The sequence below is a fragment of the Poromitra crassiceps genome, assembly GCF_964638095.1.
Source record: "Poromitra crassiceps genome assembly, chromosome: 5".
NCBI lineage: Eukaryota > Metazoa > Chordata > Actinopteri > Beryciformes > Melamphaidae > Poromitra > Poromitra crassiceps.
The window spans coordinates 36,698,381-36,770,469 of NC_139642.1; the positions used below are offsets into that span (position 1 = coordinate 36,698,381).

Genomic DNA, 72,089 nt, shown 5'->3' on the forward strand with positions numbered 1-72,089 from the left:
ATACCAAAATCTACAAGGCTTCAGTGTTTCAGTCTATGCAGCCTGGTTGCCAGAATAAAACCTTGGCATGGTATACGTTTCTGCAATCCACGGATACGTAGAATGTCACCTGACCTGACAGAGATACGTGAAATGATGACCTCTTAACACTCCATGGTAGTGTCACGTGCTGGGACCACGACCTGGCTGGAGGTCGCTGGAGGTCGCTGGAGGTCGCCTCACGCCTCGCTGGTGTCTGTGTTTGGAGGAACATGGCACATCATTTTAACACATTCTGTGCCATCACCACAGAATGCAGTGTTAAGAGGTCGTGGTGATTTCATTTATTTCTGTAAGATCACGGTAGAATATCAACATTTCTGAACCCAAAATTAATCACAGTTATAGAACGTTATAGTCTTCTATGGAAATAGTGCCACGGCCAGTAAGGGTGCCTTGGTTGGCCATTCCCACCGGAGAGCGGTGTTCTTGTCCCTTTAATCACCATAATCCTAACCTTCACCAATTTGTTTTATTTGTGTAAACATGACCAAAGTTAGTAAAGTTGATTTATTTGTGTTTAACTTTGGAAGGCGGCGAGGTTTTCAAATTAACGTTGGAGGTTGTATCCCTGGTTTGCAGACACGTAAAATGTTTTATGTTGACCACTGGGTTGGTGTATCAAGGTACAAATCCTCTGAAACAGCATTCAGAGCATCCTGGGACATGAAAACTCTGCACTGAAGCATGATGAAACTCTTTTAGTGCCAGCAGCTTTTTAAAGCAGAGTGACACATCTGTACTGAAGCTTGTCCATATACAGTAACACACAGGGAGGTTGCCAGCACAACTCCATAGCAGCCTTCTCCAAAACAACGGAAGTCAATGGGGACCAGTTCCTCAGTCCATAGTATAGCCTATTACCATAACTTAGTGCAAGCCTGGAGATCGGAGGTGTGGACTGGTGACTGGGAGCTCTCCGGACCGACTGGGGAAACACTTAACAAACACTGCCGAGGTGCTCTTGAGCAAGGCACTAAACCCCCTACCGCTCAGACGCTCAGTGTCCAACAGCAGCAGACTGGCTGTGCTGAGAAGCTGTCGTGTGAATCTGAGTGTGAAGCAGGGTGTCGCTGGAGACACGCTTAATCCATTTTCTCTGGATAAATAAAGGTTAAAAAAACTATCATGGGGTCAATTCAGTCGTCTGAAATGCTCCCTTCACTGAACAGCAGTCAATGTGTCCATTCCCAAGTCCAAATCACTCAACTCCTGTTGCTGTAAACAACAACTTGTTCTTAATAAATCACAATCAAAGTTACAATCAGAATTAGTTAATTTCACATTTAGTCACAATTACGGTAGTTCAAGTACAGAAATTCAGCAGTGCATAAGGGAGTCTGTTCCTGTCACAGTCTCAGTTTCCATGCAGAATCTGAGTGTTACTGATTCATTGACTAAACTGACTTACATTTTCCGCTGATAGCATGAACAATTTAAATTTGTCATTTTCACTGCAGGATCATGCAGAGAGCTGGGGATGGATATATCCATTCACTCCCAACAAAATCTCTCTTTTTTAATGAAGGGTTTACAGTAATTACCCAAAGCTATTGCTTAGAAAAATAACTGCCACCTGAAAGTCATTAATCCATATTTCATCATTTAAAAACAAGTCTCCAAAAGTGTTACTTTTTTGTAAGTGTAGGCTTCAGAAATGGCACGGCTTCACTACCGCTCGGCTATCGGGCTGGCACTTTAGCCAAGCAGTTAAGGTGTTGAGCAGTGCATGGTCTGGTTCGTCAAGTCAGAGGTCCTGAGTTCGTAGCCGGCCTGATGCTACATAAGCAAATACCTTCAGTTGGCTGAAAAGCTCGTTAGTATTTACCGTGAGTTAAAGTGTTGTGCAGGCATTCATTTTCTAATAGAATGTGTCAGATTTTTTTAAATGGTGCATACCATTTTTGCAGAGAGACTCTTCAAAAAAACCCACAACAAATCTCTTTCTTCCCCTCAGACTATACAGATATGACAGAGACAAAGACATAGAAAAAGACCTACAGATTGATAATAATATGGTGGCAATAAGGAAAGTTGTGTGATGCTGACTGTTCATCTTCTGGGTGCTCGGTGCTTTGTTACGTTATGTGATGTTGTGTGTTGTGTTTTGTTATGGGTTGGGTTATAGGTTAGATTAAGTTATATTATTATCGGTTGTTATTTACTCCCGAGGAGGATGTTCTCTGCTGGAAGGGCCAGCCTGGTCATGAACCCTGCAGCACCAATCATTGCCAATAGCTTTTTAAGTGTTAAACTGGTTTAAGGAGGATTTCCCCCTGCACGAGCTGTCAATTCATCTAAATGTCATTAGTCAGGATTATAATAAAGCGTTTGTGTCTCATGATGGTTCAGAGTACAAGTTCAAGAATTAACAAGGAAAACAGAATCTTTGTGGATTTTGGGGCATGAAGTAACCCTAAAAGATCAGCTATTGACAAGTTAATTTAAAATATAAACTAATATGAATATGAATTAATATTACGAATATGAATAGAGATCCAACCCTATAAGAAGCCTGGAACTTAATTCATCCAAGAGCTGAAGAAAGAGCTGGTTTACTGGAAAGTGCTTAGAGGAGGGGGGGGGGGGGGGAGAAGAGGGGAGAGACACTGAGTTTCCATCCAAATACCAAATTATGATGAATGAAATTAGAAAAGCCAAATGTAAACAACAAAATGAGCTAAAATTACATTATTGCAAAGAATGCTTTAGCCTAGAGTCTAAACCATTCTAGATTTCTAAACCAGTGGTTCTCATTGTGGGGTCTGGGGACCACCAGCGGCCCTTGAGGGGGTTCCAGGGGGTCTCCAGCACCATTGCCATTATGGCAATTAGAGAATGTGAAAAATGACTGCAGAATGATAGGCCTAGTCATGTGAATCTGGACAAAATAGGTCTAACAATAAATATCCTCAGGTTTGGAGGATCTAAGAGACAACAGCTCATCAAATGAGGGTCTGTGGACTGTGGCTCTAAATTACTGTTGGTAAATGACGTATTTTCAAGTCAACGTGGCATATGGGGGCTTGTGGAGACTTGGATTATGCCAGGTGAGCAGTATAGGCCTATGGAGGCATTTTATGTTTTTCTTTTCTTTTCTTTTCCTTCCTTTTTTACGTTTAAAATTTGGACCCTAGGATATTTCGGCAACGGTGTTTTGCAGTGAAATCCGTGTATGTTTTGTGGGCTAAAAAAACTTCACCTGTCATTTATTTTTGGGTGAACTTATCCTTTAAGATTTCCCCAGGATCCAGGATGCACTTCTTTGTTTCCAGCTTTCCGGCGCTCTGAGCAGAGCGCACACGTCACACCCTGCCCTGGGTGCTGTGGGAGGAGGACGCGGTGACAAGGAGGGGTTCAACTTCAATTAGGACGGCCCCAAAAAAGTTTGCTCGCTGGGAGGAAAGGAAAAGGGAAGGCGAGAAGCAGAAGAGGGCTAATGGCTATGGTGAACTGCTAGCTCCACCGATGTTTGTCCCCGCGTAAAAACACCATGCATTCTGCAAGCAAGTCCTGGCTGCTGCTCACGGGCTTCATACTCTTCTATGTCATCTACCTGCTGCTCGGAGCGCTGGTGTTCTCCAGCATCGAGCGGCCGGTGGAGGAGCAGCTGAAACGTGACATGGAAGCTCTGAAGCAGGAGTTTCTGAACCAGAGCTGCGTCAACGCCACGGTCCTCGAACGCTTTCTGGTCAAAGTGTTGACGGCCAACAAGTACGGAGTGTCCATCCTCAGAAACTCCTCTGTCAGCTCCAACTGGGACCTGGCATCGTCCATGTTCTTCGCCAACACTCTGGTCACCACGGTCGGTGAGTTGAAACAGGAAACAATGCAGTTGTTGGTGTAGAAATCATCAAAGAGCTGACAGCACTAGACCTCTTTGATGTGTCTGCTGTGCTGTGGCTGGCCGTGTTGTTTTTACGCAGGGAGTTTGGAAATTGGTTGGTTCTGAGACAAAGAAGTTGCTGTTGTTTTTAACTGGGCCTTACCAAGCAGAGCTAGTGTGATCATTTGCAGATGTCATAGGATATGATCAAGGACCCATAGATTAGTTCACATTAGGGCCACAGACCCCAATTCGATGAGTCTCTCAGATCCAAGTCTGTCAGAATATTTTTTATTGTTAGATATGATTGTGTCCAGAATTCCATGGCTGTCTGTATTGTAGGTAGAGAGATAACAGAGACACTATGATCAAAATAGTCATTCTTATACATTCTCTAATTATATTAACTTCTTGTCAATTACATAATAGGGAGGTTTAATAATTTGGGACCCACTGGAAATTCCTCAAGGACCAATGAAACACCATATTCACACAAAAGCACACATCAGACCCTGTGTTCAGGTAAAAGTAATCAACCTCTTTCCTCTTCTTTTCCTCCCTCTGCTTAACCTCTTTGTCACATATTTCTACAATAACAGTCCCATGAAGCCAATAGTCCACTGGTTATTTCCTCTGGTCACTGTGTATGATCATCAACTCTCTGAGCAGACAGCCATGTCAATTTAGTCAAGTGTGTAAACTTGGATGATGGTATAGGAAACTGGATGGAAATGATTCTTTGTTTGACTGTATCACATGACCAGGCTAATTATTGTGTATTTTTTTAAAGCATCTCTGTTTGTGTTTTTGAACTCCACTGATTAAAATGTGAAAACTAAACAGCCGCAGCAACAACAACAAGGCACCCAAAGTCATTGTAATATCAGTATAGGGGCTGATTAGTGAGGCTGTGGCACTTAATAAGAGCTTTGAAAACTCCAATAGTATCACTATGTAATTCATATAACATTTAAATATTCATATATACTTGTAGTGTGGAAAAGTGAATTTTATTAACTTAATCGTACATCATAGTGTTAATTGTCCTATAAAATTCCAGTAATATTCTTATAGTTACTGTGCGTCTGTGGTGCTCAAATGATTGTGCTTTTATCCCCTATGCTATCACTATAACACTCCTATAGGATATTATGCTTTATCATCTTCCTATGACAGTGGTTCTTAATGTGGGTTCTGGGACCCCCCCAAGTTTACACACGTGACTAAATTGGCATGGTTGTCTGTTCAGTGATTTGTTTTGGAAATATGTGATGAAGAGGTTAAGCAGAGGGAGGAAAAGAAGAGGAAAGAGGTTGATTACTTTCACCACATCACCGGTCTGATCTTTTGTGTGATTTAGGGGGAGTTTCATTGAAATGGACCCAGGTCAGCTCTAGAAGGCTTGTCATTAAAATCTGAGTGTCCCTGACCCCCCGACCTCTCCACCCATCTGCCCCCTGACCTAGACTCAGGCTCACACTTCGCCTAGAACATCTCACCCTTTAATTAGAGGAAGAGCGAGGGGAGCTGCTGCTGAACCAGAGGGAAGGAACTGCTGAGTGGGTGGTTTCTTGCCTTCAGGACTTCTCTTCTTAAAGCTCACACAGGCTGAAGGTCTCTTCTGCAGCCGGTTATATAGGAGCATGCATCCCAGTTCATTTCCAAAATGTATGTCTGTCTGTTCTGGAAAAATTCCTGAACAGAAGTTCACTAAAATGTAGATTTGATGTGGATCTTCTTATTTTTTACCCACAGCCACAGGCTAACCTTCCAAAACAACACATACACTTACACACATGTAAACTGTCAACAACAGCAATGGGGAGAAGAAAAAAAGACAAATGAACATCGCAACAGAAAGTGTAGCAATACTGAAAAGACATGAATTCCACATTTGTATTGTCCTGTAGATGAATAGATACAGATTACAGCATAATATAGACTAGAGGATTCAAGGACTTAAAGGAGAACTTCACCAAAAAACATGGCTGATTTATTTTGCACATGATCTCACACATATCCGAAAACTGTAAACAGTTTTGCAAGCATTCATTTAGTTTGAATTATTGAGAGTCGATTTGAGTTCAGTTGTGGACCAGTGATGTCATTTGTGCATGAATGACATCACTGGTCCACAACTTAACTCTCAATAAGTATCAAACAAATGAATGTCTGCAAAACTGTTTACAGTTTTCAGATATGTGTGAGATCATGTGCAAAATGAATCGGCATTGTTTTTTGGTGAAGTTCTCCTTTGAGTCAGTGGTTCTCAAATTGGGGTATGGGGACCCCCAGGGGTTCCAGGGGGTCCCCAGCAAAAAGGGGCATAATTTAATTTCACTACAATTCCATCCATAAGTAATACAATGTCAAGAATGTATGACTATTTTGGTCATGGGTTTCATACTGATGAAGCACTACTGTAATGAAACAGAAATAAAATCAGAAATCGTATCAGGTGGGGGTCCCTGGGACAACATCTTATCAAATGGGGTCCGTGGTCTAATTTGTGTGAGTTTAGGGGTCCTTGACATGAAAACATTTGAGAACCACTGCTTTAAGTTACCCATACAATTGTATTGATTTATATTTCATTTTGTGACAGTAGATGTCACGACACTTCTTCAACAATGGATATGTCATGGGGGCACCATCACACCTTGGCTTACATCCTGGGACAGTTTGCTCATGTGCTCAGGCACATCCTGCTTCACATGTGTAGTCACACATGTGAACTGCTGGGAGCGGCCCATTCCAGCAAGTGCCTTGCTCAGAGGCAGGGTTAGGGCAGCTTCAAGGTGTGTGTGGAGAAAGGGAGAGGTGGCACATGACTCACTCACTTAGTCACTTTCTCCACCCAGATGTCCCCATCTGGTCTGGGCCTGGGGACTGAGACTGACGTCATGACAAAAATGGCTTCTATGTTTACATTTTTTCATCCTGTGATCTTAATTGGAGTGGCTTGGGCGAGGTGCATGATTGGAGAGTGAAGCTATGTTGACTTTAAAATGTCCACCTGGTAACAGCCAGGCGCTGAGGAAGAACAGTGTTGTTGGGACTGAGATAATTGCTGAGCAAAATAATTAATTCATGCATTGACGTAGTTAGATAATCCGCAGGCTACTTCCTGGTATGTGGACGTTCAGCTAGTCAGTTACCAGCTGGTTGATGTTTGTTTGACTTTACCGTACTGCCTGGTGTACGAGCGCACACTGGATTTCCATTATGCAGGGCAGGCTCTCTGGATCATAGCCTAAAAGGCTGTTAAGGTGTTACACATGAATGAGTGAGCGGCTAATGAACACACAGAGCCCAGCTCAAGAGAGCTGCTGAGCCAAGTAAAGAAACCAGAGCCACACTGAAGGTCTCTGTTAAGCTCATGAGCTGTCAGACCACACGCTAACTTAGTAGAAAATTGCCCAACTTCACTGCTGTGTTGCCTCTGCTTGTTCAGCAACTCACCGGCTAACCAGGCTGCGATCTAGAGATGATATGAATATTTCACAATCACGATTATCGTGATCAATCAACATTATCATGGTTCTCAGTATTATCGCGGCATTGTTCAAATGTGCTGATAAAAAGAAAATGGTCAAAAATACTGAATGTACTCAATGAAATAATTTAATCAATATTGAAAACTCGAGACTCTTGCTAACTTAACTTTGGTTGATGTGTTTTTCACAACGCTCTGTAATCACTGTAAATAAATCACGGTAACACTGTTTTAATGATACTTAAAATTTGAAACAGTAATACTAACAGACAGGAATTTGATCACGAAACCGATAATCATTTCATCCCTACTTCAATCCAGTTTATTGTTATTAGCTGAAGGCTCGAGTAGTAGTCGACTGATTAAACGTGGGCTTCTAGCTAACATAACGTTTCTGCAATTGTGTGTGTCTGTGCACGTACAGTATGTGTGTCTGTGCACGTACAGTATGTGTGTCTGTGCACGTACAGTATGTGTGTCTGTGCACGTACACTATGTGTGTCTGTGCACGTACAGTATGTGTGTCTGTGCACGTACACTATGTGTGTCTGTGCACGTACACTATGTGTGTCTGTGCACGTACACTATGTGTGTCTGTGCACGTACAGTATGTGTGTCTGTGCACGTACAGTATGTGTGTCTGTGCACGTACAGTATGTGTGTCTGTGCACGTACACTATGTGTGTCTGTGCATGTACAGTATGTGTGTCTGTGCACGTACAGTATGTGTGTCTGTGCACGTACAGTATGTGTGTCTGTGCACGTACACTATGTGTGTCTGTGCACCACGTACACTATGTGTGTCTGTGCACGTACAGTATGTGTGTCTGTGCACGTACAGTATGTGTGTCTGTGCTTCACTACAACAAGCTTGACACAATGTTTAATGAGAGATAGTGGATTTGCGGGACAGAATCTGCTCATCAATCACATTGTTGTCACTTCTAGTCACTTGGCAGATGATATGAGCTGTGCAATGCGAGTGAAGAAAGTTAGTATTTTTTAATGTCTTTGATTGCTTACATTTGCTATTTGGCTTGTAACCGAGTCTGTCAAACAAACATACAAAAATAGGCTGCAGGCCAGTTTTGGGAAGGTTGTGAAAAAGTTAGTTTTGAGCCCTGTGGACATTTATTTAGTTGATAGGCCTACGCTTTTTCTTTTTTTTCTGTGCACTGCAGACGTTAAATTAGTGTTAAATACATGTTCATTTAAGTTCAGCATAATGTGTGTATCATTTGTTGTATTTTATCAGAGGCAAAACAACAACAACATGATATTGGCATTATATAGCCTATTGGCCGTCAGCTGCCCTGCTCTCTAAATATCGGCATCGGCCATTGAAAACCCATATCGGTCGACAACTAGCATGGAGCGGTTAAGATGCACATCCTGTTATGTACCTTTTATTTTTACAAGAACACAGACAACCAGATTGACAGAGTGCAAAGTAACACCTGGCAGTTCTGTTTGCCAGATTTCAGTCCCTGTCTTTAGTGATGGTTGGAGTTCAACCCAACGGCTCTTTCATCACTAGACAGACTTTGAACCAAAGCGCCACCTATTGTGCTGGTCTTAGCTCAGCTGGTCTTAGCGCAGCTGGTCTCAGCTCAGCTGGTCTGAGCTCAGCTGGTCTGAGCTCAACTGGTCTTAGCTCAGCTGGTCTCTGTTCAGCTGGTCTCAGTTCAGCTGGTCTCAGCTGAGCTGAGACCAGCTAAGCTGAGACCAGCTGGTCTGAGCTCAGCTGGTCTCAGTTGGTCTCAGCTCAGCTGGTCTTAGCTCAGCTGGTCTTAGCTCAGCTGGTCTCAGCTCAGCTGGTCTTAGCTCAGCTGGTCTCAGCTCAGCTGGTCTTAGCTCAGCTGGTCTTAGCTCAGCTGGTCTCAGCTGGTCTCTCAGCTCAGCTGGTCTTAGCTCAGCTGGTCTTAGCTCAGCTGGTCTTAGCTCAGCTGGTCTTAGCTCAGCTGGTCTCAGCTGGTCTCTCAGCTCAGCTGGTCTTAGCTCAGCTGGTCTTAGCTCAGCTGGTCTCAGTTGGTCTCTCAGCTCAGCTGGTCTCTCAGCTCAGCTGGTCTCTCAGCTCAGCTGGTCTTAGCTCAGCTGGTCTCAGCTGGTCTTAGCTCAGCTGGTCTTAGCTCAGCTGTCTTTTCAACAAAGAAAGGAGCAAGTCTTGACATCTGAGGCTTCCTGCATTCTGCTTAAGTTCCAAAATTGTCTGTTTCCCAGAGTGCTGCAGTATTATCTTACAGGCCTGAACACACACTGTGGAGGTGCTGGAGGCTTTTATGACTCACATGCTGCCGCGCTATACAGGCAAATTACTGTACTACGCACACACACACACACACACACACACACACACACACACACACACACTGCTGATGCCAACCACTTGCACAGACACTGTCTGCGCTATGCAAATTGATACATTAAGCAGAACAGACATTTGTGTTCAGAACTTTTCTAGTCTTCTCAGAATGCTACATCTTTTCCTTCCCCTCCCTGTAACATGTTGATGTGCTGTGTCTGTGTAGTTGTGCTATCTGTTGATGTGCTGTGTAGTTGTGCTGTGTGTAGTTGATGTGTTGTGTGTAGTTGTTGTGCTATCTGTTGATGTGCTGTGTTGATGTGCTGTATGTAGTTGATGTGTGGTGTGTAGTTGATGTGCTGTATGTAGTTGATGTGTTGTGTGTAGTTGATGTGTAGTGTGTAGTTGATGTGTTGCGTGTAGTTGATGTGTTGTGTGTAGTTGATGTGTGTTCTGTCATAGTGTTTTGAACTCTGGAGCAGGTCTGTTCTGTCTGTTTTGAACTCTGGAGCAGGTCTGCTCTGGAGCAGGTCTGTTCTGTCATAGTGTTTTGAACTCTGGAGCAGGTCTGTTCTGTCATAGTGTTTTGAACTCTGGAGCAGGTCTGTTCTGTCATAGTGTTTTGAACTCTGGAGCAGGTATGTTCTGTCATAGTGTTTTGAACTCTGGAGCAGGTATGTTCTGTCATAGTGTTTTGAACTCTGGAGCAGGTCTGTTCTGTCATAGTGTTTTGAACTCTGGAGCAGGTCTGTTCTGTCATAGTGTTTTGAACTCTGGAGCAGGTCTGTTCTGTCATAGTGTTTTGAACTCTGGAGCAGGTCTGTTCTGTCATAGTGTTTTGAACTCTGGAGCAGGTCTGTTCTGTCATAGTGTTTTGAACTCTGGAGCAGGTCTGTTCTGTCATAGTGTTTTGAACTCTGGAGCAGGTCTGTTCTGTCATAGTGTTTTGAACTCTGGAGCAGGTCTGTTCTGTCATAGTGTTTTGAACTGTGGAGCAGGTCTGTTCTGTCATAGTGTTTTGAACTGTGGAGCAGGTCTGTTCTGTCATAGTGTTTTGAACTGTGGAGCAGGTCTGTTCTGTCAGTGTTTTGAACTCTGGAGCAGGTCTGTTCTGTCATAGTGTTTTGAACTCTGGAGCAGGTCTGTTCTGTCATAGTGTTTTGAACTCTGGAGCAGGTCTGTTCTGTCATAGTGTTTTGAACTCTGGAGCAGGTCTGTTCTGTCATAGTGTTTTGAACTGTGGAGCAGGTCTGTTCTGTCATAGTGTTTTGAACTGTGGAGCAGGTCTGTTCTGTCATAGTGTTTTGAACTCTGGAGCAGGTCGGTGATGTTTTGTTGGAGTGAGCGTGAAGCACTTTGGACTGAGCAGCAGGCCAGAGGCAGAGGGGACGGAGCGGGTGAAGAGGGGGGTGGGGGATATTGATAATTCCTCTCTCGTTAAAGGGATACTTGACATTTTGAATTGGTCTATTTTAATTTGTCAAACGCTTGTTACTTGATATAAGAACGGTTCTTCAGTCGTCCTTTGGCAACCCTAAAGATACTGTAGCTAGCTTGTTGGATTTCCTCATTGAAACCAGTGGGTACAGTAACAGTCTTCAGGCACTGTTGCACAGATTTCATATTTGATTCATAAAGCATCAGTGCTGAGAGACCAATACTGGGCTGATGTGTGAAAAATAGTTTGGTGTTGGTCAGTAGCCTGGCTGCAGAATTCTGCACAAGCAGAAAGCAGAAAGCAGAAATATAAAATATATCCTGCAGAAAATGTTTACTGAGCAGAGGAGAAAATAACTCCCGAGTCCCGACGTGTCTGATCTACAGTTTTTTAATGAGTCACCAGACAGAATTACTTTAGTTTAGCTCAAATCTCACTAAAGCCCATATCGGCTCCTAAACACAACACAAAGAAACAGAATGAAAGATGCTTAAAACCTCAGCGTTGCTGAGCATAGCGATGTATTCAGCTGCTTTTCTTGCAGATCAAAGTGTTTATCTTTGCATGTCATGACTCATGTGGCTGTGGGGCATTGCAGCTCGGTCAGTGTCTTTTTGAAGGGTCAGTCCAAAACAAAGAGGAGGCTGTGCTAATCCAGCCAGCTGACTCTGAAGCAGCAGCAGTTTCACTTACAGACCTGTGAAAAGAGCCTTCAGCCTGTGTAGGTGACAGACTGGCCGTCCAGCACACACACGGAGAGTGTGAGCCAGACTTCCACAGAGAAAGCTTTGTACTCATCTCTCTTCTCGACAAACAAGCAGTGCATTTTAAACAAATTATCCAAATCCCTCCTACTGATTACAGCAGCTTCATTACATTGAGCATCTAATGGTGTTAGATCTGATAGCTGCGTATGTTGTTGTTTCTAAATGGATTGGACACAGGCACAGCTGAGTCGCACTAATTCACACTCAAAAGAAATGCTTATCTTCCTGGAATGAGAGGCTATTATTTGTTTACGTTTATTTATCCACATTAGCTTTGCTGATATCCAGGATCTCTTTAATTCTGGTAAAGCATATCAAAACTAGTAGAACATTTCCATAGAACTATAGAACATTTCTCTTGGACCAAAACATAAATAAATGAATAAAAATAGCGGATAAAAAAAGTGTTTTTTGGTCTGAGTGAAATGTTCTAGTATGGTCTCTCCTGTTTCAAAGTGCACTCCTCTTATAGAGATCACTTTGGGACAGGTCAAATTGATCACTATAAGCGGATGATCATTATAACCGAATGTTTTTCTTTTTCTGTATTTCTCATGCAGATTACCATCTACTTGTCGTGTATATTTATTAGCCTACATGAACACAGTATAAAGTAATGAAACGGATAGCGTCGCTATTTACTGAATGCTATTGACTTTAAAAACCTCCAGCTGTTTCAAACACAGCGGTCTCGCAGAGACGGAGACACCACCATCTCTCCACAGACAGACACAGACAGAGATGCTGCGATCTCTCCATATACAGACAGACATGCACCAAGTATCGCTGCTGTATCTCGTTGGCTCATTTTTGGCAGTTTGGAAGTAAAAAATAAATGTAATAAAAATACTGCAGTTTTAACCATTTTTTCCATTGTATGTTCTCAGGTGTGACAAGGCCCAAAATGATCACTGTAAGCGGGGTATTGATCACTATAAGCGAATCATTGAAACAGCATGTGTGTATACTGTAGGAATGATTCGGCACCAAGCTTTTTGATCAATATAAGCGGTTGATCACTATAACCGTGATCACTATAAGCGGTATAGCTGAATCGTTTGGTTTGAATAAGTAAAACTATTCTATAAGCATTTTACTAAATGTCTATGGGAAAATAAATGGTGGATGAAATCTCTTGGTGCTCATGCTGAAGCACCAAGTGACGTCGACTTTGGCTCTCTATACGATGCTCAAACTCAGAGTATGACCTGCAATGTTTGCCACAAACACACAAGAGACAAACAAAGAAACATTTATTTAGTGGGGCAAGTTGGCCTTCTTCAGCGTGTGTACACACACTGTCCTTGTCTTCTTGAATGCTCTTTACAGGGGAAGTCTGAACTGGAGGCCAGAAGGTAGGAACTGAAACTCTTGAGTGAAGGGGATGAGTGTGGACCGATAGGATTGGATTTAACCTTCCACAGTCCACACTACCTGTCTGTTATACAAGTCAGTGAGGTCACTTTGCTGGACACCTATGATTTTACTGCTGCCACGATTTTGGTAGTCTAGCTTGCCAGACTCTCCCTGCAAAGGGGCTGGGAGAGTCTGGCTGGAGACACTTTCGATTGTGTTGTTGTTGGTTCTGGGCGTTGTTGGTTCTGGGTGGTGTTGTTGTTGGTTCTGGGCGTTGTTGTTGGTTCTGGGTGGCGTTGTTGTTGTTGGTTCTGGACGTTGTTGTTGGTTCTGGGTGGCGTTGTTGTTGTTGGTTCTGGGTGGCGTTGTTGTTGTTGGTTCTGGGCGTTGTTGTTGGTTCTGGGTGGCGTTGTTGTTGTTGGTTCTGGGCGTTGTTGTTGATTCTGGGTGGTGTTGTTGTTGTTGGTTCTGGGCGTTGTTGTTGGTTCTGGGTGGTGTTGTTGTTGTTGGTTCTGGGCGTTGTTGTTGGTTCTGGGTGGTGTTGTTGTTGTTGGTTCTGGGCGTTGTTGTTGGTTCTGGGTGGTGTTGTTGTTGTTGGTTCTGGGCGTTGTTGTTGGTTCTGGGTGGCGTTGTTGTTGGTTAGGTGTTGTTGGTTCTGGGCATTGTTGTTGTTGTTGGTTCTAGGCATTGTTGTTGATAATGTGGTTGTATTGTGATGTTTTTATAGTGCTTTTCCCTGATTTCCCTCCCACCACAGTAAAGATTGAATTGAATTGAGATGAGGCCAAAGCAGTGAGTGCAGGTTTAGCAGGTTAGTTGTGTCAGTTGTTTGGTGGGTAACTGCTCCCACAGGATTGTGCTTCAACAGGTTTGATGCATGTCCTTTCTTCTGGCATAAGTAGTTGGATAATGTTCCATGATCACAGATCACATATCATATGTGTGTATATATATATGTATATCTGTATATGTGTGTGTATATATATATGTATATATATATATATACGTATATATTAGGGCTGTGAATCTTCACTGGCCTCACGATTCGATTCGATTACGATTCAGAGGGCTACGATTCGATTCGATTACGATTATCGATGCATCTTCAATCGATCCATCACTTTTTTTCCCAATACATGATTTATTTTTTCTCACTTTCTTTTTTTCTCACAGTGTGGCTACTTTTAAAATAAAAGTGCATTTGGAATTGCATTGTATTATGATCCAAATAAACAACTGCATGTACCTCCATTATATTTTATTCGGTTATTAAAAAAATAAATAATAATAATAATAATTAAATAATCGATTTTTGACATTTGTGAATCGATGCAGAATCGTGCACGTCTGCATCTTATAATCAATTATTTTTGACACCCCTAATATATAATATAATATATATACTGTATATATATATATACAGTGTTTCCCCTACCATTCTACAGGCCTGGCAGGCCAGAAAACAAATTGAAAAAAAAGAAAACAAAATCTGCTCTCCTCAAAATCTCAATAAACCTTTATGGCATACTATTACTACTGGTGTTGACCATAATAGAAGATGCCAAATCATTCAAAACAATAAGCATTTTGCTTTTAGGAGCATTGCGCCAGCGTGCAGCGCTGTTCCAAAATGTGTCAACGTGTGTCATTGCCTGGGAACATCTCATAATACAACAGTTCGCATCGCATTAGTTCTTGTGTGGTTTGATAAGTCTGGATTTGGTCCCTCAGCACCTTGAACCTTAATATGATCTTGGCATATAATGCTTTCCTATACACTACAGGGAAACATTGTAGACAATAAGATGGTAGATTACTGTTGTCACTCTGTATAAAACATGATAAATCCCCCCCCTCCTGTCTCCAGGTTACGGCCACACCACTCCCCTGTCTGACACGGGGAAGGCCTTCTCCATCCTGTACGCTGTGATCGGTGTTCCATTCACCATGCTGGTTCTGACGGCCTGCGTGCAGCGGCTCATGGGGCCCCTGGTGCACGCTCCGGTCAGCCTATTCCAGCGCTACGGCGTGGACCACCGGCCAGCCACCGCCATCCACTTCACCCTGCTGCTGCTGGTGGTGGTGCTGGGCTTCTTTGTGGTGCCGGCGGCCGTGTTCAGCGCGGTGGAGGTGTCCTGGTCCTTCCTGGACGCCATCTACTTCTGCTTCATCTCGCTGTGCACCATCGGCCTGGGGGATTACGTGCCGGGCGAGCAGCCCGGGCAGAAGTACAGACCGGTTTACAAGATCATCGTCATGGGTGAGTCCGGCTGTCTGTCTGCTTATGGCTCGTACAGTAGGGCTGCTTGATTATGGCAAAAATCATAATCACGATTATTTTGATTGATATTGAGATCACGATTATTTAACACAATTACTCATTGACATTGAGAACATCATGAATTTATTGAACATTGACACTGGCTTTTCTTTTTAACATTGGATGTCTTTGGATTTTAGATATAATTGAAAATAAATAAATAAGATAAAATAAATAATAAAAGTGCAAAGATTTAGAAATAAAATAAAAACTAAAATAAATATAGACTATATGTAGGCCTACTGTTGCAGTGAACTGCCACAACCAACTGCAACTATTAATCTACATTCAATATGTTGGTAAACATCTGAACTAGTAGTCCTTAAACCTCACACTAGCCAAAATAGTGTCGCAGAAAATGACGTGTACACAGTATCTGTGATCAATCAGTTAAAACGGTATTTATTTACCGTTGTTTAATTAAGTGGAATGAAAACAGTCGGGACATATGTTGCCGACAGCAAATTAGTGTTCATATTTCATCAAAACTAACCAAATGAGAACGCCATTGAGTAACGTTCGTTTACATTATATTAAATTACTCATTTGGCAGATGCTTTTATCCAAAGCGACTTACGTTTAGGTTCATAATAGGCTATTGTTAATGTTTATCTCTGAGCTCGTTAGCTGTTGAATATCGCATTGTAAAGAGTGTCCTGAATCGATGACTGTGTTGCGGTGGCAGGAGTAACTAGATGGGGCTTTGTCTTTTTGTTCGTTTAGCGTTATTGCTTGGTCATAGACCACTTTGTGAATGGATTTCAAGTGATTAAACAAAGAGGGAGAGAGGTCGTGTTGCGAGGTCGTGTTGCGGGGTGCAGCCACGACCGCGCATATCTTGCACACTGTGAGTTTGTTCCAACTCTGACTCGGCGAAACCGGTCCATAGTGTTTCCACACCACAGACGTTGTTTCACCTCTCTTCTCGACCAGCGGCTCTCTTTCTGTGACTTCTGTCATCTTATTCTTGTGCTACCAAGGAAATAAGCGGGGAGGAAAAACGTGCCGTGGCTCTTCACATGACAGTCATTCACAACTCGAGCTGAAACGAAACGGTGTGCTTTGGGCTTTGGGGGAGGGGCCGAGCAAAGGAAGGGGTGCGCTTGATTTACAACACAAGACAGAACGAGAGTGACAAGAGCCGCAAAATCGTTTTATGTCGATTATCTTGTTTTCATAATCGTGGACAGCCCAAATCGTAATCATGATTAAAATTCGATTAATCGCCCAGCCCTATCGTACAGACTACCCAACGGTTGTCAGTTCAGTTCAGTTAGTTCAGTTATGTTTATAGCCCCTTATCACACACGTCTCAAAGGGCTTTACATCATCACAGTCATATACTACAGTACATCATATATCTACACACAACATAGGTTACATACATCATCATATATATACTACAGACACACAACACACTACTAGATTATATACATTGTGATACTATCATACTACACAAACACAGCATATCTTTGGACTGTGGGAAGAAACCGGGGCACCTGGATGAAACCCACACAAACACAGAGAGAACATGCAAACTCCACACAGAAAGGACCGTGGTAGAGATTCGAACCCACAACATTCTTGCTGTGAGGCAACATTGCTTGCTAACCATTGAGCCACCAGTCATCTGTCATCAGTCTCTGTTCTTTTCACACTACACAACTTGCTGTCTTGTAATCAGGAGTCTTTGTGTCATTGTGGTTTTCACACTATATGACTGAGCTGAGACAGCTAGGGGAACACGTATTACAAGATATTTCACAAGGAGAATCCCCGACCAGTCCTCAAACGTAGTCTCACACAGGTCTGCTCACGGCTTTATTTCTAAACACACACTTGCACAACATGTGTCATTCTACACAACTGCTTCAAAGTCAGAGTTATTAAGTTTACTGCTATCTCTTAAAGCAGCTACGAGCAACTTTTTCGATTGTTATTAAACAGTATAAATTTAATATCAATGCATCACATCTTACCTCTAATAGTCGACGAGACCAACGCAGAGTAGTCTCGCTTGAACCCCGAGTGAATCGGCCAGTGTAGTCTGTCTGTGGCCAGGGAAGATCAGGAAGTGAAATGAAACGGTTTGCAGCAGCCACTTCGGCCATAACCACAAAATAACTTCCAAAAAACCTGTTAGAATATAACGAGAGATGTTCGCGAGAGTATGCGTGGCGTTCACATTGTTTATGCTATGTTGCTAGGCAGCGCGAACGGGGTAGGCAGGCAGCTGCGTTTCACTTCCGGGTTTCACTTCCGCGTTTCACTTCCGGGTAGCCGGGCCGGCGGTAAGGAGAGAGAGAGAGAGAGAGAGCCCCCTGTTGACGCGAGTTTAGACAGACACAGACTTAATAATCATCCAAGGGAGCAATCTCCGATACACACGGCTTTGGTCTCAGCTACTATTATAGGTAAGATGTGATGCATCAATATTGTAATTATACTGTTTAATAACAATCAAAAAAGTTGCTCGTAGCTGCTTTAAGATTTGTATAGCTACTTAAATGCTTTTTAAATTTGTTAGTTTTTTGGTTGTGGGACAGTTTGTACCAATCCCGTAGAATGTTTTTTTCTGTGAGACCACTTGCCTGCCTGCAGCCTCCTGCAGACAGCAGACATCAACCCCGGCCATGTCGGCCTCACTGCGTTCTCATTGGCTCATCTCCCGACACGCCCAGATATTTAGCAGACTAGATATCTGTCGGACCTCTGTGACTCATCAGCGAGCACTCGGGGAGCTCCCCGCTCGCGTCTGTTGACAGTTACATAGGCGAGCGCGAGCCAACGTGATTTGCCTCTGATCTGGGCGGGGGCTTGTCGCCGAGCTCCAAAAACTGCTCGCCAAGACTCGAGCATAATCTGAACTAGGAATTAGTAGGGATGAACAACACAGTGATAGCAGCACATTTATTTGGCCAGTTTATTTGGACGTTGGCTCAAATATACTGTATTTGACTGAGTTTAAGTGTCGGCAGTTTGAAGTTGGTCTGGCTGGCTCTCTGAGTACATTTTGTGTAGAATTCAGTGGTTCTCGAACTTTTTAACGTCAAGGACCCTTAAACTGACACATTTAGAACACCCTTTAATATGGTTTTGTCCCAGGGTCCCCCATCTGATAAGATTGTTTGCTTTTGCTCTTACAATTGCTTTTACAATTGCTCAAGTGACATCACTGATGACATCACAAATCGTGACTGAGACCACCGCCACAGACACCACCCACTTTAATCTGTGTGTGTGTGTGTGTGTCTGAGACCACCGCCACAGACACCACCCACTTTAATCTGTGTGTGTGTGTGTGTGTGTGTGTGTGTGTGTGTGTGTGTGTGTGTGTGTGTGTGTGTGTGTGTGTGTGTTTATTTATGAGATAATAAATCCCTCCTCGCTGGTTTAGATTTTTTATTTATTTAGTTAGATGGAGAATTTTATAGAGAATTGATTCCAGCTCCTCAGGGTGTTTACAGGCTCCAGAAATGAGTTTAACCTAAAATGTCAGAGGTAGAAGTTATATCTTTCTGTGTAACAGAAAATAGTCCTAAATTCTGCCGCTACACTGAATCCCTGGCCTTCAAATCAAGTTAAATGTCAGAGAATATACTTGATTTGAGATCAAGCTGAGCAAATCCTATGCATCATTTCTGAGACTGCTGACATCCAGCTTTTGCTCCCCTGCTTTTCTGCCGTGTGGTCACATTTCATGCTGTAGTCCCAGTCCTTTGAAGTCTGGGTTGAATGTCACACATGAAATGTGTGTAGTCAGTCAGTGTGCTGCCTGCACACTTCCTCTGTACAGTCAGTCATCTGTTTGATAAGAGGGAGTGACTCATCCTCCTCCCGGACACAGCAGCACAGGCTGTCGTATCAGCATCCGTAAATAAATGACACCGTTCAATGGACAATTGACCTTTCATAAGTCCCGCCCCTTTTTGATCTGTGCTCCAATAACAGTTGGGCAAGCTTGGTACCCGGCAGAACTTCGGTAAACTTTCCCCTTTCGTGTTATACTAGACATTGTAAGTCTATGGGAGGACTGTTCAAATCATGCCGTCCTTGAGAAATCGCAGTTTATGGTTTACGCTTTTTTCGACCTTTTATAATGGCACTGTACGGAGCCAGCCTAGAGTGCTTAATGTCATAATTCACTAGTCTAGCTGACTTTCCAGACTGCACTTTTGACTAAATTCACATTTTAAAGCTGTGACAGTTCACACAACTTTAACAATAGACCCTTCTCACGGGGGCCATTTTGTGTCGAGAAGCCAGGGTAAACACAGGTGCAAGCAAAACACTAATGAGGGTTTCCAACTTCCATGATTGGAATTTGGAAACCCTCATTAGTGTTTTGCTTGCACCTGTGTTTACCCTGGCTTCTCGACACAAAATGGCCCCCGTGAGAAGGGTCTATACCAGGGTTGGGAGGGTTACTTTAAAAATGTCATCCAATACAATTACTGAGTACCCGTTAAAAATTGTAATCATTAACGTAATCCAGGTATCGCAATATTAAAGTAATGTAACTTGATTATGATGTGATATGAGAAGCCGCAATTTTCTTCCCTTCTCTTCCCTCTCAGCAAGAATAAGCAGCTTGAACCAGAGGCAAACCACTCTCTGACTTCATCTGAAATGTGGCAGTCTGGAAATTTAAGCTTTTTTCCTCCACTGCGCTCATTGTGAGTTAATCTGAGTTTACAAAGAATTTGATGGAGAAAAAAAATGAAATCATATCTGAAGCGTTGGGGCTTGCATAATCTCAATTGTTTTTGATTTGACATTAAAAAAAAAGAGTCAATATAATGAATCGCAACTTGTTTTGGATTTTGAAAGAAAGCCCCGCTTGCACATCAATATGCTTTTTGTACGCTGCACTGCACACATTAGAAGTTGATCATCACATATTGATGATGGCAGAACGGCATCTTGGTCTCTGCCCCATGAGTCATGAGCCCTGTTCGGAATCGGTCCCTATGACAGAAATAGTGGACTATTTAGTGTGTCGCCATTTTTCTTATAGTGTCCGAATTCTAAACTGTGAATTTGATTCACTATTTAGTCCACTATAAAATACCCACAATGCACAGCGATTTCTAGTGAACAGCGAATGTACCCTACATTTTCGCCGGTATACCACAATGCAATGCGGTTGTCTTTACCGAAGGAGAAGAAGAAAGTTGTTGGCTCACGAGCTAACAAGCTTGTGAGCTACTTGACCAGCAAACTTCTATTAGGAGACAGCACCATAGTTGACAAAACCACACATGCACGTAATTAGAATTTCAATTATTTATTTAGGATTTAGCAGTCAAAACATGCAACATCAATACTACCTGAGGACGGGGATTCAAATCCCCAAGGATTTATCTAAGATATATGAGAGTAACTACGGCCCCATAAGTAAAAGTATTAAGTCAGATATAGATAGATGGTCTCAGCTGCCCTTTGATATGCATAACAGGATAGAAACTATAAAAATGAACGTACTCCCCCGATTCTTATACCTTTTTCAGTCCTTACCAACCGAAATAACACCAAAACAATTTAACGAATGGGACAAGTGGATTTCAAGATTCATCTGGGGAGGTAAAAGACCAAGGATTCAATTCAAAACATTGCAATTGCCTAAAGAGAAAGGGGGTAGATCACTACCATGCCTACTAGACTATTACAAAGCGGCACAATTAAGACCACTTGCATGCTGCTGCAACCCAGAATACACTGCAAAGTGGAAAGAGTTGGAAACATCACAGCTAGATATACCTATACAAGCTATGCTGGGTAGTAAAACACTGTACGAGAAACACTCTAATAGGTTAAATCAATGGTCCAAAATCCCCTTTAGAATCTGGTTTAAGGAATGCAAACCACCATCACTTGAGAGACAGTCTAGACAGCTGAGATGGGTTGCTTTTGATCCAGACTTTAAACCAGCAGGGATCGATGGAAGGTTTAAGCAGTGGTTTAGACAAGGCATCACTTCATATTGCTCAATTTCATCAAACTGTGAACTGGTCAGCTTTCAGGAAATTTCTGATACATATGGGTTAGAAAAGATAGACTTCTTTAGGTATTTACAAACCAGGGCTTATTTTAATGATAAGATAAAACATACAAAGAAAGATGACACTAATATAGTTGACGTATTCACCAACATGTATACAGTTAAGAGTAACAGGAAACTTGTCTCAATACTGCACTCAAGTATTCAATCCATGAAGAAACACACAACAAATAAGGTTAGACTAAAATGGGAAAAAGAGGCTGGAATTGTAATCTCAGAGGAGGACTGGATGAATATGTGCAACATACAATCTACCTCCACCAGCTCGGGGTTTTGGAGAGGATTTTGTTGGCGGAATTTGATGAGGTATTTTATAACTCCTAAGTTAAAAGGTTTACAGATGGGTGAGTTGGGAAGGAGTCTATGTTGGAGGAAGTGCGGAGAACAACTGGCAGACCACTTCCATATATTCTGGAGTTGCCCTTCCATCCAGACATACTGGCAGGAGGTATCACAAGCAATAAAGGATATATTTGGTAAAGAAACTGATTGCTCTTTCCCTACAATCTACTTGGGTAACATCGCAACCGATTTGATATCACAGGACAGATATCTCTTAAAAATACTGCTGGCAGCCAGCAAAAAAGCTTTAACAAGAAAGTGGCTGCAGTCCGATCCTCCAACAAAGACTGACTGGACAGAAATAGTGACCAACATACAGAGCATGGAGAGAATTACCTTTTCTTTGAATTTACAACTTGACAAGTATTCCAAGTACTGGGAGAAATGGATTGTGTTTACATGTACGAACTGAGTTGAAACCCCCACTAGTAAGTCGATGTATGTAAAGGTGACCAACTGTCTGTTTTGTTTTGTTTCTGTTTTGTTTTTGTTTTGTTTTCCAGTATGTTCTACTTATGCTTTGTTTCATGAAAACGTACAAAAATAAAGTATAAAAAAAAAAAAATACTACCTGAGGACATCTCATTCTGCTCATGAGCTCAATTGTTTATGTGATAGTGTGCGCAGAATGATTGCTTGCATCACATGAATTCCCGGCGCATCTGATGACGCAATGATCTCCAGGAAAAAAATGTGTGTAGTGTCCGAAACTCATTTTGATCATTCCTCATATAGTTAACTATATGATAAACACTATATGCGCAATAGTGAGTGAGTGAACGATTCCGAACGCAGCTATGGTGTTAATTCACACACTCACCCACCCTTTAGGACATTGGTTCCCAAACTGTGGTCTGCGGGGCTCCGCCTGGTGGTCCGCCAGAGAATTGCATTTTTTTTTTTTTTTTTTTTTACAGACAACCGTTTTTTACATACACATTAACCCTGAGCAGTTGCCGGATTGGGATTCCGATTTTCGGAAATATCGTGATATTTGGGAAACATCACAATTTTTTTACATTTACTTTCAGAGACTGCAGCAGGCTCAGTTTTAAAGCCAGAGTGAAGTTTCTGGTATCACATGAAACTAGAAGACTTAAGGAATAGGTTTGTACCAACCATGTCATGCTAGCTTGTTAGGAAGGTAGCTAAATAACACTCCAAAGTTAGGCTAAATTTTGGCGAGATATGAGATGTGAGCCAGGCCTTTAGGAGACATGAGATGTGAGCCAGGCTTGCATGCTAATTGTGAGCCATACAAAGACAAAGCCTGGTAATCCATCTCTCTCTCTGGGCTTGTTCAGACAGAGACGCTCCCTCACATGCTAGAGAGGATCAAAGTCATGCTGTTTGTCCCTTTCAGCACATTCACATTCAGATTACTTTATTGTCCATCAAATTAGCATACAATGGAAATGTGTCTTTGGTACTCACATAAAAGACAACGCACATGACAGCACATGACAATGCATATATGACTATGAGCTTACTTTGTAATTGAATTAGGGCTGGAATGACTGTTTTGTCTAAAAGTAGCTTCACTGTTCTTCTGCTCTTGTTGTCCTGATGTCGCTGGACAGAATGGTCTGTTGCTGCACAGTCATTTGACTAGAAGCACTGTTAAAGGACAAATCCACTCTAAAACTCTTTAAAACTGGTAAGAGCTCAAAGAGTGAGAGCTTCTTTCTAGAGTCGCCATTTTGCACCAGGAGACGTTCAACAATCATACAGGGAGAAATCCATCGAAGAAGAGGAGAGAGATGTTTCTCCACCCACAGGAGCAGGAGAGAGACCAGAATGCTATGCAGCAGAGAGACAAGTGTGAGTTGTGTTCCAGGTAAGGGCCATGGCCCAGTGTTCCTGAACTAGTTGGCTAGGTAGCTATATTTACCTGCCCAACGCCCACCTGTGAATAACATCAACAACCTCTCCTCTTCTCTGGGGGTGTTGAAAGGCATTCTGGGAAATGTATGAAATCACTAACTGCGGTAGAAGCAGACAAGGCAGGTTGAGGGAAAGTGGATTCAACCAAAAAAGTAAATGATAACACTTGATCACAAGATAGCTCCTAGAATGTATTGAACATCACAGACACGTCTTTAGTATGGTGCATTTCTCAAACAGGTAAAAAGTTTGCACAATATCTGCTTCAGTATCATCTGGGCGTTAATAATATTAGGAGGCACAGGGCAGGCAGACAGGTTGGGACTCACCCGGTGTTTTCCTCTCGGTTCCTCTAGGTTAATCTCTCAGCCTCGGTCTGGAAGGAGGCCAGGTGGCTTGTTTCCTCAGCCTTGTATTATGTCATGATGATGTGGGACCTGAGGAGGAAGGAGGCCAGGCGGCTGGTTTCCTCAGCCCTGTATTATGTCATGATGATGTGGGACCTGAGGAGGAAGGAGGCCAGGTGGCTGCCGGCTGGTTTCCTCAGCCCTGTATTATGTCATGATGATGTGGGACCTGAGGAGGAAGGAGGCCAGGCGGCTGGTTTCCTCAGCCCTGTATTATGTCATGATGATGTGGGTCCTGAGGAGGAAGGAGGCCAGGTGGCTGGTTTCCTCAGCCTTGTATTATGTCATGATGATGTGGGACCTCCTGAGGAGGAAGGAAGCCAGGTGGCTGGTTTCCTCAGCCCTGTATTATGTCATGATGATGTGGGACCTGAGGAGGAAGGAAGCCAGGCGGCTGGTTTCCTCAGCCCTGTATTATGTCATGATGATGTGGGACCTGAGGAGGAAGGAGGCCAGGTGGCTGGTTTCCTCAGCCCTGTATTATGTCATGATGATGTGGGACCTCCTGAGGAGGAAGGAAGCCAGGCGTCTGGTTTCCTCAGCCCTGTATTATGTCATGATGATGTTGGTCCTGAGGAGGAAGGAGGCCAGGAGGCTGGTTTCCTCAGCCCTGTATTATGTCATGATGATGTGGGTCCTGAGGAGGAAGGAGGCCAGGCGGCTGGTTTCCTCAGCCCTGTATTATGTCATGATGATGTGGGTCCTGAGGAGGCAGGAGGCCAGGAGGCTGGTTTCCTCAGCCCTGTATTATGTCATGATGATGTGGGACCTCCTGAGGAGGAAGGAAGCCAGGTGGCTGGTTTCCTCAGCCCTGTATTATGTCATGATGATGTGGGACCTGAGGAGGAAGGAGGCCAGGAGGCTGGTTTCCTCAGCCCTGTATTATGTCATGATGATGTGGGTCCTGAGGAGGAAGGAGGCCAGGTGGCTGGTTTCCTCCGCCCTGTATTATGTCATGATGATGTGGGACCTCCTGAGGAGGAAGGAAGCCAGGTGGCTGGTTTCCTCAGCCCTGTATTATGTCATGATGATGTGGGACCTGAGGAGGAAGGAGGCCAGGAGGCTGGTTTCCTCAGCCCTGTATTATGTCATGATGATGTGGGTCCTGAGGAGGAAGGAGGCCAGGTGGCTGGTTTCCTCCGCCCTGTATTATGTCATGATGATGTGGGACCTCCTGAGGAGGAAGGAAGCCAGGTGGCTGGTTTCCTCAGCCCTGTATTATGTCATGATGATGTGGGACCTGAGGAGGAAGGAGGCCAGGAGGCTGGTTTCCTCAGCCCTGTATTATGTCATGATGATGTGGGACCTCCTGAGGAGGAAGGACGCCATGCGGCTGGTTTCCTCAGCCTTGTATTATGTCATGATGATGTGGGACCTCCTGAGGAGGAAGGAGGCCAGGCGGCTGGTTTCCTCAGCCCTGTATTATGTCATGATGATGTGGGACCTGAGGAGGAAGGAGGCCAGGCGGCTGGTTTCCTCAGCCCTGTATTATGTCATGATGATGTGGGACCTGAGGAGGAAGGAGGCCAGGCGGCTGGTTTCCTCAGCCCTGTATTATGTCATGATGATGTGGGACCTCCTGAGGAGGAGTAGTGACCAGCTGCTGGGTGTTCTTCTCACAGCCTGATGATGTGACACTGACACAGCACTTTGGGGGGAGAACAACACATGATTTTCCTCAAAGTGCTGTGGGCTATATACAATATCTAAATGTTTTCACATGTAACTAAAATGGTGGGTGAACTATGACTATGACCTCCATTTGGTACAACATGATGTATGTACTGTATGTAACCTATGTCCAGGGCTGCTGTAAGTCACTTTAAGCAGGGGGTGCTGGGAGGAAGGGACGCTCGGTGGGGCCCTTGCAGACCCCGCCGGGAAAAAATTTGACGTTTTTTTTTTAAACATTTTTTTGAAATATTTAGAGGAATATCTCATTTTAAATTAACATTAGGATACTGTTGTGATGTAATTATTCAGTATTTTCTCCTTTTCTCACTCATTCAGAGCAAAGAGGGAGATATATAGCATGATGATAATGCTCTATATCTCCCTATTTGCTCTGAATACACCAGTTAACATGACACAGACTTAACATGATAGAAATATTATCAGCAAACTCAATGACTAGACTAATTATTCTGATCTGAATGGCATATATCAAGAAACATTGACTCCTCTCTTTGCTGTACTGGGAGGTGCATGTTTGAGTATAGGCTATTAAAATAGCATGTCAAGTTCACATTTCTTTATTGCCAGATTAAACAATTCGTATTGGTTGTTGGTTGGTTCAACACAACATGTGCGCGCATGCGCGCTTCTTCTTCTTCTCTAGCCTACAAGCATGTAACTTCCTTGATTGTTATTGTTGATAATTCTATTTAAATAGGCTACATTTTCAGTATATCAATAATGCAATCATTTCCTGAAACATTCTTAAACAAGAAAGGAACATAGTGCACTGCAAAATATTTTTAATTACATTTGTAAAAAATTTTTTTTTTTTTTTTTTAAATCTAGGGGGTGCTGCAGCACTTGCAGCACCCCTACTTCCCACGGCCCTGCCTATGTCGTGTGCGTGTGTGTATATATATATATATATATATATATATATTATATGTATATAATATATATATATATATATATATATATATATATATATATATATATATATATATATGTATATGTACTGTATGTGCTACATCATCCTCAACAGGATGTTGCCAGGCAACAAACTAAACGGGAAGTCAAGATTAATCATTTTAACATTGTTGAAGAGGCAGGTAATAATTAACCGTCAAAGAGAGAAAGCGTTTTGTGTGTCTTTCTCATGAAAGCCCAAATCAAATTTGACTAAGGACTTAGTGGACTTTCTCCTTTAGGTTGTAATCTGTGGTCGTCAAGGAAACGCATAACTGCTGAGGCTGAAACAAATGTGAACACACACACACACACGGTTCAGTTTGATGTTTTAATATAATAGAGTAGCGCAGGAATTAGTCCGGAAGTAGCATGTTGGCTCCTCAGGGGAAAAGGCTATGGGGTTTTAGAATGGGGATTTCGCTTAAATGCATGAAATAAAGTCTGTGGCTAACAAAAGTTTATGAAACTGCGGCCTTTGTATCAGCAGGATCATCTTCACAACGTGAATCGCTTTTATGACTTTTGAAACGTAAATGCGTTATTTTAACGTGATTTTCAGGAAACACTTCAAAAGTCATAAAAGTGATTCACGTTGGTGAAGATTATCCTGCTGAACACAAATTACCACTCCCATAGCCTTTTGTTAACCACAGACCTTATTTCATAGTTAAGCCTACAAAATATAGCCCTGTAAACCATCTGGTCACGTGACCTCACAATCACATTGTGTTTCGTTCTACGAGACCGTCTGGCCTCTGCCCCAGGGTGAGCGCTTTCAGATTTTAAAACGTGCACTAGCCAATCAGGGACCTACCTCATAGTTGACGTCGTAACCAACCAATTAGGAACGCCGCTGGCAAAAAGGTAATGGCTGCCTCCATGGCTTTCCGCCTCGAGCAGTAACGTCAAAGTTCGTTGAGTTTAAACAGCCATATGTGCAGTTATTGCAGAAATTTTATCTTCATTTTCATAGTTTTATGGGTTTATTTATGTATATTGCCTTATATCTCTCCTGTAATATTTTATCATTAGTACCTCATTACCTTTTCTGTCCTGCCTTGGCATTGTTCTGCCACATTTGCTGCTGTGACACCTGAAATTCCCCTAGGGATCAATAAAGTGCCAACTTGTTTTATATGAAAAGAAATTAGTTATGCACCCTTTAAATAAATCCCAGACCAAAAACTTATATTTGACTACACACACACAAAAAAAAAAAAAATCATACTTTTTGAAAAATAGCAGGTAACTGACAAAATTATTACTTTTACAATCTTGGACTCTATCGACTATTGGTCTGATGATTAGACTCTTGGGGCGACGGCCAATATTTTGGGGTTTCTGGTGTAACCAGCGGACATCCAGACCAAGACTTCTTCTTCTGTGCGGCGGTCATTGTTTACGATTGAATCAGCAACTTGAGACGCGGGAATGCAGTTGGAGTCCAACGTTTCTCCACACAATACACAAACAAACATGGATACTCTTGTAGCTTTAGGTCCAGATGACATTTCAGCTAATCTCTATAAAGAGATATCTGCATATGAGTCTCTCAACTCCAACTCCATTCTCGCGTCTTGTTGCGATTGTGACTTTTACAATCGGGATCCTGTTTATTTCAGAGATGGTGAAAGGTGAAACGATCTCTTGTGACGTGTGTGTTTCTGATTTCTGACCTTTCTCCAGTCTACCTGTTTGTGGGTCTGATGACGATGTACCTCCTGCTTCGCACCTTCCACAAGATGGCCGACTTGCACGGACTGACCAGCTTCCTGCAGCTGCCGCGCTGCGAGGAGCCGGACACGGAGGAGGAGCCCATCGTGGGGGATGGGTCTGGATACCAGTCCTCCCCCTACCTGTCGGACAGAGCTGCCTCCAAGCCCCTGGAGCCTGGAGCCCACACCTCCTACAACTCCTTCAACAAGAGCTGAGATCCTACGGAGGAGAGAGATGCTCTACCTCTGATCTGGTGATAAAATACTTTACCTGCCAGGCTGAATCTGAAGTCTCATCTTAAAGAGGAGCTAAACCCCAAACCCAAATCTGAGTAAAGCCTGATCTCTAATGGTAAAACAAAAACATGCTAGTGAAAAAAACAACTGCTATTGGCTGATCCTCGCTGCCAGGTGATGTCACCTGTTATAGTCTATAGAAGGTGACATCACCTGGCACCAAAGATCAGCCAATAGCAGATGGCCATTTCACGAACATCAAGGAGATTTTACCATGAGATGCCAGGCTTCACCACAGATTTGGGTTTGGGGATTTGATACCTGTGTAATATCTCCATCCTTTCTTCTCATGTCTCCTTGTTAAAATATGCAGAGGGGGCAAGAGAGCGTACAAACCACAGACGATGGTGCTGATGATGATGATGATGATGATGATGATGAGGAGAAAGGGTTTGACGAATTGAAAAGGGAGTTTTGAGATTCAGCCTTTGGAAAACAAGAACTACACCCGTCTGTTCAAGACAGAAAAGAGTTTACCACCTGTGAGGGAGCTGCAGACTTTTCCAAGCGCTTTCTAAGCCGCTTGCTGCACACATGACGTCAGACCATTCAGCCTAACTACGGCAAGCCACCTGGGCCAAAAGGCACAGGTGTACCTGTCCCAACAAAACACGAGTTCTGTCTGTGTAATCAAGGGTTTGTTCCCCGCTGTGTGTTTACAGCCTCACTGCAGCGCGTGACCCATGATGGGACCAAAAACTGGCAATGCAATATGTTGTTTTGACCAGACCAAATATGTCTTTACATGTATACTTTTTTATGTTGTGCTGTATGTTAGGGTTGTTAGTTCAGGTCTGAGAGCTGGCATCTGTGTGCTAAAACTCAAACAATGTGCCAAAACGAAATCAGTCTTGGTCGTTTGTCGTCCATTTGTGGATGCAGTCATACTTGTCATTTCAACACAATTTTTGAGTTCAGATATTACAAATCAGACGTGAGACCACATCACCGTGCACACTTCTCCGCAAATGTCTTTTTACACGTTTGGCTGTGTTTTTGTTTTGTTTTTTAACTTGGGTCCATCTCTCACATGCACATTATGGCCGGATTGCCTCCAAACTATTTACCAGACGATCCAATCTTACTTGTAGCTTTGGTTTGGCTCACTAGATTAGATTATGTCCTGATGTGCCACTTTACTGCCTGCTCACATGGATGGATGATAGCAATCGTTTTGAAAAGACAAGTGTAACTGTTGAACCTGTGGACCAATTCCTCAAGCACAGGTCAAACTTAACTCTTTGACTGAGGATTGGAAGTTCACTGGAATGTTTCCCTCTTTTTCATAATCAAGTTTAATCAGAAATGTCCTGGATGTAGCTCTCCTGTCTCAGCACAGATGCTACAGATCAGGGCTCTGCTTTAAGGACTAGGGCCGTCTGCCTGTATGCTGCTGCCCCCTGGTGTCTACTTGTATGTACTGTAACATCTTACTATGCCTCTGAAACAGAAACTATAGGGTTAAAGGGATGGAATAGAGGGAAAGAAGAAGAAATAATAGAAAATATGGCTCAATAAGACATGTTTCATGGTGGTGACATGATACATCTTAATGGGAAACCAAAATACTTGTTAATCACAGTCTGTTCTGTGTTTGTGTGTCTTGTATCTGATGTGAATCCTCAGTGTTATCTGGATTTCTGTCCATCTGAGATCATGAAAGAGACTCTACAATGCACTTTAACCTTTTCACACCATTTTTGTTGTGTTTTTTCTTTTATCATCTGAACAGCACGACACTTGAGTTGTCTGGAGTGTAAACAGGCCAAATATATCCCGATACTGTAATGTAAGTTATCCGTGTCTGAACACGTTGGTGTGCGTAGCTGTAGTGTTGGAATATGAATTAGTTGTGTACCGGTATTCACATTTAAAATTATAATTAAAAAAATACTTTGTAGTATTTTGTCTGTTTTTTTATCTCACGAGCACGTCATCCCAGTATTTTACTGATTTCTCATAGGATTTCTCCAATTATGTCATCATCTTGTTGTTATTTTAATACTGAAAAGTGAAAATCCATCATAAAACAGAATTTGCATGTCTTGATGTGATTTACTGTTTATTCAAGCAATGTGGATATGTACAAGACAGTGTGAGACAAATAGAAATGGGCAGTTTAGCATTTTGAAGTCCTGTTTCATATTATTACACAGAAACTAACAAGGTAACAAGTCACAGCATTAAACATAATTTGTACAGTAACGCCTTGAAACAAAGGGACATGTTTGGAACATATGAGAGGATGAATTTCAGCATTACAATATAGTAACTAACTACAATTATTGACTTCTACATTTTCCAGATGATTTTGAAGGTATTACGCTGATATTAACCTATACTATTGTGAAAACATTGACCTATATTACGTCATTATTATCAGGTTAATACCCCATTAATGTCACCATATTACCATTTTGTAATCAAAATATTGCACTGATATAACCATTTTATTGTTAGCAGGTTACCATAATTGTTACAAAAATATTTCCATTACTAAATAGTTTTGCCTCATTTGCCATCTTTAAATGGTTCCCCTTTATTACCCTTTGTTTCTGGCCCCTTATTACCCTGTTATATAAATATCAGTCTAATATTATCCAGATATACCCATTGTTAATAAAGTTATTAACTGGTTATTACTTTGGTAATTACATGATGTATCACCTAATTGCCTCACACTATTAGCCCCCCCCCCCCCCATTACCATGTTGACACTAATGGTTTTCCAGCTTCTTCTCCCCCCCCCTCCAGTCTCCAGACATTTCCTAATTGAAGAAAGTGTTTTTCTTTCTGAGCAGCCATACTCCCCTGCTTCACAGTCCTACATTTAGACTCTTTCACACCTCGGCTCATTTAAATGGAATAACTCAAACACAGAGTCCACAAAGTCAGTTTTTCCAGTTTACTGTCGGTGGAGCAGCTCCAGGTTTAATCTCTTGGTGTTACAGCCTTCACTTCTCTAGTTTCTGGCTTTGGATGAATGTTGTTCTTGTTAATAGTATTGACTCACCTGTCTGTCTGCAATCATAGAAAGTTCATTCAGCTTTGAGGTGGATTTTTTGCCTCAAACCGAGAAGTTCAAAGCTGTGACACAGCTGCTTACTGCAGTAATACAGAGATGCTTTGGTGAGCAGAGCCCTGCTGCAGCACACTTTCAAACCAAACATCAAAGCCATAAAGCTGTTTGTGTCTGTGTGTGTGTGTGTGTGTGGGGGGGGGGGGGGGGGGGGGGTGTATAATCTCAAACAAGCCCCTAAATGCTGCACAAACTCAACAAATTGGCAACTTTGAATTTGTCTTATACATTTCATTCTGAAGATCCCCTACAGGTTTCCAAGCAAGTGCCTCCAGAAGCTCCAATACATCCAGAACAGTGCTGCTAGGATCCTGGTGAGAGTGCGAAAATATGAAGTCATCACTCCCGTCCTACACTGACTCCCTGTTTCCTCCAGGATCGAATACAAAACATCTTTGCTAACACATCTGTGGATGGGAATACCCCTCTCTACCTCAAGGAACTTCTCACTCCACAAACCTGCGATCCAAATACCAACCTTCTCCATCCCCCCAGGACCAAGCTCCGCACCATGGGGGATCGGGCTTTCTGCTCAGCTGCACCCCGTCTGTGGAATACTCTACCTGACCACTTGAGGGCATCACAGACTTGATGCAGTATAAAGGGGCATAAAAGCCTTTTTTTAGCAGCCCTTTTTGTGCCTTTTTTTTCATTTTAGGCTTTTTTCTGCAAAAAATGGGGGGGGGGGGCGATTCTAATCTGTGTGTAGTTAGCCTATGTAGGACTCCAGAAATAAATCTTGTTAAGTGTTGAGGGGAATGTTAGTAAATTATTACAATGTTATTATGGAAAAACATTGTAGGCTACAGATTGAATACTTAAATTTACTTATTTACTTATTTACTTTACTTTTAACGAAAGTATTTTAGTTGCATCTGTAGAAATCACGCTCTTATTCTGAAGAGAAAATAAAAGACCTGGGGTGTGTTCAATCTGCAAAACGGTGTGCACAGTGTGCTATGTTTTCCAGGTTCAGTGTTTTAAATGAAAATCTTCACATCTAAACTCCTAGTTTGTCTAGCGCTCTTGTACACATTTGTATCACAATTAGAACACTCAATGTGATTTCTCCATCAATGTCCACCAACGGTCCACCATCAATATGCTACAGTAGGCTAAGGAAATAAATGCCTGAGGGCGATGTTTTATGTAAATGACCAGCTTAACCTCTATCACAGATGGGCAAAATGCAGCCCCAGGGCCGGCCCCGGCCCCTGGACCATTCAATCCGGCCCCCCAACATCCTCAAAAGAAAACAAAACACCCCCCAAAACTCAATAAAAGGCAGAATTATGTTAATAAATCTCATCTGCTACATCCATTGGATTTGTATCACTATATAATATCAGGGGATTAACAGGAGAAATGATCAATCACAGAGGGAGAGAGGGTTAAAAATAGGGAGACTCTCATGAAAATCAGGAGTGTTGGCAGATATGATGTCCAATGTGTGGCCCTTCGCCAGAGATGGGCGAAAATACATCATAAAGTATTTTGATACAAATTACAAATACTTGCTCAAAAAATGTATCACAATACAAATACAAAATACTCGTCTGAAAAATGTATTTGAGATACAAATACGTATTTTGTATTTTGAAAATACATAAAAATACATTTTATAAAAACTGATAAAGAGCTGCAACAATTAGTCAATCCATCAATTCATTGCCAAATATTACATTAATTGCCTATTTTGATCATCTGTTCATCATTTTGAGCCATTTCTGTAAGGAAAATGTCCTAATTCTCTGATTCCAGCTTATCAAATGTGAAATTTTCTGGTTTTCTTAGATGGTAAATCATCTCAGTCCTCTGTGACAGTATTCTCCTTTGTGTACTAGGGTTGGCACCATGGACGATGGCATCGACCATCGTCGATGGGCCGACCCCCATCGACCTCTGACACTCTGTTCGAATAAAAAATGTGGCAGATTTAATAATAAAAAAGGCTAACTCCACTCAACCGCGACACACGGGGGACGCATACAGGCGGCATTAAACAAGCGGCAAAGCGTACCTTATCCCCAGTTCAGAGAAGTGGTAAAGCGGAGAGGAAGATAAGATAAGCAGAAGTCGGTTGTGTTGTGAAAATGTTAAGAAAGAAGAAAGTTCACGTTCTTTCCTGTTTTCAACCCAATGTGAGTAATGTTACAAGTCTTCAACTGTGAATTCAACTCGCCTGTTTCCAGGAACTCTCTCCATTACATAGGCTGCCTGCTGCTGTGTTTCTATCTCTCCTTAACATAACAATGTTAGGATCAAAACTGAGCCCACACAAATCTAACCTTAGCCACCAGTAATTCTGCCCCTTTTCTGCCAGCTAGTTAAATTAAACACACACACGTTGTTGGTCACGATCTCTAACGTTAACGTTTGATTGTTTTGCGCCTTTCAATATTGCTGGTAGAGATAGTCTACTGTTTGAATTGTCTGGCTCTGTGCTGTAGTAGTAGCCTATCCAAGCCCGCTGGTCTCTCATGACATGTAGAGCTCAGCTGTCCTGTTGTAAACGTGAACGTACATTGCAGTGGCACAGCCAAACGGCACCACATGGACTTCATAAATCATTAATTAACCCCACCCCCCGTCAACGACGATGCCAACGTCCATCGCAATGTTTCACTGTGGAACCATCGCGATGGTTATTTAGGTGACATCGCACAACCCTATTGTGTACCCTCTAACACATTACAGTTCTTTCATTTCAGTTTTAGCTGTTTTCCAGCACAGCTAATTTCTCCCTCACTTCAGATGTTAATCACCTTCTGTGAGGGCTTTTGACTTACAGGCAGCATTTCTACATGTTAACCTCAAGCTTTGGAACTTTGACCATGTTAGCCCTAGATATCTGACATCATAACAGTATCCCTGGAGATGATGCGCCATGGCTGCAGTTATGGAAATGGCCGGCTCCACGGGCTCCCAAAATCATGACTGACAGACAGACAGACACCGCCCACCCACCTTGGTGCCATGGTGCAAATGTGTGCCATCGGCTCATACTACATCAGAGTTGCTCGAGTGACATCACTGATGACATCACAACTGCCTGAGTAACATCACAGTTGGCAATCAGTGGCTCGAGTGACATCACTGATGACATCACAATTGATCGAGTGACATCACTGATGACATCACAATCATGACCCACACTGCCGCCACACACACTGCCACCCACTTTGCCAATTTTAATTAAGAAGATAATTAGTTGTTTCTTGATACATACAATATGATACACTGGTTTGAATATGCAGTAAACCGTTTCATTTGCAGATAGGCCAGTGCATGCAATATCTAATCATCAATTTATATTAGTAATTTATCTCTGGGGGAATTTCCACCAACACAAGGCTGACCCACCCTACTCTGCCTCTGATTTGTCGTTGAGTTTGTTCTGAGGGTAAGCCAATCAGAGGTAAGAGTAGAAGTGACATGTCAAAAAAGTGGAAAAACGAGCACACTCAGAGAGTCAAACATGAAGGTCCGGTGCAAGGCACAAGCACAATAGCAAAACGTAGAACAAGCCAGCACACGAGATGTCCTTTCTTTTATCGTTTTTTATTTACCTCAGTCCGGGGGGGTACAGCACAAACAAGTTTCGGCACTAGGCCTTCATCAGTGTAGACTACACTGAATGTGTCAATTTGAGAATAAAATAACATGACATCTTGATACAAATTACATCTTATTTTTCTCGGTCCAGCCAAATAGAAATTACAAAATACACAAACGTATTTGAAATACGTATTTGAAATACATGTATTTAAAATACTGCCCATCTCTGCCCTTCGCTTACTTTATGTAAGTCAGTATGGCCCTCTGGAAAAAAATGTTGCCCACCCCTGCTCTAGATGTTGCTTGTATCACAATGCACCTGATGGTTGTTCTTGGGTTGTATCCAATCCATATGCTAGTATGTGTTAAAGGTGTTTTAAAATGTGTGTGGTGCACATGTTTTGAATTAAGTGTTTTAACCAATCATGCCCTTTATTTTATTCACCTGAGCAATGATACAAACGGAGCAGCTGCACACACACCTCCCCCCACATTCAAGACTCAAAAGTGATTGCCATAAATGCCCAAACCAAACCTCTTGAATTGTGACATCAGAGGAGGCTTCTGGTTGGGAACCACTTGTTTAAGTTAGATTTAATAGTTTGGTTGGTGTTCAAGTATGAGTGATTTCATTAATTAGTCCCCAATGAAACCGTATAGACCAGTGGTTTTCAAAGTGGGAGGCGGGCCTACCCAGGGGGGCTCTAAACTGTTTCAGGGGATGCTCAGTGATTGGAAGTGAAAACATATCAGTTATCCTTGAAAGTGCTTGAATTTAGGGTAGCATTTGTCTCCATGCCACGGTATTTTTTTTTGTTGCTGTGCTGAGAAGGCAAGATACCACATAGTCTGCCATCACTAACACAGCACAGTTGAGAAGTGTTCACATATTCAAGCCTCTCTTTTGAATTGTCTGTGAGCTTCTGCTAGTTCTCATGAAAATTCATATTGTTCTTATCCATGTCTCAAACTATGCCATGTGTTGGGTGGGTCCTTGAATTTGGGGAAAAGGTAATTGAAAGGTCTGTGAATTTGATGTTGAGGAAGGTGTGGGGAACCCTGGAGATCACATATACATGTAATAGCCTAAATGTGTGTGATTTGGTTAAACAGATAGCTCAGAGATATAGTATTGGGGACTTTTACTGTTTTTCACTTTCCAAGAGTCAGAAACACACACACCTGCAGAGTGCAGATAGACCTTTTTTTATAGTCTGAAGCTATCTTGTCTCAATTGTTGAGATCAAATAACATAATCATGATCCCATAGTGTAGTCTTGTGTATCCGGACATTCCAAATTTTGTAGTTCTGTAGTTTCCAAACTTTTCAAGACCCTTAAACTACATTGTTTTTATACACACATTTCTAGATTATGTAGAAACCTTGTCAAATGTACTACCGGTGTTCCTGCAGTTTGTTACAAAATTTTAATGGTTGATGTTGAGTCTGATAGTTGTCTTATCACTCCACAGACCACAGATGAAGATTTATTCTTTACAGCATCAAATGTCAGAACATATGCGAGGACGCTGGGCAGGGAGTCTAAACCCACATCTGTATGTACAGTGGGACAGTGCAAAATGATGTTCCGTACTTTTCCAAGCTTTTTTGTGCAACGTCCAGAATTTCAAGACCTGGAAATTACCAAATTGTTTTACCGAACATTTTAAGGCATGTAGGAACCTTGCGAACTCTCCTCAGAATGTAATAGGCTGGTTAGGTGTCATGTGGTCTGTTTAATTTGGAAAATGGGAATGAAAATGAATTGTGAGAATGAAAAGCGCATACAACTCTATTTCAAATTTTATTAAAAATATTAGCATAGGAGAGCAGACATTACATGTATCTCATGCCTTTTGCCTTAAAAAACAAATCTAAAGTCATAGTATCTGGGCATTACCACGCCCCAAACTTCAAAACATAACCATTAAAATATTCTTTGAAATTACTTAAAATAAAATAATTGCCATGGTGGTAGAATATACCATTACCAACTTTAACATAAAACACATTAGTGAAGTGTCATATAAGGTACTTTAAATTACCCATCTTGTTAACAAGTATGTCATATAAATAGTTGAGACTGCAGCGCTCTTCACAAGGGACGTTTGCATAGAAAGCAATTTGGATCCAGAAACGGGATATAAAAAACCCGATAAACAAGAATGTGCTTCCTCAAACAATTTAATCTCAGTCTCCTCTGTCCTGTAACCCCGCAGTGGCACTGGAGGGGACCAGAACTTAATCATAATAACACATTACTATTTTATTAATTCCACTTAACGAGTTTTGGAAGGAAATTTAGCTGAATTATATCATTTCAATTTTGTCGCTGCTGAATGAATCCAGAGTAATTACTCGCTCCACACACGCACATCACATAAGCAAGAAGTGAACAATACATATTAGCAAAAGTGCAATAATCAGATAATTAGATAATAATAAGACGTAAGTAACCCAGACCAAACATGTAGAGCCAACTAAAACAGACAGGAAATACCTGTTAGTAGCTGAGGAACCAGCCAATGTGGCCGTGAACTTAGGTCAGGTTCTGCCCCTGACAGCATGCTGCAGAACAGCCCCCAGGACTGACCAACCAGTGACAATGGCATCAGCTGCATAGTGGTTCTCTGTCATGGAAAACGGAAAACATCAGTGGTTTTAAATAACACAAACATGGCTCTGTGTGAACTGTAAACTGCTGTGTAACACTAGAGAGGTCCCACTGATCCTGTCCACATGCTGAAGATGTGCACACTCGTGGTACTGTGAGTGTGAGGCTCTTTGAATACAAGCATACATTAAACCACATATTAAATACTATTAACTTCAGCTGCGGCTGGAGCCACTGGAGCAAACTCCACGTTACTGCATTCAAGTTTTGCTCTTTTTCAGCCTTCAGTGCCGAGGTTTGGACACCAGCTGTGTGAGTGTGAGAGGCATTAACGGTTTGTTTATAATAATACGCTTGTTTTCTACTGAATATTATTGAAAAATGAACTGTGCGGTACTAATGCAGAATATATGAATGTACATCCCACTTCTATTGAAACATGTACATGTGCATCCTGGTTTCTGCTGTGTAGCCTAACGGGTGGAAAACGATGAGGCAGGCTCGCCCCAATTAAACAGTCAAGAACGATGTAATTCTTTATATTTTGTTCATTTTTCCCTAGTTAAACTAGAATACTGGTCCTAGTTCAACTAGAATACTGGTCCTGGTAGATGTCAAACCACCAGATGACCTCATCATGAACAACAGGTGAGACAGCTCTAAAAAATCATCTGCCCAGGTGATTTTCCTGCTTCTTCCTTTTAGAACTAGCTGATAAAACATGGGCTATGGATTTCTTCACAGAAGACACACATGACCTACACTATTAGTGCCAACCTTTTTCCTTTCCATCCATCTCTGCCCAAATCACATCCAGTCTCAAAACTCTCAATAAAACTGCTGTAAATGAAATATGGCTTGGCCACTGATACGAATGACCATGTAGGGATGTCTGGGGCTCACAGCAACGCTAGTATGTGATTGGCTGCTGATGGGCTCCGCTGCAGTCAAACATTTCCTTGTAGAAAATGTAGACTTCCTCCTTTCTCAATTTGCTTGCAGTGTGAATGCAGCCAAACCCCAGGCTGTGATGCATTGGTTTTTTTAGTGCCTCTCAGTTCACTTGTGATTACCTGTCAACTCCTTATTTCCTGAATACAGCCTGTTTTATCAAACAGATATCTCTGTCCTCTGTCCTCAGTCCTGTTGGAAGCCCTAAAATATCTGATAAACGCACACCTGGTGACCGCAATTCATTTAAATATTAACATAGTAACATTAGTAACTTGCCACTCATATCTCAACAACCATTTTGTCTAATAGCTACTGTTGAAGAAATGCTTAGCACAGGAACAACATGCAATTATTTAAATAATTAAAAAAGAAAGACTTATGACTTATGTATTATACTTTTTTAAATGCAACAGTGTGACTGTCACTGTGTCACTAGTGATTTTAGCTCCTTCAGTCATTTAAAGTCCACTTTAAAACATCAGTCTTTGTTCAGTAACCTAGCCGATGGCATTTGTTCAGTTCACTTCTTGTTTTAGGGGACTTCTTATTCTTATGATATGCTGAGGCTATCAGGCTTCCACCAGGATCTCCATCAGATGCTCCAAGTCAAGGCCTTCTCTCATGTGATTCTGAGCGGACGACAGTGAGGAGAAAGCAGAGGAAGATGGACTGAACGAGGAGAAGGAGGGCAGGCACTTCAGACCCTGGCTGAGCGAGAGGGAGAAGGGGTGCGAGGAGAAAGAGGAGGAGGGGAAAGCAGGCAGGTACCTCAGGAGATCATCCCCAGCCGGAGCCAGGTACCCGCATGCCCCTCCTCTCACCCCCAGCGTCCCCATGTCCCTCTCCAGCAGGGACGTGTCTATATCCTGGAACAGATCCTCCACGTCCACGGCCAAATCCCCAAGGTAGCTGGAGCTTATTGGCTCCACGCTGCTCTCCTCCTGCCGCTCCCAGTGACCCCTGGCCCCCTGCTTGGCCAACGACACGCCCCCCTCTGGAGTGCTGGCGGGCCCGGGCAGGTTCTCCACGGACCTGAGGGGTGTCCGCAGGGCCGCCTGGGGACTCCCATCGATGGTGGAGTCCAACGCGGTGAGGATGGAGGAGATGGCTGCCGAGAGGGAGAAGTCGGGGTCGGTGGACATCGACCCCCAGTCTTCATCGTCGTCCGAAGGGAAATTGGATGTCGAGAAGCAGCTTGCTGGCGATCTGCTCAAAGCACAATTCAATGCGACTGACTGGTGGTTTGATGCAGCAAAAGGGTAGCCGGCTACAGGCAAGTGGTGGTTTGGAGCTGCCATCCTAGAGAAGACACTCTCCCTCTCCTGGAGCGTGGACGATGCTGCTGACACCTCCATGCTAACAGCGGCCATGTGGCTAGCCTCCATGCTAACAGCAGCCGCGCGGCTAGCCTCCAGGCTAACAGCAGCCTCGCGGTTAGCCTCCAGGCTAATTTGCCGGAGCGTGTTGGCTATCAAGACGGACCTCCGGAGGCTGGGTTCAGGCAGCTCCTGGCCTCGCTGGTACTTGCTCAGGGACATGTAAAACACACACTGACGCTGGCTCTCCCGGTTTGAAACCTCCACACCCTCTGGTGGGTGCTTACGCTTCTGCCCCTTCACGATCATCTTCTCAGCTGAGGAGGGAGGGAGAAATCATTAACTGGCTTGTAATGCAGCTAGCAAAAATCACCCCCTATAAGGCTGGATGATAATTCAATATTATTGTTTACTGTCTCTCAGTGGAATCATATTGTCATATGAAGATATTTGACTACATGACACACATTTCTGCTGTCTAAATGGATGATAACATGCCAATTTTACTTAAAAACGGATAAAATGAGATATGGTATGATGATTATAATCAAATGAAAACATTAATTTGATTATTTGACCTATTCACCTTATGTAGCCCCACCCACTTGACCCATTGTGTCATGACTTCCTGTTCAAAACGCCGGCTGTTTTAACTGCTCAAACTAGTCTGACTCACCTGGTCAAAACTAGTTTGACTCACATGAGTCACACTAGGTTTATGAGTCACAGGAAGTGTAAACACAATCGGAGGAACTTGAGATTGTGTTTAGTCTCTCAAGCCAGACTGTCACTTGGCAATTGTGATATCATCAGTGATGTCACTCAAGCAGTTGTGATGTCATCAGTGATGTCACTCGAGCAACTGTGATGTAGTATGAGCTGATGGTGCACAGTTGCACGATGGCGCCTAGGTGGGTGGGCGGTGTCTGTCGGTCAGTGTCAGAGTCTCCACCGGCCAAATAATGGCCAATATCAGAGATGCACAAGTCATTTTCTGTAAAGTGCAAGTCAGGTTTCAAGTCTTTTATGGTTGTAATGAGTGTTTTAACATCTGCTAACATGTTTGCGTCCGTACGAGCCAACGTTAACTTTCACATTACCATGACTGATAAAGTTTGATGTGGTCAATCCAACATCCATAAATGTGATACTGCAGACTTTGCATTTAGTGATTGTTGTTGTTTGGTCCTTGTGTGAAGTTATAATAGCCAAAGCTTATGACCAATTCCACAGCAGCTGCAGGTGTGCTGCTCACCACTATTATGAGTCAACCCAATTATGAGTCAAGGCCGTTACTCATGGAGTAGTCAGGAGGCTGGCCAGCGAGACTACTCATGGAGTAACTGTGTGACGCATCAGGGAAGAACAAGAGAAAAAAATAAGAAGAAAAAAGGCTGGGCGAGTTCTGATTCAGAGCAATTTGGTTATAATAATCACTATGAACAAAACTTTTGTCAAAATATAAGACCGTGTTATGTGGTTCATTTGAATTCCAAGGACCTTGCATGAACCCTGTTATGATATTGATTTCAACCATATCGCCCAGACCTAAACCGAACAATGTATAAATGCTGAGAAAAAAACAGAAAAAAACAGAAAGACAGCTATAAACACTTGCCTAATAACCCAGAGAAAAAGTAACATTATTTCTTCCATTTTCACCCTAATGGTTTTCGTTTCTCTTGTCGGTTTGGTTTCTTAATGGCTGCGACTGAAACCTGCGATTAAATCCTATAATTAAGATAAGCTTGACTTGATTACACGACTGAATACCGGGCAACTAAACCGCTAAAAGTGCAATTGAAAACAGAGGGGTAAGAAGAAACAGACCTGTTGATTCACTTCCCTCCTCAGCAGGCGATACCGACCGCTGTTTTTTTTACTCTAGTCCTCTTCGACCGAAAAGCGAATTTCACGTGACACTTTTTACTCATTCATATGTTAGCTAGGCTAGGGTGAAATAAAACTCTGAAGGCTCAAGCTCGTAGCGTTTAGAGTTTAATTTCCGCTAAATGGACTCCTCTGCCTCTCTTCTCCCGCCCGCCGTGATTTGAGTATGATTTGAGGATGGCTGCAGCGAGGGGCACTATGGGTATTGTAGTTTATACACGTTACATTCCACAACACTGATACGTGTAAAATTAACTTTTGATTAATATAACGTTATTGTATATCCTTTAAAACGTATAGGCGCATACATTCGCTTCAACTAATTGCTGCCCAGAGCAGATTGTCAACCTTGTTATGTAAGTGGCATTACACTGAATTCTTCCACGATTACATCACCGATAGGAGAGGATTCCCATCCGCATGCTGAGTACAAGAGTAGCACAGATAACAGCATAGCTTTAATAAGCCCCAATAGCGGTTTTCAGTCATCATTTGGTACAGTGATAAAGGACGGGAATTTGTGTCCGATAAGAAAATACTGGTGGTCATCAATAAACGAAAATATCCAAAGATTATCGGGACAGCAAGAGGTCGCAAAGGAGTTACACGTCCACAGGAAAGGTAGTTTTAAATCATTCTTATTCCGAACTGTGAGTATTTTACCTGAACAAGACACTCTTCTTCTTCGCGTTGGAAAACTGTCAGCAGACCAGACACGCTCCAACAACCAACACGTAAAGATTTGACGTTTTTTTTTATTCCACTGCTCGACTTTTGCACCAGTCGACTTTGAAAAACAGCTTAAGCTCCGCCCAGCCTGCGTGTATTGGACGGCTGCATTGCATTACTCAAGTTAAGAATGAATAAGTCAACTTCCTGTGTCAACTGTCAAAATAAAAGTACACGTTGACGAACCTTCTGTTCTGTCGTTTTATTATGGTGGTTGTAACTAGTCTCACGCAGAGCCATGTGGATAGAAGAGTCCCGACATCTCCATTCACTCCAACGGACCAGTTTTTTACTCTCAAGAGTTCCAGGAAGTAAGGTCCTGGATTAAGCAGCACTGTCGAGTTGCAGCAAAATAGACAGTTTGTGTTGTACTCTGAAAGAGTTTTTCCCCCTGAATCAAATTATCATTATCGGCTTTATTTTAGCATGCAAAAGTAGCGCGAGACGCACAAGCAAAATTTAGTAAAACATGTACCACACCAGTTACCCCTTCGGTCAATCCTATGGGTCAATCCCATTCATTGTCAATGCTGCCCCCTAGCGGCGCAAAGGCAAATTATGTCTGACTAAAGTCTATGGTGGTGACTATCAGACCAAAAAGTTGTATTTTGAAGCCAATATTACCCATTTCCGGTATCATCCTTGCAATCTGGATAGTTTGACGCATCTTTGTCACTCAGAGTGAGTTGCACAACTGAACATGCAGTGGGCTGACTGACTGTCATGAGAGATGATGAATGAATGAACTTGGAGATTTGGACTAAACTGACTAAACCGGCTGTTCATCAAACATTCTCATACCAACAACCCCCAAAATAGATCTATTGTAGACCACATGGCCCCGTTGACATGGCACAGAATTATAGCCTATAGGCTAGGTCCGGGGACCAGGGTTCGGGGGGACCCGGAGTCCCGGACCCCAGCAGACCCCACCACCAATTTCACCATTCACCACAAACTTCACCATTTAGCTCCACGAAGTTAACCCCGAGCATATAAAATTAACCAAAAGCCAAGAATAGACAATGTTTGAGTGTGGATTTGTAGAAATTATGCAATTTTATTTTCGGCCAAAACTGAGTATTTCTGATTTAAACTGACGGAACACAACCAAGCAGCAACTGTAAAGACGATGAACAAATGTAGCTTCTGTGTGGACAGGGCTTTTTGGCATTTACGGCCACGTAGGAAAAAAATGAAAATATTAAGATGGTGCAGCTGGACACGGCTAGTTTCTGACATGGTTTCTATGTCTGACATATTTTTGACATTGGCTTTTTCTTTTGTGTGTTTTTTTACTGAGATGTAGACATTGGCTTCTGCTGTAACACAAGAATTTCCCCCAGGGGATTAATAAAGTAGCCTACTCTATCTATCTATCTATCTATCTATCTATCTATCTATCTATCTATCTATCTATCTATCTATCTATCTATCTATCTATCTATCTATCTATCTATCTAGATTCTAGAAGGTTCCATCGTGGACATTTCTGGAGATGAGATGGTAACGCTTTAGAATACAGCCCGCAAATAAGCATGTAGTTAGAGTATAACAACGGGGTTTAGGGCTGTAGTTATAGTCTAACTACGGGGTTTAAGGAGTGAATTATAAGATCTGTACTTATAGTCTAACTACGGGGTTTAAGGAGTGTAGTTATAGTATAACAACGGGGTTTAAGGAGTGTAGTTATGGTATAACAATGGGTTTAAGGAGTGTAGTTATAGTCTAACAACAGGGTTTAAGGAGTGTAGTTAGAGTATAACAACAGGTTTAAGGAGTGTAGTTAGAGTAGCCTATAACAACGGGGTTTAAGGAGTGTAGTTAGAGTATAACAACGGGGTTTAAGGAGTGAAAAAATACTTTAACTAGAGGGTAACAAGATCTGTAGCCTACTTATAGTCTAACTACGGGGTCGCGGGCTGTATTATGAAGCAGGGGACAACCTACTTATAGGCTAATTACGGGGTAGCACACTGTACTTACAGGGTAACTACGGGGTTTAAGGAGTGTAGTTAGAGTATAACAACGGGGTTTAAGGAGTGTAGTTAGAGTATAACAACGGAATCTAGTTAGAGTATAACAACGGGTTTAAGGAGTCTAGTTAGAGTATAGACGGTTTTCACCAGAGCACAACCCCACAGCACTTCCTTTTTCTCAGCATTCGGCAAACTGCAGAAATATTCACTTGACATCGTTACTTTTGTTTTTGCTGCTCAGCTGTATAGACGGTTTTCACGGAATGGTCAGTCCTGCACTTGAATGTTTTATTTTATTTTATGTCCATAGCAAACACTGCAACAGGAAGTGAGCGGGGGTTCAATTTAGAATGTTTTTGTTGTCAAGTTAAAACCGTCTATAACAACGGGGTTTAAGGAGTGTAGTTAGAGTATAACAACGGGGTTTAAGGAGTGTAGTTAGAGTATAACAACGGGGTTTAAGGAGTCTAGTTAGAGTATAACAACGGGGTTTAAGGAGTCTAGTTAGAGTATAACAACGGGGTTTAAGGAGTCTAGTTAGAGTATAACAACGGGGTTTAAGGAGTCTAGTTAGAGTATAACAACGGGGTTTAAGGAGTGTAGTTAGAGTATAACAACGGGGTTTAAGGAGTCTAGTTAGAGTATAACAACGGGGTTTAAGGAGTGTAGTTAGAGTATAACAACAGGGTTTAAGGAGTCTAGTTAGAGTGTCTGAGTCTGTTTACTAGTATTGAAGTTACTACACCGTTGTTATACTATAACTACACTTCTTAAACCCCGTAGTTAGACTATAAGTACAGATCTTATAATTCACTCCTTAAACCCCGTAGTTAGACTATAACTACAGCCCTAAACCCCGTTGTTATACTCTAACTACATGCTTATTTGCGGGCTGTATTCTAAAGCGTTACCGATGAGATTGCTAAAATAACCTTGCAAGTCACACAAACAAAAACATTTGGCAGCGTCACAGATTAGCTCAACACTGAGGGATGAACTATCATTTGCGCATGGGACTGGGTCATAAATGGACACAGTATCGTGATGGGAGCGGAGCACGGCCGGGTGAACACTGATGGTCACTATAAATAGTTTGCGCTATGGAGATGTTTCCAGTAGGTGGCGGTAATGCAACACTTGGATTCCAACCGACATATAATACTCAACAGAAGAAGAAGAAGAAGAAGAAGAAGAAGAAGAAGAAGAAGAAGAAGGGAGGAGGAGGAAGCGTGCAGCAAGCGGCAAGCCTTGAAACGAACACAAACGACAACATCGCTGCAGTCGAGGGTTCTCAAAGGAAAATACAACGAGGTGAGTAGCCTACAGCAGATAATATTTACTGTGTTTAAATAGAGAGCGACACGTCAAAATACTTTTCGCTAGCCTAGAGGGGAAAAAAACAAGTCCAAAAAGAGACTCCTCTGGCGTTCCAGGCAGTTTAAAGTGTGAGGAGAGCTAATGTCGCAGGGCTAATTTAAAAGGCCTTTATCAGCTAAACAACAAGATTAAAAAGCCAGCGTGTTTGGAGCAGCAGGAACACAGACGTGGGGACATGGAGAGCCAGAGGAACATACATCAACACACATAAGAGAGAAAGACAGACACAACATAATAGTTTGTCAAGAAACTGAAACCAAAGAGCGTGGAAGGAAAGAGACGACACTCCGGCCATTTTTGGAAACAGAATGCGCCTCGCAGTGGTCAGCTGCGGTAGCGCTGGCCCCTATAATCTAGCCTAGGTAAACCCAGCCACCACGTGACCTGCTCTCTCAGTTCCCAGTCACTAAGAACAGGTCTGAGAGCAGGTCACGTGGGGGATGGGTTTACCCAGGCTACCTATAATCAGCCTCTCTAAACAGTAACTCAACGGGAGTTGAACCTCGGGTCCTTTTCATTAGGTATTTATCTTGAAAAAACTAAACAAAGAAAACGAAACATTTTGCTTAGTTTCCACAATATGGTTGTTGTTTTACATCCCTGCACTACACCACTTCAATCAAGATTTGCAGTACGCCCGGAAAAGATGTGAATCCCCAAAGTTTAGAGTGTTCTCCCGTTGAGTTACTGTTTAGAGAGGCTGATTATAGGGGCCAGCGCTACCGCAGCTGACCACTGCGAGCCTGTGCAAGGTTCTTTTGGCGCTGTCACGCTTCCAAAAAAAAAAAATGGCGGAGGCTGCTGGGCGCTGATGTTGCAATGGGGCAATATGGACAAAGAGCATGGAAGGAAAGAGACGACACTCCGGCCATTTTTGGAAACAGAATGCGCCTCGCAGTGGTCAGCTGCGGTAGCGCTGGCCCCTATAATCAGCCTCTCTAAACAGTAACTCAACGGGAGTTGAACCTCGGGTCCTTTTCAGGTATTTATCTTGAAAAAACTAAACAAAGAAAACGAAAAATGTTGCTTAGTTTCCACAATATGGTTGTTGTTTTACATCCCTGCACTACACCACTTCAATCAAGATTTGCAGTACGCCCGGAAAAGATGTGAATCCCCAAAGTTTAGAGTGTTCTCCCATTGAGTTAAGGCTGAATTATGCTCACCCTGCCGTGAAGGGCGCGGGGGTGGAGCGAGGGGCGGGCGCGTCAAATTACGTAAATTTGTTGGGCGTGGTTATGCGCGTGGTCCAGCGGCCGCTCGCGTTGTGCCTGATATTTTTTCTAACAGCGCGAGCTTCTCTCCAAACATGGCTGCATACAAACCATTGAGCCCTGAACACTGAGCTGTGTTTTCGCCACATTTCTTGACCCATGTGGTAGGCTATAAACTTAGATTTGCAACTGTTCGTTTTTAGTCATTTCACCAAGTAAATGTGTTGTGTTAAGAGCATTATTGAGAGAGATTAAAAGCAGCACAGAGTAGTAGGCTATCAGGGCTGAGTAGTAAAAACGGCTTTCAGTAAAAACAAGTTTGGTGAGTCCTTCATGTGCTGATGTGCGGTCGTTTGAGAGTGAAAGCGCACTCAGTACTGCACAGCGTTTCATTGCGACTTTTCACGGGCTGTTCTCACCATTGTACAATACATGGTGATCACTTTCTGAGTATAATGGCATCTGCCCCAGCGCGAGGTCTGCACGGTGACTACGGAGACTCGCGGGGCCCCACCCCCACGGAGCTTTGCTCGAGCATAAGAGCACCTTTACTGTTTAGAGAGGCTGATTATAGGGGCCAGCGCTACCGCAGCTGACCACTGCGAGCCTGTGCGAGGTTCTTTTGGCGCTGTCATGCTTCCAAAAATAAAAAATGGCGGAGGCTGCTGGGCGCTGATGTTGCAATGGGGCAATATGGAGCTGTCATTTCTTTCCATAAAAGTTCTTTGATATGGAGCTGTCATTTCTTTCCATAAAAGTTCTTTGCTGAAACCACAGCAAAGCAAGATGGCGGACAAAAACATAATGGGACAGAAACACGAAGAAATACAGTTGCAATACAATTGTTAATGTAACACGTTTCGTGTGTGTGTGTGTGTATATGTTTTGAAGACATCATTGAACTGTGTGTGTGTGTGTGTGTGTGTGTGTGTGTGTGTGTGTGTGTATGTATGTTTTGTAGACATTATCATTGAACTGTGTGTGTATGTACCGTATGTTTTGAAGACATCATTGAACTGTGTGTGTGTGTGTGTTTTGAAGCCATCATCATTGAAGAATGTGTGTATGTTTTGAAGCTACAGTATTAGTTGTATAACAATGTTGTTATTTCCCACTTTCACTTAAGGTCTCCGTGTCAAGATATGTCTGCAACCAGCAGTCTCCTATCTGAAGAGCAGTTCCGGTGCTCAATCTGTCTGGATGTGTTCATTGATCCAGTCACCATACCATGTGGACACAACTTCTGCAAAAACTGTATCACAAAGCACTGGGGCATTAATGGAACATGTAAGTGTCCCATGTGTAATAAGCTTTTCAACAGAAGACCTGAGCTGCACATCAATACTGTCATATCTGAGATGGCTGCTCAGTTCATAAAGTCGGCTCAGATGAAAGCCAAACCAGGAGAAGTTCCCTGTGACGTCTGCACTGGGACCAAACGGAAGGCACTCAAGTCCTGCCTGCCATGTCTGGCCTCCTACTGTGAGACTCACCTAGAGCCTCATCACACAATGAGGGGTCTGAAAAGACACAAGCTGATTGATGCTGTGGAGAACCTGGAAGGCAGGTTGTGTAAGAAGCATGAGAGACCGCTGGAGCTGTTCTGCAAGACGGACCAGATGTGCATTTGTCAGTTCTGCACTGAGTCAGACCATAAGTCACATGAATTTGTCTCTCTGAAGGAAGGATGTGAAGGAAAGAAGGCTGAGCTGGGGGAGACGTGGGGGTGGGACATCATCAGACTACAGATCTTGAGAAGACAATGGAAGATCAAGGACATCAAACACTCAGTGCAGGTCAGCAAGGAAGATGCAGATGGAAGGATAGCACACGGGGTGCAGGTCTTCACAGCTCTGATGCAGTCTGTGCAGAGAGGCCAGGCTGAACTAATCGAGACGATTGAAGAGAAGCAGAAAGCAACAGAGAAACGGGCTGAAGGCTTCATCAAAGAGCTGGAACAGGAGATCTCTGAGCTGCAGAAGGGAAGTGATGAGGTGTGGAAGCTCTTAGGTACTGAAGACCACGACCACCTCCACCTCCTCCAGAGCTTCCCATCCCTGAACACTCTTCCACCCATCAAGGAATGGTGGGAGCCAGTGGAGGATTTCTTTTACCATCCCTCTTTATATGAGGGGGATGTGAAGAGAGCTGTGGCCCAACTGGAGGAGAGACTCAGGAAGGAGATGGAGAAGCTGAGTCCTGATGAGCTGAGGAGGCAGTATGGAGTGGACGTGACTGTGGATCCTAATACAGCAAATCCATTTCTCATCCTGTCTGATGATGGGAAACAAGTAAAGTGTCTCAGTGAGAAGCAGATGGAGCGTGTGGATATGAAGACATTTAGGAATCTCGAAGAAAACGACCCAGAGAGACTTTCTTGGTCTTACGCTGTCTTAGGAAAGCAGAGCCTCTCTTCAGGAAGGTTTTACTACGAGGTTCAGGTTAAAGGGAAGTTATGGTGGAAGTTAGGAGTAGCCAGAGAGTCGTGCGACAGGAAGCACGCTGACCCATACCTCCTCCCTGAGAGTGGATACTGGGTTGTATGTTTGAGCGATAATCGAGTGGACGAGAACTGGGAGAGCGTGTTTGATGTTGATCCTCCTAGTGATGAAGATGATGGTGATGATGATGAAGATCATAGTGAAGATTCTTATTATGGGGATCTAGATGTAAATGAGTACAGTGCTTATGATGACCGCATTGTCGACCTCTCTCTGAAAAGGAAGTTTGAGAAGGTGGGGGTGTTTGTGGATTATGAGGAGGGTCTGGTCTCCTTTTATGACGTAGATGCTGCATTTCATGTCTACTCCTTCACTGGCCTCACCTTCACTGAGAAACTCTACCCATTCTTCAGTACAAGCGGCCGTGCCCCTTTGATCATCTCTCCCATCAAACTACCTCATACTACTACGTTCGACTTTTATTTGTAGATTATAGTTCAGCTGCTGAACAATGCGGCAGGATGCTGAACTTCAGCATCCTGTTTTCCACCAGTTAGGCTACACAGCATTAACTATGTACATGTTTCAATAGAAGTGGGATGTGCATTCATATCCTGCATTCGTACTGCACAGTTCATTGTTGAATATTCTTCAGTCGAAACAAATAAGTGTATTATTATCAACAAACTGTTAATGCCTCTCACCCAGCTGGTGTCCAAACCTAGTCACTGAAGGCTGTCCTTGTGCCCATGCCCCTTTGATCATCTCTCCTGTCAATCACACATATTTGGCATTTCACACATATTGAGAATTGTAATAGAACAACACAAATGAATGGCAAAAGTAATGTCTTATAAAACAATGTTTGTTAAAGATAAACAGTCATGGTTTGACTACAGGCTATGGTTAAATGTTAACCCTTTAAGACCTAATGCAACATTTGCGTTTATATCTCTTTAAGAGTTGAAGTGACATCTCTGTTACATTAAAAAAAATAAAGTTTATTGATTTAGTTTTTGTTTTTTGCAATGCTTTCCAATAAAAGCCAAAGTTTTATTTCATGTTTCTGGAAACCAAAAAGAGTACAGCAGGCATGACATATTTTTGTAGTCGGAAGGTGGAAGTCCTGGACATGTTGGAGCTTCAGGGGGAAAGCGATGGGCTTTTAGAATGGGGATTTCACTTCAATGCATAAAATAAGGTCTGTGGTTAACAAAAGTTTATGGACGTGGTAATTTGGTTCAGCAGGATAATCTTCACCAACTTGAATCAGTTTCATGACTTTTGAAGCGTTTTCTGAAAATCACGTTTAAAAAACACATTTGTTTAAAAAGTCATAAAAGTGATTCACGTTTGTGAGGATTATCCTGCTGAACACAAATTATCACTCCCATAAACTTTTTTTAACCAGACCTTATTTTATGCATTTAGTGAAAACCCCATTCACCTTTCCCCCGAAGATCCAACATGCTACTTCCAGACTCACTGGTTTGGAAGTAGGTTCATTAGGTTTTAAAATGCTTTTTTAGAGGGCACTTTAGGTTTACTCTTTTTACTCTCTCATTTTTACATCTAGGTAAATAAACAAAAAATGTTTTCTCAGATCATTTGATATATTCTGATCTTTGTATGATGACCCGATTACTGAAGTGGTTTATGAATAAGTAAATCTGCAATTTGTTTGTCACATTTAAGTACTTTTTCACAATGAATAAAAACAAAACAAACACACTTGTATCGTATGGTTAGATGACTGCTATTTAAATGCTTAAGATCCAAATGATTTAACATTAATTTGACTGATGTCAAAATGTTATTGTTCTAAATGTAATTGACAGAGTTAGCTAAGCGTCACTGTAGGGACCTTACTTGGAAATGCAGCAAGAGGAGTATATAGCCACTTAATTATTGGAAAGAAACTGGATTACAGTAATTGAGATAATTTAAATCTTTTTTTTTCTTTAATTCTTTTGTTTATTTTTCCTGCCAATCTAATGTTGTCACACTCCAGTCCGGTAGGTGGCGGTAATGCACCTCTAAGCTAGTTGACAACTGCCAATCAAATCAGAAGAAGCCTTTATACTCATAGGCTTAAGTAGTGGATAGTTTGAGGTCGGTGCCAATTTTGACTCAATCAGAGAAAAGTTGACATTTTCTAAGAAACGGAAGGTCCAATGGCCATCCCTGTAAAGGACTATGTATTTTTTCACCCCGAATCCAATGCCGCCATCCGTGATCTCCGGTTGCGGAGATACGTCCGCCCAGCCTGCAGGACTCACTTGAGAGAGATAGAGGACAGTGGGGGGTTGGGGGTTTCAAGTCACTGACCAAACACTCTATTTCAGTGATTGCTGTCAGAATATAGAGCCATTTAACACTTATTTGAACACAAAAACATCGCTGAATGCAGCTTTAATTTGCATTTCAAAACTACTTTAAACTTTAACCAGAGGCTAACAAGATGTAGTTATAGTATAACTACAGGGTACAAGGAGTGTAGTTATAGTATAACTACGGGGTTTAAGGAGTGTAGTTATAGTATAACTATGGGGTTTAAGGAGTGTAGTTATAGTATAACTATGAGTTTAAGGAGTGTAGTTATAGTATAACTACGGGGTTTAAGGAGTGTAGTTATAGTTTAACTATGGGGTTTAAGGAGTGTAGCTTTTTGCCAACTAGGGCGCTCCTATGATGTCACTAGGTTGACTGTACTGTACAGTATTAAGGATTTTAAATATTTTGATGAATCAAAACAACCACAATCCAAGTCAGAAACACAACAGCATATGCTGTAAGCCTGTTACAATTCCAAGTCCTTACTACAAACACTTATCTAGCCTGTACTACTGTACTCTACTGGACCCTAGTTGGCGACAAGCTGAAATGTCAATCTTTCTAGCAAATCTAGGTAAATTTCAGACTTGAAAGCAGTGTCCTGTCTTGTCTGAGGTCAAATGCAAATGAACTAGAGTCATATTATCAAATGTTTCATGTCCTCTTTAAAGTTTGTTTCGCACAGCTTTTCAGCATATTTGTTTTATACTGCTCATTATTGTTGCATCTATTACGGTGCAGGGAGGGAGTCTGGCAAGCGAGACTACCTATTGTTTAGAAATATGGGGAAATGCGTACAAAATCTATACCCATCCAGTTTTCATATTACACAAAAGAGCCATACGAATTATCCGTAAATCAAAGTATAGAGAACTACGGTAACCAATGGCTTGTTTATAAAACTAAATATTCTAATATGGTTCAGCTGATTATAGGGTTGGACAAATAATGTATAAAGTGCATAATAATTAGTTACCCAGCAAGTTTGGGAAAAGAGACAGCAAATATTCACTTAAAGAAACATTTGTTTATAAAAAAAACAAGAGCAAGGGGGAATGCAAAAAATCAGTAATGATCATCATCAGTAATGATCATAAAGGGTGAAAACAGCAATCAGGCATTAATGGTTTATCTGAAGAAGCAAGCATGGAGTTTGAATCTAAAGAGACTTCATTCCTTCATTTCCCTCTAAATGAAACTCTTTTCCAATGTGTTTTGGTCAAAGCGATGGGACAGCGGGAGTCAAACAGAGATGTCAAGGCTTCGCTGTCCGGATCAGCTGTACTGTCCAGACACCCCCACTGTCTTGCCGTCCCACTCCGAGGTGGACAGACACTTGACAAAGAAATGTCCCAGGTCATGTTTAGAGATGGCTCTTCCCTTCAGCATGTTCTCTGTCGCAGTGTAGCACTCCGTCAGAGGGAGATCATCTGGTGAGAAGGGATGGGGAGGGGGGGGGGGGGGGGTGCAGAGAGATATACCAAGTATGAACACATTAGGAACACATACTTTTCAAAAAATCTCTAAAAGAGTAGAGAACTTTCCAAATCTCACTATCATCGAAATAAATTATCTCCTGCTATAGAGAAAATGTTCTAACAGTAGAACTCTATGCTCAGTACTTATGTGATGACATGCCATAATCTAAGAAACACATCTTCTCTCACACTCTTCTTTAACTTTGCTTATTTTGTAATCATCAATGTTAATGCTGTTACTGTCCAGAAATGTAATTAACTGATTACAATGTCAGAACACCAGGTGCAGCGCCTCTCTGGAGTGGCCGCCTTTTGTGCGCCTTGCGGCCGCTTCCTGTTGGTTTTGATGGGGAAAGGGCACTGGCGCTCAGAAAAATACATCAAACAACAATCAATAAGGTTGACTTGAGTTCCTATTTTGTAAGCAAAAGGCTCAGTTTGGCTATTAATAACCAATGCACTTTTACCTCACATCATTTTGGAAGAAATGCATGGTGTCAAATATATGGCATGTTGGAATGAAAGCCCTGCTACTGACCAGCGATGTGAGGAGGCATGACAGCCACGTAGTCCAGCCCGCTCTCCTTCAGCACCGAGTACATCCTGTCATGGTCCTCCGTCACAGCCAGCAGGCGGGGTGGCACTTTAGAACGGTCCCACAGCAGGAAGGCTGGCAGGGAGAGAAGAGGAGGACAAGCCATATGAGGAGGAAAGGTAATCTTGCGAGGAAGCTGGATTCGCGAGATCACAATCGGGCCGGACCAATCAGCATCCAGAGGCAGCTATGGGCGGGATTTAGGTGTGACGACAGGGAGAAGCGAGCCTGTGATAGACAGATGGTTCATCCAATCACCCAATCACCTGTCAGGTATTTTTGAACACGCCTGCCCTTTTCGTAGTCTGGGGCAAAAAGCTTTGGCATCTGGTCATCTGGTAAAAAAGCCAAAACGGGTGTTGCAGGTCTGGTGGTTGCGGAACTTTTCTGTGCTCCAAAAAACACTTCTGCTCTGAAAACAGGGCGTCAAGAGTAACGTAAATAAATGTGATGCGAGTGAGTTATCTAGCTACAAAAATTTAATTAATTAACACCATATTTAAACCATCTTTCTACGGGGGAATGAAAATGCAGCACACAAAGCAGAAACACCACTGGATCTGCGGCAGGTCTTAGAGAGGAGGAAGAGTAGATTTATCTCATTTTGAAATATTTTTCTCTTGATTGTGTAAATTAGTGATATTCACTGCCGTCTCTAATGTGGCAAATCCCACTCATCTGGAAGCTCATAGGCTAAAACATTTTTATTTCCACTTCCAGGTACTATTTTTAACTCAATTATTTTACCCAGATCTGCTACCATCAAAATTCATCCGTACCTGACATGCAGCCGACAACTTTTCGGACCCCACGAGCCTTCATGGCGTCCAGGATGTTCTTGGTGCCTTGAGACATCATGGTGGTGGGACCTGAAACAGAAAGGACGGCAAGCCAATTAGATTTCACCATGTTCATGTCATACAACAACAACAACAAACAGTTTTGATAATTTGACAACACAAATAATCCATAAAGGTCGACATAATTAGGCTCTTCAGATTCTCAGTGACTCTGGTGACAGAGTGTATTCTGTATTCCAAGAAAGCTTCTGAGAAACTATGATGATGAGGAACGTCAAGACAGATTTAAGTCCTACTTATAATATAAATCTAAAATAAAATAATAAAGGGAGGAAAGGGACTTTTTTGGATTGTGGCTCTTGCAAAGACATTTTTCCATCAATGTGGCTCCTGAGTAGGGCAAGGTTGCATTAGTACCACTGCTCTATGAGCTAACTAGGGATGAATCTTATTGTCACATCTAGGAATTCATAACTGGTGAAGCACCAGAACTGCCTCTCTATGGACATTACAGTCAGCACCACCTTTTAACAGTTTATCATTTTAATTTCAGTTTGAAAACTTAGCCTATGTTTTACTTCTAACATGCTGTATCTGAAAAAGAAAAAGAAATGAGAGAGAGAATGATTCATTTGCTCAACAAGAAATAATTTGTCCGTTTGCAAATAGCCTACTGATATTGAAAACTGGGAGGAAATCTTGACTGACTGATGGAAATGTAGGCCGACACACGATAAATCACCAGAAAAGCCAATCTGCAGTCAAATGTTTAGAATTTTACCATTTAAATTTTAAAATGTTTCTCTGACTTTTCCTCAACCCACTCTGTACGAATCAGTGTTGACAGATTCGGGGTCTCAAACTCAATTTCATCCCGGGCCACATCAGCATTATGGTTGCCCTCAAAGTGCCGGTTGTAAATGTAACACAATATAAATGTATCTAGCCTACTTCTTATCATATTACATAATTGCCTCTGATTCGAGTATTATAGTAATAACTTAATAATTAATAACTAGCTCTGAAAGCAGAATTATAGGAAAAATTATGAAAAACAGACAACTAGTAGCCTACAACTATTAGAACTAATTAGAACTGTATTGTGCAAATTGTATTCTTTGCTAGCTCTCGTGGGCCACATAAAATGAGGTGTCGGGCCGGATTTGGCCCTGGGCCTTGAGTTTGACACATGTGGATTAGATAATCAAATCCTGTGTATAGGTTGCTGTCTATTCTATTCTATTCTAGAGGCTATCTATAGGCTTGTTGCCCCCCCCCCCCCCCCCATACTCTATTTTGCATTTCTAGCATTATCTTTCTACAGTCTATGGTTCATAGTCAAAACAGGGTAAAGCATTGTCAAAGTCTGTGGCGACCTCTAGTGGAGAGTACACTGTTACAAACTTGATCAAAACCTTGGCCTTGCAGCAGCAAAGCATAGGGAAGATATATAAATACAAAAAAATGAATATTGTAGATTAAAGTGTGTGTGTGTGTGTGTGTGTGTGTGTGTGTGTGTGTGTGTGTGTGTGTGTGTGTGTGTGTGTGTGTGTGTGTGTGTGTGTGTGTGTGTGTGCGTGCCCGTGCGTGCATGTCAGTCTCAGCACACTCCTAAAATAGAAGGTAGGCCGTATGTGTTCTGTATTTGTTTTTTATTATTACAGTTGTTATGTATTTGGATTTGCACTTTCTTCTATGTTTGGTGTCTAAGGTGCCTTGGTGCTCTATCTGCCTGCCTGCCTGCCTGCCTGCCTGCCTGTCTGTCTGTCTGTCTGTCTGTCTGCATGTCTGTCTGTCTGTCTGTCTGTCTGCCTGCCTGCCTGCCTGCCTGTCTGTCTGTCTGTCTGTCTGTCTGTCTGTCTGTCTGTCTGCTTGCCTGCCTGCCTGCCTGCCTGCCTGTCTGTCTGCATGTCTGTCTGTCTGTCTGTCTGTCTGTATAGAAACACAAAATGCATTGCCAAAAACAAATGTACAATTGTGCAACACATCTGTATGTGTCTGGTTTGGGATAGGAAAGAGAGGCAGACAGACACAACTACACTACTCTTTATGTTGACTTGTTTACTTTATGTTGACTTGTTCTTTACTTTATGTTGACTTGTTAGTGTGTTAGCCTTACTGAGGTCGCTCCTGGTTCCCAGCACAATGATGACGGCGTCCTGGCCCTCCATGGTCTTCTTCACATCCTCTTTATTCAGCACATCTCCCACCACCACCCTGGACGCCTTGTGGTCAGCTGGCAGCTTGGCGGGGTCCCGCACCAGCACCGTGACGCTGTAACCTGCAGGAGGAGACAAGAAGAGGAAGAGAGCAATGTGGACTCAAATCATACAGGTTCAAAGAAGAATGCGCTCTCACACAGTTTTGTATCATCAGTCTGTGATGTTCAAAGCACTCCAGGAGTCATTTTGTGACAAGTTGTAATTTACTTTTTTGGTGTTCAACCTGCCTCGTCTACTTCTACTTCTTCACTTAGTTAGCGAGGAGTTTCACCGACAGGACGTAGCGCATGGGAGCTGGGAGGATCATACTATTCCCCCCAGTTCCCCTCCCCCTGAACAGGCACCCGGCTGGGTGCCAGGACCAGAACCAGGACCAGGACTCATACCCCACCGACTAACCACCCACAGACACAGCCAATCGTGCCTTTATGGATGCCCGACCAAGCCAGAGGTAACACGGGGTGCGAACCTGCGACCCAGAATGGAGCTGCATTTCTAACTTAGTAGGCTATAGCCTAGGTGAGTCTAAGTGAAGCCGCCCTTTCTGCACTGGGGAGATAGTGAGCAACTCTCTGCTATCAGCTGTCAGTGGCCCGGCCTACTGTGACTCAGCACAGCTGACCAGTAACGTCTAAAATGACCCGACAATTCTTTGGTCCCGTGGGGAACAGTGCAAGGAAATGAAAATGCTGGCAAATCAAATGACAATGGCTTCATAGAAAACAACACAGTGCCTCATTTCCATCTGACTTTTTTCTTCACTAATTTGTTTGATGGATCAGCACCAAGTTAAACTGGTTGTGAGTGAGGACTTTGACACTTTACAGTTTAAAGTGCATCATTTATAATATGGCTTGCCTTGCCTCTATGAGAATCTACCAATTAGAGCAATCAAATAATAGAACAAGAATTTGTGGAAATCTGGAACTTCTGGAATTGTTTTTTAAATAACCAAACCACAACCCTCTGAGCCAAAGATACAGAGGTCATCTGAGGAAATGATTTTGAAATGTGGCTCAGAGCACTTCCACTCGTAATCCTCAAACACAGTTTGGTTGAAGTTCACACACAGGACTAAGAAAATGTTCAAAGTATGACATTTAACTATATACTACTTGATTAAAACATCTGATTGTCTAAGCTCCATAAGCATACACGTGCAGCAATCGTTTTGACAACTTGACAGAGACCTGTTTTAATTTTATTATAAATGTAGGCTATCAGGTTCAGCTCTTGTCATTATAACCTACACACCTTCTGTTCTGCTCTATTTGGTCTAATCGATTGTGTTTTGGGGTAGGCTATTGTGATTAACTTCTATTCTCTATTCTATCCAGTTTTCTCTGTGGACGCTCACCATGCATGGATCATCAGATCCTGTGCATTGATAAAGTTATATTCTATTCTATTCTATTCTATTCCTGTAACATCCAAGTCAGGTGTAGCCTATGTAGGCGCGCTCAGATCCTGGGTATTATGCAATTCCATTCTGTTATGTTCTTTTCATGCATTTAGGCAATTTTTACTGAACGTTCTATTCTATTCTATTCTATTCTATTCTATAGTAGGCTACCTTACCTGCAGCCACTGCTTGCTGGAGGGTCACCTGTCCGGCCATTCCCGTGCCTCCAAATATCGCGACGTTTTTGATGGAGTCCGACATTTTCACTGTTCTTTTTTAGCAGGTGAACTTTACAATGAAACAACTTCATACGCCGCCCGCCGGTTAAACTGCAGAGTCCGAAGCTCACGACTCACTTTCGTTCATTGAAGACACGCCCCTTTTACGTAAGAGGAAGCGGCACTTCCGGGGACTCAGCAAGGACCCTAAAAAGAAGGATAAGACATCATTATGAGGACCGTTATTTGTGTGTGTGCGTGCGTGTGTGTGTGTGTGTGTGTGTGTGTGTGTGTGTGTGTGTGTGTGTGTGCGCGTGCGTGCGTGCGTGCGTGCGTGCGTGCGTGTGTGTGTGTGTGTGTGTGTGTGTGTGTGTGTGTGTGTGTGTGTGTGTGTGTATGGACATCAGTAGCCACTAGCCTACATGGAGAAAAGCATTTACAAACAGTAGTTATGATCGTTTAAGTATATTTTATAACATGTTATGGTAACACTTTACAATAACGTACACAAATCCTATAGTAGTTACTGATAAACTAACCATTAACTAATCGCCAGTTAATCATTCGCTAATGAAAAATTTGGCATTAGTTTATCACTAGTTAATCATAGTTAATGAGTAGGTAGTCATTAGTTAATGATTAGTATCTAATTTCCTGAGTAGAGTAGTTAATCAGTACCTAATGATTACTAAATTTCAGCTCGTGAATAGAGTAGTTAATCATTACTTAATGATTCCAAAATGTCAGTGCGTGAATGTATTAGTTAATCATTAGTTAATCTTTTTGTGTACCCTATTGTAAAGTGGTGCATCATACTCAGTAGTTTATGAATACTGAATCATTACCTGTCCATTAGTTACTCTTTTCGCACCCTAATATAAAGTGAAAGATATCCTTATCAAATAAACACTCCCTCCAGGTGAGATTCGAACTCTGAACCCCAAGATTGTTAAATTGTAAGTCTGGTTCTCTACCATCTGAGCTAACCAGCCTGTTACTTGGTAGAGCCATACTATAGGTCTGTAGAGTCAGAGACTAAGTATTATGTCCTATCCACATACTACTTTCTGTTCAAGTACTTATAGTTTTTAAGATATATTCCACCCAAATACTACCTTCTCTCCAAATACTTATAGTTTTAAAGGTATATTCCATCCAAATACTACTTCATGTCCAAGTACTTAGGTATGTTTCAGCCAAATACTACTTATGTCTAAGTACTTGTAAGTACTTGGACAGAAAGTAGTATTTGGGTGGAATATACCTTTAAACTATAATACTTGGTCTCAGGCTCTACATTCAATAGTATGGCTGGAACAAGCAACAGGCTGGTTAGCTCAGATGGTAGAGAACCAGACTTACAATTTAACAATCTTGGGGTTCAGGGTTCGAATCTCACCTGGAGGGAGTGTTTATTTGATAAGGATATCTTTCACTTTATATTAGGGTGCGAAAAGAGTAACTAATGGACAGGTAATGATTCAGTATTCATAAACTACTGAGTATGATGCACCACTTTACAATAGGGTACACAAAAAGATTAACTAATGATTAACTAATGATTAACTAATACATTCACGCACTGACATTTTGGAATCATTAAGTAATGATTAACTACTCTATTCACGAGCTGAAATTTAGTAATCATTAGGTACTGATTAACTACTCTACTCAGGAAATTAGATACTAATCATTAACTAATGACTACCTACTCATTAACTATGATTAACTAGTGATAAACTAATGCCAAATTTTTCATTAGCGAATGATTAACTGGCGATTAGTTAATGGTTAGTTTATCAGTAACTACTATAGGATTTGTGTACGTTATTGTAAAGTGTTACCCATGTTATATGTTATATGTTATATGTTATAGGCTATGTGAGGAACAGTTTTTCGCCAGGTGGGAAAATCCATTCCATAATTTGGTAGCTACCCCTTAATCTTATCGAAAATTGACCTCTGCAAAGTGAGACATTTAGGAGGATGAAGAGCTGAATGACCAGGCCCGTATCTAGCTATGAGGTCACCGAGGTCCGGACCTCGGTAAGCTTTTTTTTTTTTTTTTTTTTTTTTACAAATGTAATTAAAAATATTTTGCAGTGCACTATGTTCCTTTCTTGTTTAACACATTCACTGCCAACAACGTGTAAACACGTTTTCAGAATCCAGCTGTTGACTGCCAACAACGTGTAAACACGTTTTTGGCATCGATTTTTTTTTTTGACGGTGGGATGTGCATCGAACCCTTTTACATCTCTTATATAGGTATTGGACGTGTACAACGTGTACAACCCATTCCACCGACCCACTAAGTGGTGACAGTGCTTTCCTGACTAGAGGAAGGCAAGCAAAAAGCAGTGTGACTGAAGCCATTCTCATGAAGGTGGATTGGCGAAGGCGCTTTCATTTCGCGCTGATTGCTGGCGGTGCGGGATTGCAGATTTGCATAGTGGATTGCGGGTGGGACACACTTTGAAACACGCAGCATAAATATGACCAGAATCGCAAAAGCTTCATCAAAGCCCTCAACCAAAACTCCAAGAAGCGGGCGAGTCTAACCAGACTTCCTCAAAGAGCGGCCGCACAGACAGGCTCACACCCGCACAGCAGCAGCAAAGCAAACTGGTGACAAGCGGGGACTGCCCCCTAGTCCAACACCAAATTGGAAACAAATCCCATTCTAAAAGGCTTTTAGAATGGGATTTTCAACCCATTCTTTTTTGTTTCTTTTTCGCTATAATTTAGAGTAATTTAATTTCTATTCAGAAATTTATTTGAGAGGTCGAGAGTATGAGAAAGTGCATTTGCAAAGGTAGGAAAGTGCTTGTGACATGGCGCTGCAGCCAAAAAGAACGCCCACAGGAGGGAGGAGTTGAGCAGAGGGAAGTTTACTGCTGTTATGGAGGAAATTACTGTTCAAAACTATTGTTTAGGTCTTACTGATGCCAAAAATGAATGGTTAAAGTGACAGTTCTATCGAATTTCACAAAAAGCCGTTTATCTCTGAATATTTTTTCTGACGCTAAAACCATGCTGTATTCAACTGCTAATGCTTACATAACTACTAACTCTACAAACTAACTCTTTTAGACAGAGAAAGTACACATTCTATTAGTACTTTTGAGATATTGTATGTTCACAAACTCCAAGCAGAAAATAATCCTCGGCTCTTGTAAAATGAGCCACAATCCTCAAAAAACGGCTTGGCAGAAGCTACCTACAGCAAGAAAAAAACGGCTGGCAGTCAATGTGTTAAGAATGTTTCGGGAAATTAAAATGTAGCCTATTTAAATAGAATTATCAACAATAACAATCAAGGAAGTTACATGCTTGTAGGCTAGAGAAGAAGAAGAAGCGCGCATGCACGCACATGTTGTGTTGAACCAACCAACAACCAATACAAATTGTTTAATCTGGCAATAAAGAAATGTGAACTTGACATGCTATTTTAATAGCCTACTCAAAAATGCACCTCCCACTATACAGCAAAGAGAGGAGTCAATATTTCTTGATATATGCCATTCAGATCAGAATAATTAGTCTAGTCATTAAGTTTGCTGATAATATTTCTATCATGTTAAGTCTGTGTCATGTTAACTGGTCTATTCAGAGCAAATAGGGAGATATAGAGCATTATCATCATGCTATATATCTCCCTCTTTGCTCTGAATGAGTGAGAAAAGGAGAAAATACTGAATAATTACATCACAACAGTATCTTAATGTTAATTAAAAATGAGATATTCCTCTAAATATGGCCTTGGCCACACTGATCCGTCAGAAAACGGACAGAATTATTGAACGGACAGATGTCTGTCCGATGCATTGTTTTAACGGACAGATGTGTCTGAGCGGAAAGCTACATGTCATGACATGAGTATGACTGGCAGACTAACGTAACGTCACGTGAGGGTCTGTGTGTGACTGTGTGGCTGTGGCTGGGGGAGTGTCTGTGCATTCCTCTTTGTCTGACTGCAACCCGATCTCAAAAAAAATTGTAAAATAGCAACGTTTGTGGACCAACTTTGCTATGTTACAATTTCGGCTCTGCTGTGTAAAATCAAGCGAGTACGTTATCGGCCGCCATCTTTTTTGAAAAGTTGAAACAAATCTCAGAACGCTTCCTCTCGAGACCTCGACTCTGATTGGCTAAACGGACAGTGACTATCCGACCATCCGACCATCCAATACGTCCATCCAGAAAAAGTTCATCCCTCTTCAACTTTCTGTCCATCAAAACATATGCAAATCTTCTGGATACGTACGCTTCTGAGTGCTCCACGGACAGTCGGACAGCTGTCATTGAAAATGAATGGAAGTGAACAGAGAAATGAACGCACACGGACAGACACCACGGATCAGTGTGGCCAAGGCCTAAGGCTAAAAAAGGTAAATTTTTTTATTTATTTTTATTTAAAATTATATATTACTCTAAATATGGCTAAAAAAGGGGGGGGGGGGAAACCTCACATTTTTTTCGGCGGCGCCCGCCTCCAAACCTCACATTTTTTTCGGCGGCGCCCGCCTCCCCTTGCCATGCCTGGACCTCCCCAATTTCGAAACCCTGGATACGGGCCTGTGAATGACGATTAATAATAATACTAATAATAATAATAATAATAATAACAATAAAAATAATAACAACAACAACAACAACAACAACAACAACAACAACAACAACAATAATAATAATAATAATATTTGCGAATCAAATAAATGTAAAGCACGACCTCTTGTGGCTTCCACTGTTAAAACATCTCTCTCTCTCTCTCTCTCTCTCTCTCTCTCTCTCTCTCTCTCTCTCTCTCTCTCTCTCTCTCTCTCTCTCTCTCTCTGTCTCTCTCGCTCTCCCTCTCTCCCCACCTCTCTTCTCCCTCCCCTCCCCTCCCTCCTCGCCGCACTGTGATGCTGACACTTCTCCCCGGCACTCTCAGCAGCAGGCAGCAGAGGAGAGGAAGAGGAGGGCGGAGGAAGGAGAGGTTGTGTCAGGTGGAAACAGGGACCTCTATGGATATCATCACCCTCCTCCACCACCGCCGGCTCCTCGCATCCACACCGAGAGCATCACTGCGGCCACGGCACCTTTCAGCCCGACAAGACGCCTCCTCCACGGCAGACTCCTTCGGCTGGCCTGGGACTATAATTACCCAGCTTCACAGTCTTAGCCTGTATAATAAGCACTAAATAGAGGGAAGACCCAGCTGGAATCAAAGCGGAGCGCCAGTCTGCTCCATCGATAACCCGCTCTCTCTCCTCATCGATTCAACCCCACGACGTCTGCATTTGGAGGATAAAACAAACCACAACAATTGACACTGCAGCCGAAGGTAAGGACGCGAAAGCGCTTACGGGATGGTGTTCATTATTCCTTGTCGAGAGAGGAGTCGAGGCGGCGTTTTATTTATTTTTTTGCAGCCAGGACGCCGGCCTGCATTTGGGTGCAGAGTAGCCTACCGCAGTGATCCTGTGGAGGGGACGCGGTGTTGCACCTCTTTGATATTTTCCTCTCTCTGTTCAATTATCTGGCCAAAGTGTTTGGGCTTGCTTGCTGTTGTGTGCTGTGCCTGTGACAGTTTGTGCAGGGAGATTGATATGACACATGTGTGTAGATAGAGAAGAATAGAGGCCTAGTCTACGGATATTGTTGCATGTCATAACCAGGCTAATTGGTCTAATTTTCGGCTTCCTAACCTGGCTCCTGCATCCTTTTATCAAACCATGAGCTTGGAAATAGAAATAACAACAACACAAAAACTTCCCGAACGAGAAATCCCTGTAATATTGCTATAATATATTCCTACAGTGTGTCTGTGGTTCCGAGTAAGTTATACAGACCCTGCAGTACTTTGACTACTGTTTTTATTTTTTACCCAGGGGTAAAAGTAAAAATACCAAAATAACCTAGGCCTACTATAAGGCTGTAACATTACCACTAATATTCTACTATAGTTGTGTAGTGACATTTTGTATAGTAGGCCTATCTTCCTGCCATTTATGAAACAACAACAGCAGCTTGCTTGAGCAATAGAAGGAGCAGATGTAGCATGTGCCTCGTGTTAATCTATCAGTTTTGATCACAGCTGCAGTGGGGGGTGGGGTGGGGTGGGGTGGGGGGGTACATTTGAGATGAGATTTATAATCAATCAACCACTGGGTGATTGGAAGTGGTCATGTTTGTGGTGTTTTTGGTGAATGATCTGCTGTTATTAGACCAAGAGGAGCTCAGGGTGATAGGGATGGGTTGGATTGGATGGTTCGTTGGTGGCAGGAAGTGTGTGTGCATGTGTGTGTGTGTGTGTGTGTGTGTGTGTGTGTGTTTCTTAGCTAATGAGGCTAATGGCTAATGAGTAGCTAATGTCATTTCATTTGGTCATTTCATTGATACATAAATAGGCTACTCCACAGCTCACACTCACACACCACTGCCTCCACTTGTGCAATATAGCCAACTTCAGATATGACTATGATTATTGTATAATATTCCTGCAGGGACTCACGTCTTTGCTGCTCAACGGTGAGTTCATTTAATGAGTGACCTCCTGCTGAGGTGAAAGTGAGTGGAGGCAAGTGACGCAAAGGCAGCAGTGCCATGCGTGCGTGCTGCATGACGTCACGGCTCTGTGTGTGTGTGTGTGTGTGTGTGTGAGAGAGACAGAGACAGAGACAGAGAGAGAGATTTGTACTTCAGTCCAATAACAGGTTTGGGTTTTTGATATTCTGGATAAGGTTTAGGATTCAAGTTTAGGGTTTGCGGGTAGAATTGGGATTAAGGTTTAGGTTAGGAGAAGGTTTAGGGTTACGGTTCGTTTAGGGCTAGTACTCAGCTTAGGGTTACTATATCAACTTTACAGGGTTTTTCCTGGGTCACATTGAGGCAGACAGAGGTGGAACTAGAGCCCGGCCTATATGGGATTTTTGAGACGATACCGATTCTAGTGGGTGGAAATTCACAGATTACCGATAGACGGCCGATATAGTGATTTCTTTTTAGCTCGAATGGAAATACACGTTTTCTATGTGGATTGTGCACCGATACGACTATGCAAAGGTACTCAGAATGAAGGCTGCTTTTTTAAACAAAATAACTTTATTAAAGAATATTTAACATTAAATTGTCAACACAGGTGCATAATGCTGCAATTAAAAATGACAGAAATCCACCGAGTGCAATTTAACGCTAGTTAGAAAATAGTGTTTTCCATGAAGACACCTGTCAGAGTTTTGTCAAGAGGTGGCCGCCTCCTAATCCTCTATGCAGGAAAACGCTGCTTTAGGATTATGGTTTGGGTTACAGTTTACGTTTTAAGATTAATGGGAAAATCCACCCTAAAACACTTACCTTGCATGTCTGGGGCTATTTTCTTGTTTAGTGGCACATTTTTCTTCTTCCTGTGGATAACTGATCAAACGCAGACAATGTGACATCATGTTGAGAGCAGCTACAGTTGAGAGCAGCTACAGTGGAGTTTGATATGAGAAATGTTTTCAGGATGTAAAACATCAGCGGTGAACATCAGGTTTTGGTGTGGCGATCCCTCAGAATCAAAGAGCGAGGGCTTAATTCTACAGCCGCCATTTTGCGCCAAGAGACATTCAACCATCATAGAAGGAGAAATGAAATCCATCGTAGAAGAGGAGAGAGACCACTGAAGTAGAATAGATGAGACTGGTTGAGGGAAAATGGTTTCCCCAAAAAAGTAAATGACAACATTAGAATAACTAACTCCTGGGATATATTGAACATCACAGATTATCACAGATTAGAGTCTGGACTTTTAATGTAGGCTATGTACAGTATGTACCAGAGAGTACTGTCCCCAAATCTTTCATCTTATTATTAGCCATTAACCTAGAATGATAGAGCACTTTGTTCTGTCTTCATTAGTGTTGAACTGTCCGATGTGTTTCTCCGCTCACCCCAACCCTCAGGATGTCAACTTTCTGGCTGTTTCAGACTCAGAACCCCAGAGAAAAACCTCCATTACTTATTTAAGTTTCCCCGCGTCAGCGTTTTATGTTGCAGCTGAAGCTGCACAGGATCACAGGCAGTGTGTAGCATCACACATCACAATCAGATTAAAGTTGTTCATGTAATAATACACACAGGCAGCGTGTAGCATCACACATCACAATCAGATTAACGTTGTTCATGTAATAATACACACAGGCAGCGTGTAGCATCACACATCACAATCAGATTAAAATTGTTCATGTAATAATACACACAGGCAGCGTGTAGCATCACACATCACAATCAGATTAACGTTGTTCATGTAATAATACACACAGGCAGTGTGTAGCATCACGCATCACAATCAGATTAACGTTGTTCATGTAATAATACACACAGGCAGTGTGTAGCATCACACATCACAATCAGATTAAAGTTGTTCATGTAATAATACACACAGGTAGCGTGTGGCATCACACATCACAATCAGATTAAAGTTGTTCATGTAATAATACACAGAGGCAGTGTGTAGCCATATGCTGTTTTGATTGTACTCCCATATACTGACAGTCAACCAAAAGGTTGATAGAAATTATGTCAAATTTGGCTCCCTGTAGGCCTACTACATTATATATGTTAACATTTAGCTAGTATTCTTTATGTGAACTCTTGCAGTCTAGAGGGCAGGGAAAATGAATAGTTTGTATTTGTATTGGAGAACCTACATTCGATTTCTGAGTGATCAGTTTATCAGTTGTTAAATTGATACCCAATCGTAACAAAATAGTCCGACCACCAGCCTGTTCTTCATAGTTGTCAATCGGCCGCCATGTCAGCTTGATAGTAGAGGTCGAGATAAAATGCCATGTGTCAATCTGAATTTGATGATAATGATGAGGACTGCTCTGTGTATGTGTGTGTGTGTGTGTGTGTGTGTGTGGGGGGGGGGGTAATGAGACAGAGCTACTGCTAGTGACTGATTAACACTGGCAGCTCTCTCTCCCTTCTTTCCGGTCTCTCTCTGTCTTTCTCTCCCTCTTTCTCGCTCTCTGCCTCTCTCTCCCCCTCTTCCTCTCCCTCTCCTTGTCTCTGCCTCTCTGCCTCGCCCTGTTTCTCTCTCACACTCCTCCTCTCACCTGCTTTATCTCTGTTTAGTGTTATGCCTTTCTGGCTGCCCACTCCCCCACTTTTCCTCCACTTCTCTTTCTCTAACTCTTTCTATTTCGCTCTGCATCTCTTTTTTGTGTCAGTCTCTCTATCTCTGCCTGTCTTTCTCTCACTCTCCCTGTCTTTCGCTCTGTGTTGTTATATGCCAATCTCTCTCTCTCTCTCTCTCTCTCTCTCTCTCTCTCTCTCTCTCTCTGTTTCTCCCTCCTTCAATTCAATTCAAATTAGCTTTGCTGCCATTAAACACAGTGTCTGTTTTCTCTCTCTCTCTCTCTCTCTCTCTCTCTCTCTCTCTCTCTCTCTCTCTCTCTCTCTCTCAGTAACCCTTATTGTAAGTCAGAAGAAACAGAGGCAGACTTCTGCTTGTCATTCTGTGATCTATGCTATTCTTGGATCATTAGCGGTGGAGGATCATCACTGACAAAAATAAATAAATCAAACAGCGCGCCGTCATTTTGATCACCGCCACAACTCAAGCATGTCTTCATCATCATGGAGTGGAATGTGGCCTAACCTTTACATTCTCACCGCTGAAGCTGATGATGCACAGGCAAGATTTTAAGGCAAACTTGTGGTGAAATTTGACAGTTGAATAACAATGGAACACATTTACACTTAGCTCATTCCAGCTAATATAGCATGCAATTATCTTTATAGCATACACCTATTTGACAATTCATGCCAAATATGACAAACAATACCTACCCTATTGTATTTTAATATCAAATGTTTTTTATGTTTTTTTAACAATCACTCCCACCACTGCCATTCCCATCAGCCTTTCTCCCCCTAACTGATCTCCCATTGGTTTATACTTTTGAATAATCCCTCCCCACAGTATGTTCCGCCCCAACATCCTTTCAACAGAGATACATCAAATCAAGGTCCAGATGGAATAGATATTTATTACTTAGAGCTTGTTTGAAGGGTGCCTCGTCTTTGGCATCACTGGTGTTGCAGCTAAAGGTTTGGGTGCTGTGTCAAACCAACCAAAACACAGGAAGTGGAGAGCAGACCGAGGCGAGGGGAGGGGAGGGGAGGGGAGGGGAGGATTGGGAATAAGGGGAGAGGGTGCGAGAGAGAAGGATGAACAAAATCAGAAGAGAGGACAGAGGCGAGGGAGTGACTGGTGTACTGGTGATTTACGCTTAGTTCACACAGACAAGCTACGCCTTGCCTTGCCTCAACCCACGCCTATGCCGAGCTGGGCGTGAACCTGTTACACGCTTTTGCGATCACACCGCACGCCTTTTGCACGCCGAACCTGGAGCCGAGTCACAAGCGCCTCTCCTCTCTCCCGACTATATTTTTTCACGTGTTGTCCAGAATTGTCATGGGTAGCCTCTAGGTAAAATAAATCTGATATATTTAATGTTCTATTGATGCTGGATATGTATAACCAGGTCTGACTATAGTCGGACATTTTAGAGAGGTGATCTTGCAAGAATATGTGCTGGCACAACAACATTGTCCATCTTGCTTCTTCGGTCGCTATTCTCTCTCATGAAGATTTGTTTGCCGACAGGGAGAAAGCCCCACGTGATAGCCACCCGTCAATCTCTCTCTCGCTCTCTCTCTCTGCTCAATACTGTTGTAGAAACTCCATTTTATTTTGAAATTCAGTTGACTTTGCCAGTTCCCACGGATATTGTCGCGTTTTTCTTTCATGGCTTGACAGAAAAGCCTGCCTGCACGCGCCTTGTCGGCGTGAAAATAGAACTCTCGCCTATTCGATAAAATCGGCAAGGCACAGGCAAGGCGTGGGTACACGCAGGGTTCACGCTCAGGCGCCCGGTGTACACAGCCTCGTTGACTAAAACGGACGCCTATTTAAAAGCGTGGGTAAAGGCAAGGCATAGGCAAGGCTTGGGTCGTCGGTGTGAACGAAGCCTTATAGTCCTTACCAATGGTGACAGCATCGTTGGGGAGAGAAGGCAATAATAACTCACACACACACACACACACACACACACACACACACACACACACACACACACACACACACACACACACACACACACACACAATCATCCCATATGCAAAGGGTACATACAATTTCAAATGTTGCTGTGATACTCATATGCAATGACTGCCCTGCATTCACCCAGTTGACTGTAGAAAACTGTGTCACCAAGGCAGACAGATAGCAGTCTGGCTTATGAAACAAGGCAGACAGGTGGGGGAGATGGGACAAAGTTGGCTGCCAGCCAGTGCCCAGAATATAGTGTGGTGACCACAATGGTCTGCTAGCAGACTCTAGCAGACTGGGGACATAAACCTCAACATTTTCTTTTATAAACCAGTGATTCTCAACCTTTTTCATATCGAGCACCAATAATTTTGTCATTAAAACATATATATCAGTTTTTTGGGGACTCCCTGGACCCCTGGTGGTTCTGGAAACATCCCAGAGTCGCAACAGTCATCCCGGCGTTCACGTTCCAGCTTTTAAACAGCTGATTGACGAAATAGCAAAATCTAGCTCCTCCTTATTATCATCCTTTGCCGGTGCTGCCATTTTGGTTGTTGTTGTCTCTCTGTAATGCTAAATAAATAGGCTTCTCCCACCTACATCGACCATCCAATCAGGTGTGTCGTTCAGTATGTGTCCGACTCTGAATTAGATGCCTTGAACTACCATGAAAAAGTGCTAAAGGCTGATATTCGTGGGGGCTGGACACCAGGCTACATACAGCAGACATTCACACGATCCCTGAACTTCCAGCTCCACATCAGATACTGCTTCTGTCTCTTCTAGAGTCTGAACAGTGGACACAGTAGCATCCTGTGGTCTAACTGAAACATGGGAACTCTCCAACACCGTGGATGTAACCTCATCCCTGACACATTTCAGCATCACAACTGGATCCCTTTACAATTTGGGAATGTACAAAAATGTCTCTGTTTTCCATTGACCTCTGCCTCCATCCTGTCACATCGCTGTTACATTGACCTCTGCCTCCATCCATCCAGTGGACGTTCTGTGTCACGTGCCTTGATAGTGCAGCTAGCTCGAGCATGGGCACCTATAGCTAATCCTAGCGCTTGAATGCTATGCAGAGCGGGTCAACGCCCGGTAGCTGGCTAGCTCTGCTCTAGCTCCGGTAGCTTCCTCCCAGCTTTGCCTGTACAGAAGCCTCCCCCCAAAGTGCCAGCAGACATTTTATTTCAGCGTCTGTCTATGGACTGTTGTTCTTCGTATTGTCCTCCTCCATGTCCATACCGCCAAAAGTAAGTTCTGTTGTAAGTTCTGTTTAGTGAAAGGGCTATTTGCAGCATCCAGCATCACTTTGGGGCGGTGCTTACTCAAAGTTTATTGTCCAAATTGCACCAACTTCCTTGGGTCCCCAGCAACACACCCTCCAAGTGTGAAGTCGATCGGATGAATAGTTCTTGACACGTGTAAAGAAAACACAGACAGACAGACAGACAGACAGACAGACAGACAGACAGACAGACAGACAGACAGACAGACAGACAGACAGACAGAAGATTCCTGCCTTTATGATGATGGTATGATGATGGCAATCATAAAGATGATCTACCTCCATAATCAAAAATGGAATCACTTCAGTCTCTTGGCACTTTGCTTTGGTGGGTTGGAGTACATATTATCAATACAGCAGGATAAATAGACCTATACAGATGTCATGAACGCACTGAGAAACAACATATTGCATTCAGTGTAGCCAATATACAGTAAATGGTTACAATATGTACAGATCAAATTTACTGGCTGAGTTTACTTAGATATATTTGATGTATTCCAAGACTGCCTGCAGCTGGGCAGTATGCAGGGAAGAGGAAAATGTGAACATTCAGCAGCAGACTTAAAGTGATATTCCACTCTGAACACTTCACATTTTTAGTGT

The 72,089-nt window shown here is 42.5% G+C and overlaps 3 protein-coding genes across 4 annotated transcripts; 1 reads left to right on the forward strand and 2 right to left on the reverse strand.

Annotated features, from left to right (window-relative positions):
* The first annotated feature begins 3,452 nt into the window (after positions 1–3,452).
* kcnk6 (potassium channel, subfamily K, member 6) lies at positions 3,453–30,752 on the forward strand. Of its 2 annotated transcripts, XM_083637788.1 has the most exons (4): positions 3,453–3,848; positions 15,092–15,484; positions 28,571–28,853; positions 29,210–30,752. In XM_083637788.1, exons 1-3 carry the CDS (start codon positions 3,533–3,535, stop codon positions 28,813–28,815), a joined length of 954 nt encoding a protein of 317 aa, XP_083493914.1. In that variant the 5' UTR covers positions 3,453–3,532; the 3' UTR covers positions 28,816–28,853; positions 29,210–30,752. The 2 variants fall into 2 exon arrangements, with proteins under 2 accessions (XP_083493914.1, XP_083493913.1); XM_083637787.1 differs by having other exon boundaries at positions 28,571–30,752.
* Positions 30,753–39,671: 8,919 nt separating this feature from the next.
* sertad3 (SERTA domain containing 3) lies at positions 39,672–40,727 on the reverse strand (the record flags this gene model as incomplete). Its single annotated transcript, XM_083636642.1, has 1 exon — positions 39,672–40,727. One exon carries the CDS (start codon positions 40,725–40,727, stop codon positions 39,672–39,674), a length of 1,056 nt encoding a protein of 351 aa, XP_083492768.1.
* Positions 40,728–53,437: 12,710 nt separating this feature from the next.
* blvrb (biliverdin reductase B) lies at positions 53,438–59,193 on the reverse strand. Its single transcript, XM_083637038.1, has 5 exons — positions 59,056–59,193; positions 57,375–57,536; positions 55,235–55,324; positions 54,399–54,530; positions 53,438–53,812 (listed from the first exon to the last, which is right to left on the reverse strand). Exons 1-5 carry the CDS (start codon positions 59,138–59,140, stop codon positions 53,658–53,660), a joined length of 624 nt encoding a protein of 207 aa, XP_083493164.1. The 5' UTR covers positions 59,141–59,193; the 3' UTR covers positions 53,438–53,657.
* Positions 59,194–72,089: the final 12,896 nt, after the last annotated feature.

Bases quoted from the DNA above. Each gene is read 5' to 3' on its own strand.
- kcnk6 (XM_083637787.1), top strand. From the start codon at position 3,533: ATGCATTCTGCAAGCAAGTCCTGGCTGCTGCTCACGGGCTTCATACTC. The intron at 3,849-15,091 runs GTGAGTTGAAAC...TCCTGTCTCCAG, and splicing joins CACTCTGGTCACCACGGTCG to GTTACGGCCACACCACTCCC. The intron at 15,485-28,570 runs GTGAGTCCGGCT...ACCTTTCTCCAG, and splicing joins TTACAAGATCATCGTCATGG to TCTACCTGTTTGTGGGTCTG.
- blvrb (XM_083637038.1), bottom strand. From the start codon at position 59,140: ATGTCGGACTCCATCAAAAACGTCGCGATATTTGGAGGCACGGGAATG. The intron at 54,531-55,234 runs GTACGGATGAAT...TCTCCCTGCCAG, and splicing joins AGTTGTCGGCTGCATGTCAG to CCTTCCTGCTGTGGGACCGT. The intron at 53,813-54,398 runs GTCAGTAGCAGG...CCTTCTCACCAG, and splicing joins CATGCCTCCTCACATCGCTG to ATGATCTCCCTCTGACGGAG.